At 35.0% G+C, this 60,948-nt stretch overlaps 4 protein-coding genes and 3 pseudogenes across 6 annotated transcripts in view; 2 read left to right on the top strand and 5 right to left on the bottom strand.

Moving 5' to 3' along the window:
* Positions 1-8,201: 8,201 nt before the first annotated feature.
* On the bottom strand, positions 8,202-9,229 carry LOC147277304 (non-functional pseudokinase ZRK2 pseudogene; annotated as a pseudogene).
* A 798-nt stretch (positions 9,230-10,027) lies between these two features.
* Positions 10,028-16,010, bottom strand: LOC147277303 (uncharacterized; annotated as a pseudogene). The gene is made up of 4 exons (XR_015123948.1): positions 15,062-16,010; positions 12,334-12,472; positions 11,055-12,251; positions 10,028-10,597 (listed from the first exon to the last, which is right to left on the bottom strand). The product of XR_015123948.1 is annotated as an uncharacterized LOC147277303 (transcript).
* A 6,125-nt stretch (positions 16,011-22,135) lies between these two features.
* Positions 22,136-23,851, bottom strand: LOC147277302 (uncharacterized). The gene is made up of 6 exons (XM_086255620.1): positions 23,784-23,851; positions 23,330-23,695; positions 22,978-23,220; positions 22,697-22,789; positions 22,274-22,474; positions 22,136-22,174 (listed from the first exon to the last, which is right to left on the bottom strand). Exons 2-6 carry the CDS (start codon positions 23,663-23,665, stop codon positions 22,136-22,138), a joined length of 912 nt encoding a protein of 303 aa, XP_086111746.1. The 5' UTR covers positions 23,666-23,695; positions 23,784-23,851.
* A 10,805-nt stretch (positions 23,852-34,656) lies between these two features.
* Positions 34,657-37,046, top strand: LOC147277301 (putative H/ACA ribonucleoprotein complex subunit 1-like protein 1). Its single transcript, XM_086255080.1, has 4 exons — positions 34,657-34,851; positions 35,300-35,448; positions 35,540-35,655; positions 36,655-37,046. The coding sequence occupies exons 1-4, from the start codon at positions 34,707-34,709 to the stop codon at positions 36,833-36,835; spliced, it is 591 nt and encodes a 196-aa protein (XP_086111206.1). The 5' UTR covers positions 34,657-34,706; the 3' UTR covers positions 36,836-37,046.
* Positions 37,047-48,080: 11,034 nt separating this feature from the next.
* LOC147277300 (7-deoxyloganetin glucosyltransferase-like) lies at positions 48,081-51,545 on the bottom strand (annotated as a pseudogene). The gene is made up of 2 exons (XR_015123854.1): positions 50,905-51,545; positions 48,081-49,287 (listed from the first exon to the last, which is right to left on the bottom strand). The product of XR_015123854.1 is annotated as a 7-deoxyloganetin glucosyltransferase-like (transcript).
* A 3,873-nt stretch (positions 51,546-55,418) lies between these two features.
* On the top strand, positions 55,419-57,636 carry LOC147277299 (putative H/ACA ribonucleoprotein complex subunit 1-like protein 1). Its single transcript, XM_086255005.1, has 4 exons — positions 55,419-55,654; positions 56,114-56,262; positions 56,352-56,467; positions 57,259-57,636. Exons 1-4 carry the CDS (start codon positions 55,510-55,512, stop codon positions 57,437-57,439), a joined length of 591 nt encoding a protein of 196 aa, XP_086111131.1. The 5' UTR covers positions 55,419-55,509; the 3' UTR covers positions 57,440-57,636.
* Positions 57,637-58,318: 682 nt separating this feature from the next.
* The window catches only part of LOC147277298 (Aldolase-type TIM barrel family protein), a 4,588-nt gene continuing 1,958 nt past the window's right edge, over positions 58,319-60,948 (bottom strand). Inside the window, exons 3-6 of the mRNA XM_086255268.1 lie at positions 60,066-60,161; positions 59,287-59,432; positions 58,849-59,068; positions 58,319-58,677 (exon numbers count right to left, since the gene is read on the bottom strand). Of these exons, the coding sequence (XP_086111394.1) occupies positions 58,486-58,677; positions 58,849-59,068; positions 59,287-59,432; positions 60,066-60,161 (654 nt within the window). The 3' untranslated portion in view covers positions 58,319-58,485. The remainder of the gene's footprint in view (positions 58,678-58,848; positions 59,069-59,286; positions 59,433-60,065; positions 60,162-60,948) is intronic.

Genomic DNA, 60,948 nt, shown 5'->3' with positions numbered 1-60,948 from the left:
TAAGAGAAAATTCTTATTTTACTTTCTAAATTATTGCACTTATATCAATTTACACCCCAAACTTTCAATTTGAAAAATTAAAATAGTTGATTTTTCAATTTTGACTTAAGAAGCTAAAGCAAAATCTAGGTTCTTGGGATACAAAGTGGTAATTGTAGCACTACTCTTAAAATAACTTCAATAATTAAAATAACCCCAATAATTTCCAATTGGGTTTTAATTAAACTCCTATCAATTGCTTAAACCCAATAGATATAGAACCCATGCCAGTTAATTAACTTTTAATTAATTCAATCTTCTCAATTCTATTATCACACATTGTGGCTTATGTGTGTGTGACTTTCTCTAATTAATTCAGAAGTAGGTGATATAATATTGAGGGCGGGTTCGTGACATTGACACAAAGTTTTAATGAGGCCTATTTCATATAAAATTTCAACGATCTGAACTGTCTATTTTTTAGGTCTCTTTTAAAGGATCATACTTGCAAAATAATTAGGTAAATTAGAAACTATTTACCTACAAAGATTAAATGGTCAACATAATAAATACTTGAAATGCTAACCATTTAATCTTTGTAGAAAAATGGTTTTCGATTTACCTAATTTTTTTACAAAGATGATCATTTAATGGAGATCTAGAAAATAGATGGTTCGGATCGTTGAAATCATATATGGAGTAGGCCCCATTTAAATATTGTGTCAAAACTAGAAGATTGATGGAAGATGGAAGATGGAAGAAGAAGAAGAAAGAATAAAAAGAAGAATAAATTTATTTACTTTGTTCTTAGAAGTTTCGGAGAAGATATTCAAGTCAAGTCCAATGTGATCCCTAATTTAAGGCTCTGTTTGATGCATATGATTGGATTAGATATGTTAAATAACTAGAGTGATATGTATTCAATTAAGAAGATGAAGGGTGTTTTCTAACTTGAAAGAATAAAAGGAGAAGAAAATAGATTAGATGGGGAAACTTGTAAGGTATCCTATTCAAAAACCTTTTTTTTTAAAAAAAAACAAGAAAACGTGTTCTAGTTAAGAAAACATGTTTGGCATAACATTTTTAAAAACAGTTTCTAGAAAAAAAATTCGAAAACAGCCTCTTTTTAAAAATGATAAAACATTGTTTTTCTCGTTCTTTTTTTTAATGATTTTCTTTCTTAGCTGTCATCATTTTTAAAATTTAAAAATTGTTTTTAAATATCATACCAAACAAGTTTTCAAACTTTAAAAATTGATTTTGAAAAAACTCACATGTAAAAAAAAAAAAAAAAAAAAAAATTGAGTAAGCTACCAAACAGAGCCACCAGACATTATTATTTTACATAGGTCTTTCCTCAGGCCATGGTGTACGCAATCCATTGCCAAAACAATTCAAGATCAAGTCTCATCAAATAGTCCAACACCCAATTAATTGTCTGGGTAGGCTGAATCTCAGATCAGGTGATGTCACATCTTAACAATTTTAGTTACTTAAAAGCCGAAGTGTCCAATAGTACATACATGGTTGGCCCACTATAGTAGGAAGTGTTTTTAATGTGTCACCTATAAATACCACCGTATAGCCGTATAGGTAAAAAAACGAGTATGACGTTTTCTTCTGAGCCTCCATATACACATTAGGTCGAACTCCCGAGAAAAAAAAATTGCTAGGACATGCACTTCATCTCCATTCTAAAAATATTTCTTATCACATCTTTCTTGTGTGGATACCTGTAGAGACTTCCCATTTGAGAAGCTCTTGACCTTTTAATCAAGGAGTTGCATCAATCTCAATTGGTACAGTTGATAGGACTATGTTCTCAATTGGTCGAAATTGATTGCATCTTCATGTATATATATCAAGCATGAGTCTGCCTTTATCTCCTCAGGTTCACCTAAAAGTGTCACATCAAAGTAGACGGGGTATGCACTAATGCAATATACTTCTCAACCTCCATTTTACTTGCACATTCCATCTTTCTTATGGCATATAAGGACGTTAGGAGTCCATTTTACACTACCTAAACATATCAACGTAAATATTAGCCATACAAAGAGTTATTTATATTTATACTCTTTGAGGTACAGAAAGAGATATTTATGCTTACATCTTTTAAGATTTCTTGTCTTTTCACATACATTTTCTGAGATTTCAAAAATTATACATACACCCTTTGAGATTTCAAAACTGTTACACATAACCTCTTATAGTGAAACGAAAAATGATGAGAATGTATGCAAAAAGACATGATAAGGGGGTGAAATGGTCTAATAAGATTACTCAATATGTAAAATCCTACCTCAATACAAATATTTTTTTCTTTGTTTATTTATTGTTTTCTCTTACAAGAGGTTATATGCAACATTTTTGAAACCTTATAGAGTGTATGTGTAATTTTTAAAACTCTAGAGAGTATATTTGAAAAGACGATAAACTTTAGAGGGTGTAAGTATAAATAACTCCCTACAGAAAAGGCTAAAACTTCTAATGATTGGTTTGAGATACAGGAAGAAAACATGCACAATCAAAGAATTTAAATCGAGAGTAATCTAGACACTCTTGCAGGCATTCGATTTACAAGGTAGGTCGCTGCAGAGGAAGAGTGGTACCAAAAAGCAGTCGGAACTGCAGCCTTGGTTTCTAAGGACATGATCGATTTTTTATGTGTAGTGAATGCCAAGGAATGTGTGCTATCTCTTACTGTAGAACTCAGCAGTCACCATCATCATTTCCAAGTGTTTTGGTTTGAGTAGAAAAGAATGTAGCAATATAAGAGTGAATTACAGAAAACTTGCCAACGTCAGATTTACGAACAGAAATTAAAGTACATAGTAGTGAAATCCATCACTGGATTAAACAGGAGCAGGGCTACATACATCACTATGCACGAACTCAAAAGCACTAGAACACTTGATGAATACGGATTTGGGTACAGCCAAGCAGTGTGAACACATGTCATTGGACCAGTCTTAATTACAAGCAACAAGATTTTGGTTTAGACAAAATGAGATGCAGCATTTCATTTGAGGGGTGGCCAAGTCTGTCATGCCAGACCTGATGAGCAGTAGGTGCAAAACTGAACTCGGCAGCTGACTAGCACTCATCGCCTTGTACGTGAACTATGCCACCCAGTATTATCGTGAACCATACCACTATACAGGAGCAGATGAGAGCTTAGTCACATATACAAGTTAGAAAACAATTACCTAGCTTATTAAGAATCCTGAGCTACAGGAGCATATGAGAACTTAGTCACATGGATACTATAATATAGAGAGCATTAATGTTGGAATATTTAAACCTGTACTAGCCGTTGGTGTATGTACTTGGCTGTACTGTTATAGCCGTTAGAGGCTTGGTTGTACTGTTATAGCCGTTAGAGGCTTTCTAGCTGTTGATTAATTTTAAGTTGGTATCACAGCTATATATGTAATGTTGAGGTGCCTTTGCCCTCTTATGATGTTAATGATAAGTTGTGTTCTCTGAGTGGATGTAGGCTTGAACCATTATCAAGCTGAACCACTATAAATCTTTCTCTCCCCTTTTACTTTGTTCTTTCCACATGGTATCAGAGCATTAAGATCCTTAAAGTTTTTCTGCTATCATTACTCAAATGGAAGAACTTCTGGAGCAGCAAGATTCTAGACAAACCAGACAGCAACAGATTGTTACTGCCTCATCCTCTTCAATGGTCTCTGAACCTGAGCTCAATCCCAACTTGCGTCTCTGTTCTGTTTTATTAAATGGGCTTAACTACATCTCATGGTCAAGGGCTATCACTTTAGCTCTCGGAGGAAGGTCCAAGCTCGGCTTCATCAATGGGAAGATAACTGCTCCAGATATTGAAGATTCTAAATTTGAAGAATGGCTTTGTAAAGACCAGCTTGTTATGTCTTGGATTCTTAATTCTATGGAATCACAAATTGCAGAGATCTTCAGTTACTCTGACTCAACTCATCACTTATGGGAATCTGTGAAAGAGATGTATGGTCATCAGAATAATGCAGCTAGAATTTTCCAGTTGAAAAGAGAAATTACATGTCTCTCTCAAGATGGAAAATCGTTCATTGATCATCTTGGAAGGATGAAAAGTATGTGGAATGAGCTTGCAATCTACAGACCACATACCACAGATACCAAGATCCTTTTGAAACGAGCTGAAGAAGACAAGATTTTTCAGCTTCTGGCCAGCCTTGACTCTGAATACGAAGACCTTCGCCGACACATTCTCATGAGTGCTGAGCTTCCATCCCTTTCCAGTGTTTGCACTACCATTCAAAGAGAAGAGATAAGAAAAAAGGCCATGAATTCACAGAGAAAGTTGTTGACTGAGGCTACTGAATCTAAAGCTTTTGGAGCTGAGAAAAGAAGGCCAGACAACAAGTTTTTCAAAGGCAAAACGAGGCAAGTAACATGTGATCACTGTGGTCAGGCTAGACACACCAAAGAGAAGTGCTGGATTCTTCATCCACACTTGAAACCGAAGTTTGGGAAAGATAAAGCCTTCCCTAACTCAATGGCAAATCAAATCTCTGGTGACATCAACTCAGTGAAGGAGACTAATGATACATCTTCAGCTCTACTCAGTCAACTTGTCCAATTACTCCAACAAGTTGGGAAGACTGATCATGGCACTTCAAATGTTTCAAACTCCTCTCTGGGATCAGGTACTTTTCATGCTTTTTCCTCTTTCTTACATAATGTGAAACCTGATATGTGGATAGTGGATTCTGGAGCAACGGACCACATGACTAACAATAGAAGTTGTCTCAAAAACTTTCATGCTAAGAATCAAAATGTTTATGTTGCTAATGGACACTCAGTCCCAGTTCTTGGTCAAGGGAGCATCAATCTTCTTGGTTCAAACACAGCTACTGAAGCTCTTTTTGTTCCATCATTTCCTTTTCAACTATTGTCAGTTGGGAAACTAACAAATGAGTTGAATTGCGATGCAATCTTTACTTCACAATCGGTGATCTTTCAGGATCGAGTCACCAAGAGGAAGATTGGTGAAGGTACCTATGCTAATGGTTTGTATCTACTGAATCAGTCATCAAAGAACTCAATAGGGTTTCAAGTCAATTCTCAGCAAATAGATAATCTCTGGCATCAACGTTTGGGGCACCCTTCCACTCATATTTTGAAAACCTTATTTCCTCAACAAGAAGGTAACACAACAGATTGCGAAGTCTGTCATTATTCCAAGCAGACACGTTTGCCTTTTGTACCATCTTCATCTACATCAAAGAGACCTTTTGATTTAATTCATGCTGATGTATGGGGACCAGCCCCTGTTAATTCTGTAAATGGTTTCAAATACTTTGTGATATTTGTGGATGATTTCTCACGAGCAACATGGCTCTATCTATTAAAATCAAAGGGTGAAACCTTCTCCTACTTCAAAGACTTTCATCGTATGAGTGTTACTCAATTTAATTCCCACATCAAAGTGTTAAGGTCTGATAATGGCACTGAGTTTTTATCCAGTTTATTCTCTGAGTATCTGACTGAGCATGGCATAATGAGAGAGACTAGCTGTGTTGGCTCACCCCAACAAAATGGGGTGGCAGAAAGAAAAAACAGGGACCTTCTTGAAAAGACAAGATCAATTATGATCCAAATGAATGTTCCCAAACATTTTTGGTCATATGGAGTTCTTACTGCAACATATCTTATTAATAGACTTCCAAGCCGTATTCTGGGATTCAAGTCACCCCTTGAGATCTTAAAGAAACGTAAATTGAACTTATCTCATTTGCGCATTTTTGGTTGTCAGTGCTTTGTTCATGTTCAAGCTACTCAAAGGGATAAGCTAGAATCTCGGTCTACAAAGTGCGTGTTCCTTGGATATTCTGCTACCCAAAAGGGGTACAAATGCTATGATCCAATCAATAAGAAACTCATTATTTCCCGTGATGTGATCTTTGATGAAGCCAAAGCCTTTTTTGAGAAATCACAGGAAACTAATCCTCAGGGGGAGCAATTCTTGAGTCCAATTCCATTGCCAATTATTGACCAAAGCTCCTTACCTGTTCAACATAATCAAGAAGAGGAAGAACTTATGACCTTTAACTCAGGTAATATGCACCAACAGATTTGTCCTCCTAGCACCTTATCCAATGACTCATCTGCTAATGAAGGAACCAGAAAATCAAGCAGAGTCTGGCAACAGTCCACAAGGCTTAAAGATTTCGTAACTTATCAAGTTTCCAGGTATCCCATTGCTAAGTATATCTCATTAAACAAGTTTTCGAGTTCTCATGCTGCTTTTGTTGGATGTATTGACAATTCCACAGAACCATCAAGCTTCCATGAAGCTAATACACAATCAATCTGGAAAAAGGCAATGAATGAAGAATTACAAGCCCTCAATGATAATCATACCTGGACTATTGTCAAAATTCCAGAGGGAAAAAGGCCAGTGGGATGTCGATGGGTCTATAAGACCAAGTTTAATAGTGATGGCACCATTGAGAGACACAAGGCAAGGCTTGTAGCTAAGGGATTCACACAAACTTATGGAGTTGATTATAAGGAGACTTTTGCTCCAGTTGCTAAAATGAATTCAGTGCGTGTTCTTCTATCCATTTCTGTCAATCTCAACTGGACATTGCACCAAATGGATGTAAAAAATGCATTCTTGCATGGAGAGTTAGAGGAAGAGGTTTACATGACAATTCCTCCAGGCCACCCCCAAGAAAATCAAAAGGGAATGGTTTGCAGACTTCACAAGGCTTTATATGGACTAAAGCAGTCCCCAAGAGCTTGGTATGCTAAGCTCAGTTCAGTTCTTCAAAGTACAGGGTATAATCGGAGCCTTGCTGATTCTTCCTTGTTTGTTAAAAAGGGAAAAATGGGAACAGTGGCAGTCCTTGTTTATGTTGACGATATCATTATCACTGGAGATAATCAGGTTGAAATAGCTAGGCTAAAATCATTTCTATCTGAGAAACTCTCTATTAAAGATTTGGGTCCTCTGAAGTTCTTTTTGGGTATTGAAGTTGCACATTCTAACAAAGGATTATTCCTTAATCAAAGGAAATACGTCTTGGACCTCCTCAAAGAAACAGGTATGCTTGACACTAAGCCTGTTGGTAACCCTGTCTCCAGCAAAGGAAAACTCGATCTTACTAGCAAATTACTTACTGATATGAGCGAGTATCAACGAATTGTGGGAAGACTTATCTACCTTACAATCACTCGTCCTGACATATCCTTTGCCGTGAGCCAAGTGAGTCAGTTCATGCACTCCCCTCGCATTTCTCACTGGATAGCAGTTAAGAGAATTCTTAGATATTTAAAAGGTTCTGCAGGTCAAGGTATCTTAATGAAGCATCATGGTCATTCAGAAATTAAAGGATATTGTGATGCTGATTGGGCTGGAAATCCCATTGATCGCAAGTCTACAACAGGTTTCTGTATGTTTGTTGGTGGGAATTTAGTTACGTGGAAAAGTAAGAAACAAACTGTAGTAGCTAGATCCAGCGCTGAAGCTGAATACAGAGCAATGGCTGCAGCTACAAGTGAATTGATTTGGCTCCAACATCTTCTCACTGATTTGGGAATTAGAAATTCTCTTCCTATGCAGTTGTACTGTGATAATCAAGCCGCCATACATATTGCCTCAAACCCAGTTTTCCATGAACGAACCAAACATATAGAGGTCGACTGCCATTTTGTTCGTGATCATGTTCAATCCAACAACATTCAACCCTCATTCGTCAAGAGTAATGATCAACTGGCTGATATTCTTACCAAAGAAGTTCCCTCCACACACCTGCATTGTCTTCTATTCAAGCTTGGCTGTGTCAATCTTCTCGCCCAAGCTTGAGGGGGAGTGTTGGAATATTTAAACCTGTACTAGCCGTTGGTGTATGTACTTGGCTGTACTGTTATAGCCGTTAGAGGCTTGGTTGTACTGTTATAGCCGTTAGAGGCTTTCTAGATGTTGATTAATTTTAAGTTGGTATCACAGCTATATATGTAATGTTGAGGTGCCTTTGCCCTCTTATGATGTTAATGATAAGTTGTGTTCTCTGAGTGGATGTAGGCTTGAACCATTATCAAGCTGAACCACTATAAATCTTTCTCTCCCCTTTTACTTTGTTCTTTCCACAATTAACATTAACACTATAACAGATGAGAGACCAATTTTCCAAAGGCAAGATAGACTATGATAACTAGTGCTGTTGTTTTGATAACAAATGTAGTGGAAAAGGCTAGCAAGGCAAGATAGACTTCTCAATTCGTACGAGTTCTTTGGCTACATCAATCATATCTGGCCTTGCGTCACTTTCTTTTTGGATGCATAACAATGCCAGGGCTGCTAGGAAATCATGCAAGTGCTGTTGTGCTTGCATGCTCATCTTCCCCTACCTCCTCAAAGATTTTAAAATCCACAATTGTCTCAATCTGGCCATCAGAAGCATGAAATTTCACACAATATGAAACAAATGATTCATATTCTCCTGCCTGATTTATCTGGCGTTCAGCTTTTCGTCCGGTCAAAAATACCAGTAAAAGCACACCAAAGCTATAAACATCACTCTTTTCCGAAACGTAACTGGACTGAAAGTAGGTAGGGTCAAGGTACTCACATGTCTCAATGACTGCAAAATCACTAACTTGGGATTCCATTGGAGGGATGGTTATGGAGAGTGAGAAATCGCAGAGCTTAGGAACAAATTCATCATCCAAGAAAATACAATTAGGTGTCAGATTCCTATATATGATGGGCCTGGTAAAGGCAGTGTGGAGATATGTAAGTGCATTAGCAAGCTGCTTTGCAATACAAAGTCTAGTTTTAATTCCATGGTAGGGACTCATAAGCCCCAAGGCCTCCTTGATCGTTGAGAACTCTTATTGTTGCATATTCATGCACCAAAACTGGTATAGGGAACTCTAAGCAGTACCCCAAGAGTTTCAAACATTCTTATGCTTTTGAACTCCACATGAAATTCAAAGATTTCAAGTCCAAGCTTTCATATTAATGTTAGAAACTGATAATAGTAATAATAACAACAACGATATTATAATAACAATAACAACAACAATGTCAATAATATTATAATAATAATAACAACTACCACAGCAATCATTCACACTTTCTTTTTCCTCTTATGTGGTACTAAGTTACTAATGGAAGAACTAGTCCTTGTTTTAGCCTCTGTCAAAATCCTTGAGGTTGATTAAATTACATAATCGAAAAGCAATGATTCATAAACTTGATTCGCTTGCTTGCTTGCATTTATACACTATCAAGTATCAACACCAAGAAACGAAAATAATGAAAGGAATATCTCAAATCAGGGATAAAATTGAAGAAAACTATATATGACAATGAAAACCATAACTCAATTACCAGCCTTTGGATGACATTGTTTTCACTTGTTTTTCTGTGTGGCACCCAGCCCCCTTAGAATTGGGCTTAAATTGCACCACCGAGTCAACTGCAGATTTCGTGTGCGAGCAGCAGTTTACTTGGTTAGCTTCGTATTCTTTACAGAGAACTTGCATTTGAGAAGGAGTATAGTTTTGCTGTTTGTTGGTATGCCTTGAAGGTCAACAATGACATCACACACGCCCTCATACAAAGTCATCTATGGGATTTTTCTTTGTCTCTTATCCTATTCAATCCGCAATATAATCTCATTTTTATATCAATTTTTAAATATCATCTCTATAAAAATAAAATAAATCAAAAATTATTTAATTAACTGTTATCAAATAAATAGTCAGCCGATTTAAGTAACAATTAGTCAATTCCTTTTTCTTTTCTTTTCTTCTCGTCCATTTCTCCAAGTTAAATCCAGACTACCGATATAATATTTTTATTCGTGCTTGGAAGTGTTACCTCTACCTCTATCTCCTCAGGGTCACCAAACAGTGTCACATAAAGCAGACGGGATATACAATATACTTCTCAACGTCCATTTTACTTGCATATTCCATCTTTCTTATGGTATATAAGGGACCTCAGGTGGCCAACTTTATTTCATAGGATAACTCAAGGCCGCTTCACACTACATAAGCATAGCAAGGCGAATACCAGAAAGGAGTAAAACTCCAATTTACACAAAAGAAAAAGATAATATCTGATAATTTTGACTTAGAAATTCAAAACAAGAGATGGGAAACATTCCAAATAGCAATGTTATAGATATCAGTGATGGATAATCACAATGAATTGACAAGGACACCCTTGTTCAGAGAGCATTGAAATTCAAAGGGATATCGTTATCTAACACATTGAGAGGCCAGAGGTTCTTGCCTTGCAGGCTGGACACATAAAACCGACAGAATCTGGTTGGATTTCCGAATCAACAGCCTCTTCATGGTTGAACTCTACTCCACACCACACACACACAGTTGTAAGCTGTTGTCCGCCAGCCATGCTTAGCATGACTTCTTCTGATTCAAACTGGACAGAGGAAACAAATGCCCTTTCCATCTCGGCATTATTTGTCAAATCCATGGGTACCTCCTCCTGCAGTGGAAGAGATTCTTGCCCACCTTCAAAACCATACTTGAGAGGTTCTATTTCGTCCAGCCTCAGCTCCTCAAACCCTGTTTCATGGTCATGTCTTGGGCCAACACTGCTAGGATGCTGCTCTCCCTGTCAATGAAAATAGAGAATAAACTTAATTTTCAAAATTTAGCATAGCACTGAATAAAGTAATATAGGCAGATCAAAGAAAAGTCCCCACCAAACTTACGTATCATTATTTATGGCAAATGAAAAGCCACTGAACTAAATAGAACACGTAGGAAAAGCCACTGGACTAAATATTCTCACAGCATTACATCTTAGAAACAAAATTCAAGCAAAAAGCATTTAAACAGCATGAAAGACTTGACTCCTACAGAATTATGGACTTCATATATTTGCTACATTTTGTACAGGGTCAACATAATCTTGGAATACATCATTTAAAAAAAAAATCTATATTTCAATATCAATTCTTTACCAAATTTTTAGGTTTTAATTTTGAAGAAAAAGTTTGGAACACAACTAATGTATTCAATGTATTTGGAAACAGAAAGAAACAAAATATGGCAGCAATGCTTGATACCTTATCCGATATTGCATTAGATGTGGGAACACAGAGAAATGGTTGCATCAGGGACATTGAGGAGTCAGAGACCAGACTTTGGATTTCATTTCCTTCAGAAGCTTGGCATACGGACTCTATCAAAGTATCATTAGCTGGTCCATGAGGATTGCGGCAACCATAGTCAATTTCTGGTTCACCAATCTTGTTATTATTGACTTCGACAGGATTGGGATGCTCTAATGCACTTGTGCAATTCAAATTTGCATTCTCTACAACATCACAAATAATTTCATTATTTGGAGAAGGATGTATGTGGCACTCAGAAGCTCCATCCTTGTTAGTGCCAGACTTCTCTAATTCATCAGATGTAAATGCCATACCATCTTTGTCCAAAGAACCTTCAGATGCTTCAACATTTTTTTCTTTAGCAGATAAGACAGATGTATTCAAACAAGAATCCATCGTTACATCTACCACTTCCATAGGATCGTCAGCTCCCTCCATACTTCCATCAGTTATTGTATGCTCACTATCTTGTTGATCTGAATCAATTCTATCACTCATGCAGCCTTCCAGGTCCTGTTCACTGAGAGGAGATTCTATGTTCATTTCTTGATGAGAATTGGAAGCAGGAATTTCTGGAGTCAATCCCATGTATGGTTTATCAGGTGCAGTGCCACCTTTGGATTCATCATTAGGTCCAGCAGTTGAGGTTTCTAGGATAGAGTTTTGAGCAATTTCGATCAAAGCATCCATTTTAGAGATCCTTGATGGCAAACCTTCTCTGGCTGGAGACTCTATTCTATTTTGAAGAGTTGTTGGACCTGGCAATTCTTCCACCCTCCTCACATAATTTCGAACATGGATCCCTACATGACCATTATAGCGACGCCTTTCCAGAAATACCTTATGGCAGAACTGGCATTCATATTTTCCATCTTTAATTATCACACCATCCCCAACAGTAGAACCAAGTCTATACCTCCTTGTAGTCCTCTGGTGAAAGGACAGTAGATGCTGCAAATATGAATCCTTCTCATCGAAAGTCATATTGCATTTGTGACATTCAAAAAGGTCACGTATCTGAACCTCAGCAAGATTCTCCATTCCCAATACATGAACTTCCTTCTCACGCTCATTAGACATAGAAGATACGAGTAGAGTAGAGATGGAATTGACATCTTGCCTTCGGTCTCCATCTTTATCAGCATGCTGCTGCACCCCAAAGAAAGCTTATTGAAGACGACTTATTATCCAAGGTATAACAGACCAAACAGCTGCACAAATATATACTCACATTTTCAGTAGTCACTATGTGCTCTTCCTGAACATTCTCACCCCCATGACCATCTGGCCGTTGAGCATTATTGAGCCCAAAGAAGGACTGAAGAAATGAAGAAACTTCTTTGCAGGACAAAAATTGTTGTCCAGTAGGGCTGGAAAGTATCAAGTAACATGTAACTATGAGGAGAGAGATATATATAAGCTAAAAAATACAGGTTATGAAAAAGAAAGAATACTGCAAAGAAAAATAGAAATAACCTTCAGTTAAATAGTTATGCATGCTGTTCGGGCTTTGAAAGAATATGGAGATACATGGCACAAAACAGTGAGCAGCTTCATCAAACATACATGATCAACAACGATTGCAATTTGTTTACTAATAAATTTGATTCCATATAAATGGTACTGAAGAGCATGCATAATTTCTTTTCACTGACAAAGAGAAATTATGAGCTCCTCATTCTACTTCACAATCAAACAACTAACAATAGTAAATAAAATCGTATTCAATTGAACAGGACTTGTAATCAGAACATATACCACTTCCACTTGTTGATTAATAGGCCACTCATGAATATGAAAACTAAAGATATGCATGCCAGACATAAATTGTAAAAAGAAATTTAGGGGAACAATTTCTGATATATTATTCATCTCCCAAAGGTATTTGTAACTATACAGGGTTTACAGGAATAGGAAAGTTCTACAAGAATCCTATCCTAGTGTTTACAAGAAAAATACTAGAAACTTTCCTAAACTAAGAAAGTCAACTATACAATTAGGAAATACAAGATTCACGCCAATACTCCCCCTCAAGTTGGTGCGTAGATGTCACTGATGCCTTGTCAAGTGCATAATAGAAAATTCTACTTGATACCGTCTTTGTCAAGATATCAGCTAACTGATCTTCTGCTTTCACAAAAAGCTCATAAGAACTTCATTAATTTGTCCTTGATAACATGCTGATCCACTTCACTTCAACATGCCAATATGATCATGCTGAACCAGCTTGTGTGTAATTGGAATAGCAGCCTTATTATGAGAGTTCAAAATCATTGGTTTTGTAGGACAAAAACTCAATTCATTAATCAAAATTCTAAACCATAATAATTCACAAACACCATCAGTCATGCCCCAATATTCTGTTTCAGCACTTGACTTAGCCACAACATTTTGTTTCTTACTCCACCATGTGACCAAGTTTCCTCCAACAAATGTAAGAGATCCAAGTTGATTTATGATCAGTTATTCATCCAGCCCAATCAACATCTAAATCCTTCAACCTCCAGGTGACCATTCTTAGAAAACATCAGACCTTTACCAGATGCAACCTTCAAATACTTGAGAATCCGATAAACAGCATTCATATGATCTTCACTAGGGAAATACATAAATTGCCTCACTAAACTCACTGCACATGCTAGAATTTAAACATGTATAGGTCAATTACATAAGCTGGCCAACTAATATTTGGTATCTAGCCTTTTTAGCTGGAACCAGATCAACACATTCTCCCAACTTATGATTCTGCTCAATAGGAGTAGGAGTATCAACAGGCTTGCAGACTAGTATTCCTATTTCCACAAGTAAATTAAGAACATATTTTCATTGAGATAGAAAAATGCCTTGCTTTTATCAATGCCTTTCTTTTATCTGGAAATCTCAATGCCTAGGAAATAATTGAGTGCACCAATATCTTATATCTCAAACCATTGTCTTTATAATAATGAAATATTATTAAATTTGACCTATGTAGACTTCAACATGACTTATTAGTAATAATTATACAACAAAACCACTGAACCACAATTTATTTTGTGAAATAATTAGACATAGAATATATTTATTACCATTTCCTATGCTTTTTTTAATAAATGCCAAAAATTGTTGAAAGCCTATATGATAGGAAATTCGGGTTGACCTTCTGAATTCCCTAGCCTAAGGATCACACTTTAAGTGAAAGCAAACTTTATGAAATTCTTAAACAAGAAAACACAATCGAGAACACGAGACTTATGTGGTTCACCCAAGATTGGGCTACGTCTATGGGCGTTGGCAATGGTTCCACTAACAAAAGATGAAGATTACAATTTGAAGAGGAAATAGCCTCTTTGATTCTTAGACAATCTCTCTTCTCTAGAGAATTCCCCAATACACCAAACCTCTGTCTTTAAATTCTCGAAAACCCTAAGATTCTCTCAACTCTCTTAATTCTCTAACCAAAGAGGCTAGCCACTAAAGAACCTATTTATAGGTTCATTAAAACTGTAAAACACAAAAGGAAACATCATAATCCTAAAGCAACTAGAAGTAGGAGTTAGATACCAAAACGGGCTCAAAAGCGCATCAAAACAAAATAAGGAAAATCAATGTTACCATAACCTGCTAACATAACCAATGTTACCAAAGAAGAGAAGCACTCTCATATTGAAGACAATATGAGAAAAAATAAATAAGCATACCAAGTATAATCGCAGAAGTTTTTTAATGATATTGAAGACAATGTTCCTTTGTTTCATAAAGGGGTACACTGACAACTGTCATGATTAACCTTTGTAAACCCAACAGATCTCCTAAAATTAACCTTTAAAAACTCACAAAGTTCTAACAATCAGGACTATCAACAGAGAACAATAAAGCGTCTTCGAAAAAGGACTAGCTAGACCATAATGTTTGCAATGAAATGTACAAACTGCAGGCTCAAGTATTAGTGATTGAAGAAGAAAGAAAGCAAGTAAAACCTTATGTATCGGCGGCAGTATATCCAAGCACGTCCTTCCTTCCTCTTGAGCCCCAGCAAGAGCTTCCAACCGACCGGCAATGCATCCCCGAACTCGCTGGCATCGACAATCTTCCTCTTCTTCCTCCTACTCCCCCACTGCCCACTCAACTCCCTCATAAACCCCAACAACTCCTCCTCACCCTCCAAACCCGCCGTCCTCCTCCTCAACTCCTCCCCAAAAGGGTCTTCTACATCAGCCAAACCCGAAACGTCAACCGCAGCGCCGCTCTTGTTCACCATCTCCATACCCACATAATCCTCACCCTCCAAACCCAAGACTTTTTCTTTGGGCTTCCTCCCCCGCTTCCTCTTCCTCACACCCATTTCACCTCTCCCCTCAAAAACCCCACTCCCCGTCTTGCGATTGGGGCTGACCACGAGGGGAAACGGCGGCGTTGGGAAGGGTTCGAGGTCGATTTGGTCGAATTTGGGGTCCTGGGAAATGAAGTGCTTGAGGTGGGCGATGATGGCGTGGTTCTCGTTGCGTTCGGGGTCGTCGGATAGGACAGGGGAGAGTTTCGGGGTGGCGTGGAGGCCGGCGACGCGGCGGCGGTGGCCGGTGGGGGAGACGTCGCTCTGGGAGCGGCGGGGGCGGGAGTAGGTCTGGCGGCGGGACCCGGCGCTCTCGTTGAAGAAGGATCGGTCGATTTTGGGGACAACGAGGTCGCAGTGGTTGAAGGTAGAGGAGGAGGAGGAGGAGCAGAGGGAGAGGGCATGGAGCTCCGATTGAGAGAGTGTGGTTATGTCTATGTGGGTTAAGGAGTCAAAGGGAATTCTTGGTTGTGATGGTGGTTGTGGTAGAGCTGCCATGGCCGTTGTGGCCATTGCGGTGGTGTTGGTGGAAAGTGGGGAGTGTCTGTGAGAGTGTGAGGACTTGGTAGCGTGGAGGATCTGTTCATAAAATGGTAATAATTAGGAAATGAAATCTGCCTTATGCACTAAATGACCCATTTTAGACTTTTTAGTCATCCAAATATGAATTTTGACCCCTTTTTTTTTTTCCTTTGAAATTGCACAAATATCAGGCTGTCTGGTTTTACCAAGTGAAACAAAAAATTACACTACCCATATTATGCCGTGTGGCCTGTTTGTAGATTATAAAAAGAATTAATTACTCTAAGGTACCTTTTACTTATTATTTTTACTCTCTAGTGCACCAATTAGTTTTTTTTAATAACAAGGTAAGTTGCAGCTAGCTGGCTTATCTTGAAATCTGGTCAATTGCCATTTTATTTCCTTTTTGTCTTTCTCTTTCTTCTCTCTTCACGTTCATCTTCTCTCTTTATGCATTTATGCCATTTTAAGTCAAACTGCAGTTTTTTGCATTTTTCTGCAGTTTCTCTCTTCACGTTCATCTTCTCTCTTTATGCATTTATGCCATTTTAAGTCAAACTGCAGTTTTTTAAATTTTTCTGCAGTTTCTAGAACTGCAGTTTTCTGCAGTTTCTGAAACTGCAAGTGAACTGAAACTGCATAAAAAACTGTAGTTTATGCAGTTTACAGTGAACTGAAACTGCAGTTTCTGGAATTACAAGTGAACTTTCTGCAGTTTCTGAAACTGCAAATGAACTGAAACTGCATAAAAAACTGCAGTTTATGCAGTTTACAGTGAACTGAAACTGCAGTTTCTGGAATTACAAGTGAACTTTCTGCAGTTTCTGAAACTGCAAGTGAACTGAAACTACAGTTTCTGGAACTGTAAGTGAACTGAAACTGCAGAAACTGCAATTTATTAGAGTTGAAACTGCAGTTTATTGGAGTTGCTGACTTGCAGTTTCAGTTTATTAGTGTTTTGGCATGTTGCAGCTGGTGAGGACACGGCAGATATTTTTAATTTTTGTTATCCAGTGGATGTGGTGTCCGCAAAGGAATAATAGAATTGTGATAGTTGGCCCGCAAAGAAAGAAATGGGCTTTGGGTGGTTTTGGTTAATAAATTTAGGTGCTAATACCTGTATGTTAATGGACCCTTATAAAAAAGAAATTTGAAAAAATAATCCAAATTTAAGCCAAAACTTTTTTTAAAATTTTTATAAATTTGATCATTGAGTAGTATTTGAACACCTTTCGAGAAGTGCTCAAACAATGCTCGAACACTACTCGATAGCGATCGAGTATTACTAGAGGGGGATTTTGAGAATCTTTCGAGAGAGTCAAAATTTTAATTTTTTTTGAAAGAGTTAAAAGTCTTTAATAAAAACAAAAATGAGTTAGTTTTTCAAATTTCTCATTATATATAAAAAATAAAAAAACTTGCCATACGTAGTAATGCGTCACTTCCATCTAATATTTTTCATTCAATCAAACCTCATGCTTAATGTGAAAAGGTATTTTTGTTAAAAAAAAAATATGAAAAGATGAAAAATTGCACGAATAGCACATTAGCATCTTCAATTTTTCTACATGAAAAAGAAAAAGAAAATTACATTATCGCATCTAGACTGTTCCATGCTTACGTAGGTGGAAGGGCATTTTCGTCGATCCATGTAATAGGGCTCACCGATATTTGTTTAGTCAATAAACTTGTGATTCTGAATGGCCATGTAATAATGTGCTAGTCTCGACAGGGGACAGTGGTGAATGGCCGGTGAGGTGGTTATGGCTCAAGTCAAGAACCTCTGCATATGAAATGATCGATAGCACATATGTGTGTGTGTGTGTGTGAGCTAGATACATATGTGACTTATGAAAAGGACTAGATGATATGCAAGTAAAGATATGCGAAAACTCAAACACAATGCATATGCATAAAGATAATAGCGTATCAAAACAGATAGACAAAACAAGGCTACTACTCGAGAGAAACTCTCACTTTTATGTTCAATTTTCTGGTGGTCCAATTGAACAAAGGTTCCAACAGCTATATATAAAGATTTATTATAAAGGAATACAAGCTTGTTGTATGACCTAATTAATAGATCTGACCCTTTAACTGAGAGATCACATATTTCGAGTGTACAGATTAACAAAACATGTTTTGCTGATCCGTACACTCGAAATATGTACAGAGACTTGGACAAAGACAAAACAACTTAAGTAGTCAATCAATATATACACTGGCCTTGTGTATTAATTGACAGTTTAGCTAGGAAAACCTTGTCTATCAATTGTCTTAGCACTTTATTGAAGGCTAAGTGTTAGACAATTCATGTATTGAAATACAGAATCGCTCAATCAATAAAGAGCACTATCAATGTGTACGAGACATTGATTTGATAGGAAAGTGAGACAATATCAAGAATCACAGTTAAAGATATTTGGTTTAGGAAGATACTAGGTAGCATATTTGGTAAGCAACTAAATATGGCTACACACACAAAAAGCAATTTAAGAGTGTAGCTTGCCAAATTAACATTCTCTAACAATATACATTAGGGGTTTATCAAGAATATGATTGTTTGATTGAGTTTAGGTTCACTGAACCTATGCAACTAAAAGATGGACTCACATGGAGCTAATGCTTGTCAAATGAGATCTCTTTAGATGGCAACAGATTCAAGTTGGTCCTTAGACCTGAGAAACCATATATGATTGTTATATGGACTCGTAACTATATTTTGACTGGCATGAAACACCAGAGCTGTAGGCAAAAACAAGCGTATGCATTCGGTATCGATTAACCCATGAGAATGTATGAGTGGTCTTTCGAAGTCCATCCCTTCTTGAGGTGATGGTGTTCCATGTGTGGCTACTCGATCTATTATATATGAGTAATAAGACTCCGGCCGAACCAAATGGGAAGATAATAATAGGGCAAATGTCACCAATTACATCTAAATAGAAACACGTACATAATCTGTATACATAATTTTTTCTCTGTAATTGTAATCGAGACATGAGTTTAAACGAATGAGAAGATGTTATTGCTCGATCTATTTAATTTGGATAGTTGTGAAATGTAACTGTGTACGTTAACCACATATAGTGAAACTCTCAGAATTAATTATGGGGTTTATTGTTTAATTAATTCTCATCAATGGACAATTGTGATGTTTAATCTAATTCGTTTTTACTATCAAATTATTAATTAGAACCAAAAGGGTCACACGTATATATGTTTAATCTAGTGTTGCTTTGCTTATGATGAATATTGCAAGAAAGAGCTGGTTCCTTGCTATAGGGTTAAGTTTGCATTGGAAGTCTGTTTCGTCATATCCGTGTGTAGCCCGAATTGCAATTTATGTTTCTGAATTGTTAGGAAAATTGTACTAATTATTGCACGCACATTTTGATATTTCATTTTTCTTTTTCTTTTTCTTTTGTTTGAAATTATGGCATTCCCTCTTTAATGAATGCCTATGCATATTTGACAACATTTTATACAATTACAACAACATACATATTGGAATAAGCATAAAGTGGAAATTATAATTTTTGTCCATATAATCAAATGTTACGCAAAAAAAAAAAAGTGTGGATCATCTCCACCTCAGAAAAATTCAATATTTGATAATGTAATGTTCAATTGCTCATGCCCATGTGTTGGCGCGATGCAGGTCGTCTAATTAATCATGTGGGCCATGCAGATTTGACGGCTGAGATTGCATCATGTGGCGGCCGGGTGTCCGAAACTTCATATTTTCTCCTATTTACTAATATTATCTCAACTTCGAAAATTCTCTAGAAATTAATAGTTTTGGACCTAAAAAATGCTATGGACTCCTCTCGACAATAGTATATTTTATAAACTCGATGAGTAGTACACAAAAAACACTACTAGAAAATATCTCATTAGATATCAGTGGAACACTGATGTCTATTAGGTTTGCGACCGATAAGGGCAGACGTGATATCTAATGTACCCTATTTTCAATATCAGTTTTGGGCCGATGTCTATATCAAATTAGACATCCTATTTGTTAAATATCCGATATTGTTAATAAATAATATATATCGAATTTTCAAGTTTCCGCTATCTAAATGAACGGATTCCGATATGTAATATACTTTCAATATCATTATTTTTTCAAGAACTGACATTAAAAGGTATATTAAATATCGGTTTGGTTCTATTTTTCGATATTATAAACTCATCAAAAGCTATATTTGGTAGGTTGTTACATCACTTTTTTTATCAAAGCGATATATAATATTTTTAACATATCGAATTTGTAACTAAAACCGATATATATGTACACATTAGATATCTGTTTGTTCGTTGTTTTAGATATTATAAGTCTCTTAAACATCATGTTTGAGTTAGAATGTGAAATAAAAATAACATTATATATCGGTGTTATTTGTTATTTCGATATATATACCTATATAAATATCAGATTTAATACATATTAGATATCAGTGTTTAACTGATATTGTAAATTTTTTTGAATTAAAAAAAATAAAATAAAATGGGTTGTTTGTTAGACATCAGTTTTTCCTGCCATGCAACATCCAGTTTGTGCAATTTAAATCCTTCCATAAATTTCATCCAACATTCTCATACATTTCCAACATCCAATTTCAACCCATATTCAAGTTAACAAAAATGAATTACAAATCCCTCTACAAGTTGGGATAACCCTAATCCATATATAACCCCCTAAGCAACTTCTAAAATTTGCACAAAATATAAGACAACGCTGGTTCTAAATTATGCACACTAGCTAGCTAGCTAGTTCTAAAATCTGCACACTAACTAGTTCTAAATTCTGCCTTTTCCTTTACAAAAGATTGGAATGGCAGCACTAATACCATATCCATAAAATGTACGTCAAGAAAGCATACCAACATGTCTAAAAATAATTCTCGGTGACATAGTCTCCCCATTCAACTCGGACTTCATCAATCTGAGCTTGGGTGTAACCAGTCCACTTGTTCTTCGTCTTAGACCCCACTGAAAACATTAAAGACAAGTGCATGATCAGCCACTAAAAGATATTGTGTAACCACTCCGAAATGTGAAAAGCCTTGTGAAACATTACAAAATGTCAGAAATGTGACAGAAGGTCAAAATTGTGCAGTGTAGACAGTTTGTGTAGTTTCCATGAAAATCAAAAGGCTTGACCTTTTCACACAACAACAGACAATTACAACCAACTAAGAACATAATACAAGATTGGTCTAAATATAATCATATGCTGCACTTTTTATCCTTGATCCTGAAAGAGCACATTTACAACAACCATAGGATACCAAGTCCAACCCAACAGTACTTAATTGCAAACATAAATGTGTGTGTTAGAGTACATGTGTTACTTGGTCGGTGTGTGCATTTGTATGGGCATTTGTATGGCCATACCACAGTCCCTTAATCATAAACTCCTCACCCCTATAACACTGATTCTCCCCAATCTGAGAATATTACAGAAAAATATAACTCCCTAACAAGTCTCTACTAACGAGTTAATCTCAAAGTGAAATCGAGTTAATCTCATATGAACACCAGAAATAAAAAAGGAATGCCTTTTTGCATGTTGCTATGAGAAAACTACAAAAAAAAAAAAAAAAAAAATCACACTCAGTAACCAAAATAAGAACTATTATGCTTTACCAATCTAAAGTTTTTCTTTTACAGCAGAGTATATTATTAAAGAATAACTAAATGGAATAGTAGAGTAGTAAGAAACATAGTATTGAATCCCTTTACCCCCTTAACAGAAGCAACACTTCCTAAGAAATTTGCTTCACCTAGTACACTGATGAAAAATGGGAAACGTTAGAAAAATAAAAAAGATTATTCATAACAAACTTTACTCCTAGTAGATCAGAATATTGGTCCATCACATATACTATTCTCACATTATGGTTTTCATAAATTGTGTATCAATATCACCAGACAGAGTATGTCATTAATAGAAAAGAACTGAATCACAGACAAACTAGCAGCCACTGAGTACTATTTAAAATTAAATGCTCTATTGTACACATAGCTGCTTCCTATATTTCTTTTTCTAGTTTGCAAGTTTCAGAGGATATAGGCATGAGAGAGGTTTGTTTTCTTAAAAAATGAAGAACCAACCTAATAACTTTTAATAATGATGGTTGAGCTGAGAACGTACACATCTGATCATTTCCAGTGAGAGAGGGAGGCAAAGTCAGTTCGAAATTCCATCACGAATTAGTGTATCACGAATCTGCAAGCATATTTAATAAAGCCATGTCATATGTAGTGATAATGATGGCATGACAGGTTATGAAAGTTCATGGAAACTTAGAAGCGCTAAATGACTTACAGTGAATTCAGTAACTTGAAGAAAGTTGGAAATAGGACCAAAAATCCCGGCTTCTTTATACATTGCAAGAATAAAAGCAACACATGTTGTAGACTTGCCATCGCTGTATACCCATTCATCTTTTTCTGGAATCGTAAGCAATTCATCAAAGGCCATTTCACGTTGTTCAATCTCAGCTAGAATCTCATACAGGTCCAAACCCTATAAGGAAACACAGGTGAAAATTGGGACGTCAGATTCAATCATATATAGAATAAAACTTGAAGATGCTGAGGGCATCAGAATTCAAAAGGCAGACCTCTGCTCTTTCATTTCTCAATTTAACAAGACAGAACAAAATGGTATGGCTTAGAATTCAAAGTAATTTGATTTAATTGCCCCCAAGGGTAAAATGAACCGCGCGCCTCAAGGAAACACAATTACCTCAGTATCTAGACGCTTGTTTAGAGCCTCATTCCACATATTTGCAGCATATGCAGGCTGCAATCTGGTCCACATAGACATGACAGAAACAACCTGATAACAGGAGCTTCCAATTAGGATAAAAACCTTTAATGATGAAAACCAATGTGTTGCTGTTTTTCTCATTTAACGAGTCATGTAATTTAAGATTTTATAGATACTCTGTTTGTTTCAGTAAACAGAAAGTTCTATAATCCTGATTGTACTAGGCTTCACAAATGTTTAAAGCAGCAAATGCGTACCAAGTGAGCATCAAGAGGAGGAGGATAGTTATCAGCCATGGTGTCAATCCAGCTGAATATCATGTTGTGATAACCATATGGCTTTCCCGACATGCTCCGAGCATATTCCCATGCTGCAATCTCGTTGAATTTTGCACGCAACTCTGGATGCAAAGGAAGCAAGGCTATCTGGGGATTAGAATTATCCTTGAGTGCTAATTCCCACCATTCAGCCCATGGAATCACCGCTATGATTTCTTCGCCCTGCAACATAAGAATAGTGCTAGTGCTATATAACACATGGAATAACATTTGGAATACTATTCTTTATATTTTAACCTTCATGAGCTACAAAATATCCTCAATTTCATACCTTTTCATTCTCATGTCCTGATTCGCCAACCCATAGATTGCCCATCTCATCCTTCAAGCACACTGATGTATGACCAGCAAATGCTCCTGTTACCCATTTTTCCAATGTCTCAAATCCACCCCATCGACCACGGATCTTTGAAACTGCTAGAAAATCACCAGAATGAACATCTTCAGGATTTATAGTTGTCTCCCAAGGCTGAGGACGTTTTTCGAATGTTGCACCCATGTGCTTCTTCAAGAAATCTATGTTTGCGTTTTGACCCCAAGCAGTGTTAGAAAACAGAGGCAAGACATCTATTAAAGAAAGCATGGTTCCCAGCATCCCCGATGGCATGAGAAACACAGAAACCCCATGCTGCTTTACCTGCTCAACAGTCAATCACAGTGTCAACACCAAGCAAATAAGATCGTCTAGCTTAATATTCAAACAGATTACAGATAACAGAACATACATATTCCAACTCCGCAGGCTCCTCCCACGAGTCGAAAGTCAATGTATGTTCTCGAGCAGAGAAGTAGTAGTCCCGAGGATACTAGGCGGTGGGTGTTGGACGATGGGTGATAGATCTCGTCGTCGATCATTGGTCCCGAGGTCTCGTCGTTCCCTTCCATCGGTGAGAGAAAGTGAAACCCTAGAATTTGGGGGTTTTACAATTTTGGATGAGTGAATCGTGTTTAGGAGGAAGAGAAAAGAGAGAGACATAGAAATAGAGAGATCGAAGGAGAGTTTGGTCGATCTGAGTTTGATCTCAGTGAGCGAGGGTGAAAGAGAAGGAGTTGAGTTTGGTCTGATGGAGTCTGAGTGAATGTGTCTGCGAGTGAAGAGTTGTCAAGCCTTTGGGAATTTTTGAGAAGCAGGATCGATGAGGTAGAGATCTCATGGATTCTGGTCTGGGGGAATTTGAAGCAAAATCACAGCAACGGCGAGGGCTGCGGGTGTGAGAGAGAGAGAGAGAGAGAGAGAGAGAGAGAGAGAGGGGTGAGAGTGAGTGTTTGAGAGGGGGGGTATCTGGTCTAACTTAGTCTAACTTAAGTCAAAACATTTAAGTTGTCAAAAAAATTTGTATATTTGATTTTTAGCCGAATTAATTAATAGCAGTTCATAGATTAGATATCGGTTATCATAGAATTTTAATTTCTACCCAAAAATTTAGATATCGAATTTGCAAACTTGGTGATATATAAATGTGTTTAGACATCATTTTTAGAAAACTAAAAATCCAACTGATATAAAAAACTTTGACAATATCGATTTTTTTAAAACCGATATATTTTTAGTGATATCTAATGGGGTATTTCCTAGTAGTGAAACTTCTGAAAATTCTAACATCTCCAAATAATTTTCAATAATTCAAACAAATACTTAAAAAATCAAAATAATTCATAATAACCTCAAATAATTCACCAAACCATAATATCTCAAAAATAATAAAAATATCCAAAAATCATTATAACCTCAAATAAATTCTAGAAAATCATCAAAAATCTCTTAAGCTCCAAATTAGTTTTTGAAAATTTTTGGGGGTCTCACAACTGTACTCTACCTCCTAATTAAAACTTGCTCTTTTGAAGTGAATGAAATATGGTTAATTATTAGCAGATATTTTTGCAAGTAAATATACTTTGAAACATATAACAATATATTGTTGTAAGCAAATTAATGCAGCTTCTGTAATATGTACAACTAATGAAACTGTTCTGTTTTTTTTTTTTTTTTGGCAAATTGTTAGTTCTTATTAGCTTTGTAAAATTTCATATTCAAATTTTTTTTGGCTTTCAAATAGGTGTGGTGTGGACTTTATTTAAACATATTTGACAATAAAATAATAAATTCATAAGAAGCATTGCAAATGAAAGGGAAAAGACACATGACACATGACTATGTGTTAGTGCATGCGGAATGAATCAATGAAGTATCAGCTACACATAGGGACGAGATGAGTTTACTTGACCATAATTTATATTACAACATTCTTGTTAAAAGTATGAGGAATTTGTCACTTCTTGGTAATTAATGATGGCTATTGGAACAGCCATTTGATGTCCATCTTGTTCATATTTTTTTATAGTGTACTTGTAACAAGTGATGTAAACAACTTAATTAATTAATGATGCACAAATTTTTTGTAAATATAAAATTAATTTATCTTATATATTAAAAAATTATATATAAATTATAAATAACATGTGAAATGAAATGTATGGTGGTGGCGGTGGAGGGTTGAAAAAGGGTGGTAGCAAATGGCTATTGGACCACACATTGATTGAATTAAATGTATTTAAAATGCAAAAGTTTAATTTGATTATATATACTTTAATCAGCAACTTCTATATTTTTTTTATTACATTAACTCATTCTCCCTACTTGGGCTAACCCCAACAGTTTATTGACAACATATATTTTAATTATATATGACCGTTTTAATGTTGTGTTTTTTTATAAAAAAAAGTGATCAAGACTTTTTAAAAATTTATTTTCTTATACATATAGCAAGCATATGTGGCTCCTATACATAATCATGCAAACTGCAAATTAAACTAACACTAGCTGCTTCTGATTAACTCTGTTATAATATTTGTATACAACTATCGCTAAGTCTACTATACATATTTAGTATATCTACGCCCATAACTTCAATTTTGTTATACTCATTTGTTTAAAGATCAATCAGTTAAATTGAATACAATTAAAGTTGAATTCTATATATTCAGCATGCTTCAATCAAAAACATTAATCTTAACTTTGAGTGTCTTATATTTCTCCATTTTCCTGCATGCGACTGAAGATCTTGTTGTGGAGCACGCATGTTTTAGTGGGCAAGAATTTCCAACCAACGGAAGTTATGAGTTTTACTTGAATGTATTAATTGGTCAAAATATTATCGATAAAAACTCCTTATATAGGATACGAAATTTATAGTCAACATACTGGACAAAATGACGAAGTTGTATATGGACTAGCCCAATGCTGGGCGTCAATACTCTACCCCAAAGATTGTGAAAACTGCATCAACGCAGCAAGTATAGAGCTTCGCATTCGCTGCCCTCAAAGTAAAGGAGCTATTATCTGGTATGGTGATTGCCTTCTAAAATACTCAAATGCAACATTCTTTGGTATAAGAGACAACACTCATGGAATTTATGTGAACAATAACATACTTATTGATGGGGATTCCTTGCTGTTTAATCAGAAAGTTCGTGAGTTGTTAAACATAATATGTTTTAGAGCTTTTCAGGATCTCCGATCATATGGTCATGGGAAGCTAGAGCTTGGGATATCTAGCATTACCAAGTTATTATATGGTGTAGCTCAATGTACTGGGGACCTTTATCACATAGATTGTAGAAAGTGTCTTAATATAGCACGAGAGGAACTTCTAGAAAATAGTCGTGGAAGAAGAGGCGGGCGTGTTTATTATGGAAGTTGTTATATTAGATTCGAACTTTACCCCTTTTTTTAGTTAATAGTTAGGAGCAAATGCATTTCTCCAAACTAAGATGACTTTTGAAGCTCCACATAATCTCATGGAAAGCATTTGTTGCAAAGGTAATTTTAAAGCTAGTTTTCTTATATGTGGTGGGTCTCTTTTCCTATGGTTAATTAATTGTTATCTAAGTTGTGAAGGAAAAAAAAAAAAATTCGTCTTTTAACCTAACTTTTGAATGCTTAATTATGTGCTTTCTCTTATCTAGTATGTAAGCATTTTTTTCCTTTGTTCTCATGTACGTTAAAAGCTTCATAGCCCTTATAGCATGTGGCATCAATAGTATTGTACGTAGATGACATCTAAATGAACAAAAATGATAGAAAAATGGTACGTACGTGTGGCAGTGGAAGCTAGGTTGGATTTAAAAGATGATAAGGGTGGTAGTGCATGCCTATTGAACCATACACTAATTCAATAAAATGTAAAAGTGCAAAAAATATTATATATTGTAATAGTTGTATAGGTTAAAAATGATGACTAAAACTTGGGTTTATGTTTAGTCTCAATTATTGGGTGATAGAGGCATGTGAGATAGTGAGAACATTAAGAACGAGGTCTTCGTTAGCTGTCTCACAAGGAAGAACAAATTTTTTTACACAAAAGTTGACACAGAACAAAATAATGAGACAAATTTTATTTTTTAGACACAAAAAAAAAAAAAGACAAACATTATTTTATATGCAACCAATGATCTTCAAAGTGCACCCAAACTTTAACATACCCCCAAAAGGGCCAAAAAAACTCACCATATATACCCTCACCAACCTTTTTATTCAAAAAAATTTCAGTTTACCGCATAGAAAATTAAAAAGAAAAACAAACAAACAAATTAGAAAAACTCATCCCAACTCCATGGAATATTCGAACGATTGACTCGAAATCACTCATTATTGTAAATGTTTAAGAATATAAGAAATCATACCATATTTCATACTTTTTTATGTTTTATTTACTTAATTAATATCACGTGAGTATGCTTATTATTTAATTTTGTTGTTGTTGTTCTATTAAAGGGAATCAAACCATTAATCTATCATACTCTTAATCTGAATTTCCACCATTCTTCACTAATTGGTTGAACCCCAAGGGGTTAAAATAGAAGGGTAGAATTCGAACTCTTGTTGTGAGTGTGGAGTAAGTACTTTACTACTGTAATTATAAGTTATTATTCATTTTTTAATTATATATTTACCATATTTTTTTATTTTAATTTTTTTGAAATATAATCTTTTATTTTATTTTAAATATTTATTTTCACAGAAAAAAAAAAAAAAGCTTTGGTTTTATAATAAATGATAAAAATGTCTACTTAAGAGCTTTTTTGATAAAATAATCCAACTAACGTGTTTAGTGTTTAAAAGATCCAACTAACGTGTTTAGTGATAAAATAAATGGTAGAGTATTCAACTTTTAAGTGCAGCTATGTCCCCGGCCCAGATTTTAAAATTAAAGCCTATGTATTATAAGCCCGAGTGCTCGGCCCCCTTGGCGAGCACTAGGCGTGTCTTCTTCTTCATCTTTTTTATTGTGCTTTTTGTTGGTTTATTCATGTTTCATATATATTTATATGTAACAATAAGTTGAAAGACACTTTTATAATTTTCATTTTTATACAATTGTAGGATTGAAATTATCCAACAATTTCACTTGGTCGTATTAAAAATTTAAAACTGCTAAAGGATGACTAGTTTTTGGCATCTGTGTTGGAGAAATTTTTTCATGTAACCAATTAACTCATAAAAAATAGGCTTATTTAATTACTATTTCAACTCCTGAAAGTAACTTCTGGTCTAATTTCACCTCCTAAGTTTTATTTTGTATCATATTACTCTTTAAAATTAATTCTCGTATATCACTTTGCATTCTTCCTATTTTTACAAACTTTAGAAATTAGTTAAAAATAGCTCAAGACTCAGAAAAATACACGGAAAATTTCTATGGACTTGTCTTGACTAGTAATAATTTACTATGAGTCCAAATTACCAAATTGAATTTGAGTGTTTCCAGAAAATTAAAATACTCTATACTCTTTAGAAATTCATAAAATAATCTCCCGAACTCAAAAAAATATGAGGTTTGCACCGTTGGTGTTCTAAACAATAACACTACCTTTCTTGTGAACACTTGCTATCCAAAAGATCTCTCGGTCTTAAAGGAAAATAAATTTCCCTCTATAAAATAAATTCGAGAAAAATTTTAGAATTTCCGTAAAGTCTCGGAAGAATTCTTTAAAACAGATTTTTGTAAATTTTAAAAATATTTTTGAGAATTCATCCGAGACTTTATGAAAATTTTAGAATTTTTATAGAGTGAAATTTATTTTAATTTTCTAGAAATAAATTTGGACATCCCAAATTTTTTGGAAACTCTGAGAGAACAAATTAGTAATTTGACCCAATAGTAAATTAGAATTAGTCAAGACGAGTTTGTAGGAATTTTTTATATATTTTTCTGTGTCCGGAGCTATTTTTAATTAATTTTCAAAGTTTGTAAAAAGTGGGAAGTAAGCAAAGTAATACATGAGAATTAGTTACAGGGGGTAATGTGATACAAAATAAACCTTATGAGGTAAATTGAGACTTAAAGTTACTTTTAACGGACAAATTAGTAAATAAGCCTTAAAATATAATATGTGTACAATTATTAAAATTTAAAACCATAAATTCCAAATTCATAAACTTGTCGTCCACTCATATTATAATATGTGGAACCGTAATACCATGTGACAATGTCAAGGTCACACCCAAAAATTTTCCCTCGTGTCGAGCACTTGACTCATTAAAAAGGTAGTCCAACTTGTAATTGGAACCTTGTATGAGTTGTTTTGTTCTCTTAAGCCATTATTTGGTCTTAAATTTCAAAAACTTCGGCAAAATTTTTGGTGTTTTCATGGGTGGAAAAGTAGATACAATCCTAAATATTTTTCTTTTCAATTTTTTCGGTGGAATTTAGAATTTTTTGGATGGATTTTTCAGGTGATAAAAGGCCAAATTGGGAAATTCTCGCTATTACTCTAAAGCTAACTGATTAGCAAGTTAATACGAAGCTAACTACTTTTTTTGGCACACCACATGATGTAATCTCATAATCCGAATCGCTTATTTTTTAGGCATCACTTCAAATATCATTGTAAAAAATCTTCTAAATCGGAAGTCTTTTAGCCATCTTATTATAACAACAACCATTTGATTATACTTAATATATGCTTAATCTATATATAGGGTTAATTCCAACAGTGATCCCTCAACTATTCCACGAGTGACACTTTGGTTCTTCAACTGCTTATTTATTTCTAAAGTCCTCAAACTTTTCCACAAGCCACATTTTAGTCCATTCAATAAAAAATGTCAGATATTTTGTCAATATTTAAGGGGGTTTTTTTTTCAACAGTGACTTTAACTATTCCACGAGTGAGACTTTGGACCTTCAACTAATTTTTTAATTTCTAGGGTGCTCAAACTGTTCCATTTATCTCACTTTGGTTTATTCCGGTCACTTTTGTTAGTACTTCTTTTAAATTGATGACAAGGCAATTGTGGATCCCACAATAAATGCTTACATGGATAAAAGCATAATAAACCCTAAATCCTAAACTCTAAACCCTAAAATCCAATTATATAACAAAACAAGAAAAAAGAAAATAGATCCAACCCCCACCCTCCCCTTCCTTCTCTCAACAATTGGAATTTTAGAAACAAAAAACAAAAACAACTTATGACTTAGAGTGATATAATTGGGAGAGAGAAAGAGAGGGATGATGAAAGGATGGAGAGGGAGGGTTCGTCGATGTTGGCTGGAGTCAGCGGTGGAATGGGTGGGTAGTTGGTGGGAGAGAGGTAGGGTAGTTGTATATTTTATTGTTTTTTAATATTACTTTTTAAAGTTAAATATTTTTTTAGTATATTTTTATCCATGTAAGCATTCATTATGGGACCCACAATTGCAATGTCAACAACATACTTAAACAGAATACTAAAAAAAGTGATGGAAATGGACCAAAGTAAGACAAATGAAAAAGTTGGAGGACCTTAAAAAATAAAAAATAAGTTAAAAGACCAAAGTGTCACTTGTGGAATAACTAATGAACTAATGCTAGAAAAAACCCTAAAATATTGACGAAATATTTGACAATTTTGACATAATGGACCAAAGTGTCACTCATGAAATTGTTGAGGGACCACTGTTGGAATTAACTCTCTCTCTATATATATATATATATATTAATCTCTTGGCATGTGCTCCACACATGTTAATTGGTCTTTTTATCGTGTATTTTGTTCTCTTTATTTTATAACTTCCCACCACTCTCTCCATATTTTAAGATGGTGGGATGTACTTTTTTATTATTTAAAATTTGGTTTAATGATTGTATTTTACAACTATACCCTTATTTATTAAGTTATTATTATGTAACTATTTCGTTGAATGAAGGACATTTTAGGCAATCTCATTTTTAGTGAAGCATGTAACACCAAATCCTTGTTCTGCCTTTATAATAGTAAAGATAAAGATATATAGACATCTTAAGTGATTCGATCTATATATATATAGGCATATTAAGTTTATATATAATATAGCTTAATATATATAGTTATATATACTTAAATTTTGTATAGTAGAATATATATATATGTATACACTTATATGTAAGGCAGACACCCGCATTTTTTTTTTCACGGATTTCTCGAGCCAAGCACTTGGTAATGTCCTTTTCTTCTTCTCCCAAGAGCTCGACACTAGTTTGTTAGTTTTATATTCAGTTTTAACTTTGGTAGGGTGTGAGGTGAACTCGTCGTTGATGTACCCTTCAACTAGGTGGAGGAAGCAACGCCGAGCGCATCGCGAAGAAATTCCGTAAAGAAAAAAAAGAAGCGGACCCGTCCGCCCTAAATTGCACTTATATGTACTTAATATATATACACATAAATGATCATTTGCTCACTATAGAGCGAAAAATTCCTCGCTCACATTGCCACCCGCTTATCATAGAGCAAGGAATTCAATGATCGGGACTGTCCATTTTTTAGGTCCATCCTTAAGGGTCATCTCTATAAAAAATCAATCAAATCGATAATTGTTTGGTCCTTCAAACTTTGCAGACAAATATAATTTGTCAGATAAGGTTGAAATGATGTTGACAGTAATACATTGGCCAAACAGTTTCCAATTTAGCTGAATTTTTGCAAGAGTGATTTTTGAATGATGCCTTAAAATATTGATGGTTCTAATCATTGAAATTTGTTGCTAGGTGATAAGCGAGGAATTCATCGCTCTATGATGAGCGAGTGATCATTATTTATATATATATACACACACACACACACATATAAGTGTAATAAGTGTGTATATACGAAGCTAACCATGCTTTTGAGACCACCACATAACTAATCTCATAATCCGAACCGTAAATTATTTATGCTTTTGAGACCACCACATAATTTGAACCGTAAATTATTTATGCTTTTGGGACCACCACATAATCCAAACCGTAAATTATTTAGGCTTTTGGGACCACCACATAACTAATCTCATAATCCAAACCATATATAAGAATGTTTTAAAGCTAACTGGTTAGTAAATTAATACAAAACTAACCACCATGTTGGGCCAACCGCACAATGTAATCTCAAAATCTAAACAGTCTATTTTTTAGGTCTTACTTCAAAGACCATCCTTGTAAAAAATCTCAAAAATTGGAAGTCATTTAACCATTTGATTTTGATAACAACTATTTCTATGCTTTTATCGAAAATACTGATTGTCTATTTATTTGATCTCAATTAGATGACTACATGATTTTCGATTTAGTTGATTTTTTGAAATAATGATCTTTGAAGTATGACCTAAATAATTGATGGTTCGAATTATGAGATTAGTTATGTAGTGGGCCTAAAACATGGTTAGCTTCGTATTAACTCGCTAACTTGTTAGCTTTAGAGCACTCCTTATATATATATATATATATATATATATATATATATGAACCATCAATTATTTAGGCCATACTTCAAAAATCATTATTTCAAAAAATCAACTAAATCGAAAATCATGTAGTCATCTAATTGAGATCAAATAAATAGACGATCAGTATTTTTGATAAAAGCATAGAAATAGTTGTTATTATAATCAAATGGCTAAATGACTTCCGATTTTAGAGATTTTTTACAATGATGGTCTTTGAAGCAGGGCATAAAAAATAAACGGTTTAGATTTTGAGATTACATTGTGCAGTGGGCCCAACATGGTGGTTAGTTTTGTATTAACTTGAGAATGCTCTAAAACTAACTAGTTAGTAAGTTAATACAAAACTAACCACCATATTAGGCCCCCTGCACAATGTAATCTCAAAATCCGAACCGTTTATTTTTTATGCCCTACTTCAAAGACCATCATTGTAAAAAATCTCTAAAATTGGAAGTCATTTAGCCATATGATTATGATAACAACTATTTCTATGCTTTTATCAAAAATACTGATCGTCTATTTATTTGATCTTAATTAGATGATTATATGATTTTCGATTTAGTTGATTTTTTATAATGATGATATTTGAAATATGGCCTAAATAATTGATGGTTCGGATTATGAGATTAATGATGTGGTGGGCCCAAAAATATGGTTAGCTTCATATTAACTTGCTAACTAGTTAACTTTAGAGCACTCATATATATATATATCAATAATGCTAGTTGTCCCACATTTTTTTTCACACATTTGTATCCCACCTGATGTGTCATTACTTTACTGGAAGCGTATTTCCTTTTTCTTTTTTAGGTTTTATTTTTTAATTTTTAGTGTCCAATGTATGAATGCCATGTAAGATGGTATGAAATTGTAGTATAAAAATGTGGTAAGTGTAGCATTACTGTATATATATATATATATACAAAAATGCTCTAAAGCTAACTAGTTAGTAAGTTAATACAAAACTAACCACCATGTTGGGCCCACCGCACAATGTAATCTCAAAATCTGAACCGTCCATTTTTTAGGCCCTACTTCAAAGATCATCTCTGTAAAAAATTTCTAAAATCGAAAGTCATTTAGACATTTGATTATAATAACAATCATTTATATGCTTTTATCGAAATCAATAATCATCAATTTATTTGATCACAATTAAATGACTAAATGATTTCCGATTTAGTTGATTTTTTACAATAATGATCTTCCAAATATGGTCTAAAAAATGAACAACTCGGATTATGAAATTAGTTATGTGGTGACCCTAAAAGCATGGTTAGCTTCCTATTAACTTACTAACCAGTTACTTTTAGAACACTCCTCATATATATATATAGTGTGTATATATATAATGAACATTTAATTAGTATTATAATAAACATTTTGAACCTCATAGGAGCTATATGTGATACTAAGTTACTCATATAATTCACATGTATAAAGTGTCAAAAGTTGTAGTATAAATATAATTGAGGTTTGTTTAATTAAATTTCAGAAAAAAGTGAGCAATTTGTAAGTAAAAGTGTCTAGCAGCACGCTTTAATTTGATTTTTTATTAAATTTATTATATAATTCAATTTCTTCAATTTTTTTTTTTCTTTAAAGTTGTAGATAATTGATTAAATAAACATCTAAGTTTCATTAAAAATTTCTTTATTTTTCTCAAAACCTTCACCATTTTTGTTTAATTTTTAGCGAAATAAACATTTTCTCAAAATTTCCATCCAATTTCCATGTTTCTGGACTACACCAAAATTTATGTCCTTGCCTAAATATCAAAACCCTAACGGCTAAACCCCTACACAAACGCTAGAACTTTAGCCGTTGTATCCCAAAGCCATTTCACCCAAACACTCACTCACACCACCTCAGTCCTTTTTTTTTTGGCCAAACACCACCTCAGTCCTTAATCAGCGAAAAATCATGCGACCTCCCAGAGGCCGCGGAGGTTTTAGAGGTGGCCGCGGCGATGGAGGTTTTAGAGGTGGCCGCGGTGGTGGAGGATTTAGAGGTGGCCGTGGTGGTGGTGGTGGGTTCCGCGACGAGGGCCCTCCTTCCGAAGTCGTAGGTCTGTTCCTTTCTTTTTGTTGGGTTTCTCTAATGGCGAAGGAAAAATTGTATTTTGGTACTTGTATCTATTTCTTCTATTGAATGGGGATTTGGGTATCTATTTCTTCTATTGAATGGGGATTTGGGTTTTTCCCTTGAGGTTGCAACAATGGTTTTCAAGTTTGGTTAGAAATAATTTATTAGTTTTGACTTCTGAGGAGGTTTGAAGTTAAATAGGAATTTGGGTTGGTTCTATAAGTTTACATTTAGTATTTTTGGGTATGGATTTTGTTTAATCTTGTTTTTTATGTGCTCAATTAACATGCTAAATTGCCTGATTTTTGTTTGTGTTTCTGGTTTTTACTTGGGGAGCAAATAGAGATATGTTCTAAACATCTGTGTCTTTTGCTTACTATATGGTTTATTGATTGTTGTAATGATACCCTTTTTAACTTTTGGGTGTGCAGAGGTTTCGACATTTGTTCATGCATGTGAGGGGGACGCAGTGACAAAGCTCACACATGGAAAGATTCCCTATTTTAATGCCCCAATATATCTGCAGAACAAGACTCAGATAGGGAAAGTTGATGAAATATTTGGTCCAATCAATGAATCTGTGAGTCATCTTGTCCTCCTTTATGATCCCCAACCCCTTTTAGCTGTGCTGGTTTCGACGCCTAATATAGTTATTTTGTCGTAATTTGCAGTTCTTTTCAGTTAAAGTGATGGAAGGCATTGTGGCAACTTCATATTCACAGGGTGATAAGTTCTATATTGACCCAGCAAAGCTTCTCCCTCTTGAAAGATTTCTTCCACAGCCAAAGTAAGCTTTTCTTACTTGTTCATTATTTAGATTGCATTTTTATGTTTGAGTTGAAATAATGATTAGGTTCATTTGTTTTTCTTACTCTACCTAGACAACATGTGCCTTGTAATGAACAACTCCAAACCCTTTATCAAACCATATTATTTCCAGACCTCTGTTTTCTTAGAAGGGGTTGTTATCAAGTGGTGGGTGGGGGTGGGGATTTATGCATTTGTATTTCTCAGAGTGATGACTTAAGTTTTTAATTTAGTGTATAAACATAATCCTTGTTGTGAGTTGTGACAAGGGTGACAAATGCAGTCTTCTGTACTGTTAACTTGAGCTGATGCTATGTTTTCAGGCGGGCAAGCAAAGTGCTAATCTCTCTAGCTTACTCTTGGTCACATTGCTAGACCATATGCCACTTATTATAGATGTTCCAATGTTTCTTAATGAGTATTACAAGTACCATATGTTTATATATGTATGTATACAAATTTTGGTGTTAAAGTTTCATGAGTGTCTCTTGATGCTGTTATGACGTGATTTTTGCAATTCCTCATCAGCTTACTATCTTTTTAACCCTCCCTCTTTCTCTCCTTATCTGCATGTTATGTGGTTGTAATGGTTCAGTACCTCAGAGGTGTGTATGTTAGGGTATTATGGCTATTTTTATGTCAAATAAGTGCATGGCCATGGTCCATTTGTACATTGTCTGCTATAAAGCAGAGACCAAGACATTCAAGGTTGTTTTTTTCATAAACTCAAGTATTTGTACTATTCACATGATCCTTTTTTTATTTTTTTTTCAAACTAGCATCCTAGTTGAAATTTGCTTGTTTGTTTGCTTTTTCTTTGTATTTTTCTTTTCTGCTATTTTTAATACTGCTTCTCAACTTGACTTAAATTATCCATCTTGGGACAACTTTTGCTTGTTCTTGAAATCTTGATATTGCATTATCTTTTAAAACATGTAATTTTCATGCAAAAGAATTTAAATGGATGGTTTTGTTGCAGGGGACAGAAACCATCTTTTTCTCAAGGTGGAGGCCGTGGTGGAGGCAGAGGTGGTGGAAGAGGTGGTGGCTTTCGTGGAGGGGGTGGCTTTCGTGGAAGGGGTGCTCCAAGGGGTGGCAGAGGCCCTCCAAGGGGTGGTGGCCGTGGTGGTGGTGGCTTCAGGGGGAGAGGGAGATTTTAGAATTGCATCGTGTAATATTTCTAATGCTCTCCCCATTTTACAATGTCATTTCAGGATGCTGAGGGCTCACAAAAATCACAGTTTGGTGCTGATTTTGGTGTTGACATGTGTTTAATGGATTATTTACTTTACTGCATATTGTAATCTTATCTTAGCTGCAATCTGGACTTGGATGGAGTTAATTATAGATGTTTATTTTGAATTTTATAAATTCTGTTGTGAAAATGAGCTTGTCTGGAATCTGGATGTTTATTTGGTAGCATTTGTTATGTTTTGAAATCCTCTCATACCTTGAAAAAAAAAAAAAAAAAAAAAAAATCCTCTCATCTTGGATCTCATCTCAGTGAGTATAGCTCATTGCTGAACGTTGTTGAAAAGCTTTTGATTGGCAGTGGATCCATTTCATATGCTCTCTTAGGACTCATTGGTAATTTAGTGGGTTGGAAAAGGTTCCATTAGATAGGCACTTGGTTGCTCAGGTACCATTAATTTAACTGTAATCATCTGTGGATCCTTGTCATATCGTTCTAAATATAAGAAAGAAATATGTTTTTGTTTTGTTCTTTTTTTTGGCCAAGAATTGTTTTGTTGTTCTGATCACTGTTTATTTGCTATGATTTTATCTTTTTATTTTTAAATAAAGAGAGGAGCAGTAAGGAGAGTGGAAAAAGATGAGAAAGATGAGGGAATATATGATAGAATGAGTTTTGTTTTTTGTATTTCAGACAATGCTTTATTTTGGGGTTAATTACAGTGATGTTCCTTCAGTTATACCCCAATTCTCACTTTGTTCGTCCTTCAATTTTTTCAGGAGTCTCACTTTAGGGCATTTAATCACATTGTTAGTATTTTTATCTAAAATGTTGACGTGGCAATCATGTATCACGTTTTATGTTTACATGACCAAAAAATAATAAAAATTCTTAAAACTTTTAAGATATTAAGAAAAAAAAAAAACAATACAAATAAATAAAATTAAAATCTCAACCCTATTTCATCTCTCCTGCATTGATTTGTCATGGTACTTTTGGTCATCCACCATTCCATCCCTATCATAAACAACACAACTCTTGCAAAAACAATAAACCCCTCCTCAGACTTCCTCACCTCCTCTACTCAACCTAAACCCCTCTCAACCCTTAAACCTAACTACCTCGAACCCCGCAAAACACCCAAATGCACAACCATCAGCTTCAAGCTCGCCACCTGCAAAACTGGCAATACCTCCTCGACCTAAAGGCCACCCTACCTAACACCGAACACACTGCTGTTCACCGAGCCATCATCACTAGGGGTGTAAACGAGCTGAGCCACTTCTTCTTTTTGTGATTTTATGGGAGAGAAAGCACATTCAAGTTAGCCAGATTCCAAAGTCATGATGTTGGGCCTTTGGATTGAAGATAGTTGTATCCTGGTGGATAGACGCCTGTAGAACTACAAGCATTGAGTAGGGGCAAAATTCTGTCTTTAAGGACATTGCAAATCTACAAGCCTCTATCAAAATTCTAGTCAGTGATTTCTTTTTATTTGTGTTATACTGCAATTGAATTTCAAACATATATTCATATTATTTGTTTGTAAATTAATTCATATATGTTTGTAAATTAAAATTAATTCTTATGTACTGATTGTTCTAACAATATTCAATTATGTTTTTGGCTTTCACATTAGGTGTGGTGGTGTCACACCCCGAACTCTGGATATGCGAAAGAGGCACCTTTCTTGAGTATCCCAAGGAATTAATACCAACAAACCGGCGTTAATTTCTCAACATGCTTAAGAAAGGTTGAGCCTTTTCAGTTTAAATGGATCGGGTTGGATCAGAGTACTCGTTACACAACAATATCTTTTAAGAAAATAATAAGATCAAAATAAATACATAATTATAAATTAACCAACCTGCTAGGGTGGAATAGTTAAATCAACACCCCAAAAAGAGAATTACCAAAGTATAAATAAAACCTACATAAGTTTACAAAATGATTAAAACAAAATATCATTGTTCAAAATAGGTTCCCAATGGAAAACACTCATGGAAAAGCAAGAACTGCTATAAAGCAAAAGACATGAATACAGAGACCTTGAGACACTCAACAAGAGAATTAAAGCTGCGCACCCCTCAATCGAGATCTCCTCCAAGAGGCAAATCTGCATAAGCAAGAGAAAATGAAACAAAACAAAGAAAGTAGGGGGTAAGCATCTCATACGATCATAGCTTCCCTCAAGGGACCCTGCTAGTTTTGAAAACCTTTAAAAACATGTCCCTGTGAAAGATTGATTTCAAAATCTGAAAACATTTCCACAAAATCGATTTAACACCTCAGCTGCAGCAGTATATGGTAAACATGCATAAACACTCATAAATGACAATAATCTAGATGGTCAATGCATATTAGGTATGAGTGTACAACTATGACCAACTATTAAAAGAAATAGTATCCATAGCGAGAGTGACATGGTAAACAGAAATAGGAACTCGCAATTGAGAAACCGTATCGCTGTCACCTAATCAATCTTCGGTCCCCACTTCGCACAAGCATACATAGCCACGTGTTAGTTAGGTTAAGCTCTCCATAATGTACAGATCAATTCTTCTAGAAGATTTAGGGACTTGAACCCAATATCACCGACGAGGCTACCTTAACTCTCGGACCAAACACAACAATCATAATAGCATATTATCACAGTTTAAAAACTAAATCATAATAGCATATTATCACAGTTTAAAAACTAACATACACATACAAAGTTTATAGTCATGAATGTAGAATAAATCATCATACTTGGAATCCAATACTCTTCAAGTATTCTCTTCCACAAGCCTTCTACGTTCGGCCTCAGTCCTATCTTGGCAAATCCTCTGTAACTAGACAATATGGCAACCTTAGTGTCTTAATAACTCGGAAACTAGGTAACTAGGTAATCCGATATAAACAAATTCGACAAAAGAGAAAAAAATTTAAGTTATGGACCATTAACAATAAAGGAAGACGGTATGACCTTTCCTTTAGTCGCATGTCGCTACTTTCTAGTCCTAGGTGGACTAAACTCTACTCTTTAGAGTTTACTTAAGGGTTTACAAGTTTCAAGTTTTATCTTTAAATCAAACTAATTGACCATTTGCTTTAACTCAAAACAATTCCTCAAAATAAATTAGATTAATCCAACTTAATCTCTACAATATAAACTTGCTAATCCTAGTATGCTAATATTCTTTAATAAAACAAATAAGTCTCCAAAATAAAACTAGGCATGCTTAATTAATAAATAAATCATACTTAATTAATCTAAGCATGCATCCTAAAATTAAAGCCTAAAAATAAATAAAGAAAGCATAAATATTAAAATATTTACCTGGTTGTAGACCTCCAAAGCTAGACTTCACCCTTAGGGACTCCTCCTTGCACTCCCAAAATTTTAAATTATGAGAATTTTCTTCCATTTTGGTATGTCTCTTCTTAAAGAGACTCCCAAAGAACCAAGGAGTGAATAACTCTAACTTTACTTAGTAATGCAAGTGAAAATGAGGGACAATAGTCTCTATTTATAGGCACTAGAAGGTTGGAAGAAGTTGTAAATCTCTAATGTGGCACAAATTGCACTGAAAATGCACAAAGGAGGGCTAAAAATCAAATTAGGTAAAAAATACCCGGCCGGACTACCCATTTTGTGAGACAAAATGGATTCAGGTCAGCCCAAATGAAGACACACGGGTCAGCTTGACCCAGCGTGAATCACTTGCATTTAACGAAATCAACGGCCTAGATTGAAAGGAATTAATGAGCTTGGACGATTATGATTAAAACGTGGGCTGGGGATTTGGTGCGACGCACTCACACGGCTCCTTGTGAGCTTGTTGTGTCAACACTTGTTGGGCACCTCATCAGCGTGCCTAGCGAATCACGTCACGCCACGAGCCACGCTGTCGGCCCAATCAACAACCAAATTAATTTCTTTTCTTTTTCCTATTTCCTAATTTCTCCAAACTTCATAAATTCACTAAAAATAGCTCGGGACTACAAATAATTCCCCGAAAATTCCTACGGACTTGTAGTAATTAATTCTAATTTCCTTTAACCTCAAACAACAAATTGTTCTCCAAAAAAAATTACGAAAAATTCAACTCCAATGAATTTAATTCTCAAAAATTAATTTAAACTTGATAATCATCAAATTCACACTCAAGGGTACTAGAGCTCAACTCTAAATCTCTAATGGTACAAGTTAGTTACCCAAAAGACAAAGGAAACTCCATTTCTTTTAATAAACTTTAAGTTTTCAAATACAAAAGAAATTTGAAAAACACGTATCAACACACGATAGAATTGAAAAATCCAGGGTGTTACAAGTGGTGACCTCTATTTAAACATAATTGAGTTGATAGTTGGGCAGAAATATGACTATATATTTGCGCATGAGGAATTATTCAGTAAAGTCTCAAGTACACATAGAGATATGTTGAGTTTATTGGACCGTAGTTTGTATAACAACATTCTTTTGATTAAAAGGATGAGGTATTTATCCCTTCTTGGTAATTAATGTATATTAGCAACTAAGTGAGTCCCTATTGATGATGGCAATTGGATCAACCATTTGGGGTCTCTTTTATTCATTTTTCCTGTAGTGTACTTATAACAGGTGATGTAGACAACTTAATTAATGATGTCTGCATCCATAATCATTCATATTTGGACTTTAATTAATTAATAACGTGTATTTGATCGAATGACTATGCAAGTCCATAATCATTCATTTTTGGATTGATGTAAGGATCAATTACAAATTGAGCAATAAATTACAATGCATTTTTCTATAATTTCATTTTAGTCCTCAACTAGGAATAAGGGCTAAAAGTCGAGATTTTTTGCTAAAATTTTTGCCCCCACAAATTTGTCACATGTGGATCAAGTGATTAATTTTAAATGGCGGTTATGACGAAATTAATGGATGGTCCATGATTAGTACTTAAGTAAATTAGGAGTCCTTAATTGAAATACTTTGAATGTCGCATCTTCAACTGAAACATAGGGTAAAAGTCCAAGCTTTTTGCTAAAATTTTTCCTAAATTAATAAATATGCGCTATTATGCATATTTGGATTTGTATAAGATTTGTGCTTGACTACTAAGCAAAAAAAACAAAACAAAATAAAACCTCACAAATTGAGTTGGACAGACACATGACTATGTGTCATTGGGGAATGAATCAATGAAGTCTCATCTACACATAGGGGCGGGTTGAGTTTATTGGATCGTAGTTTGTATTACAACCTTTTCGTTAGAAGGATGAGGTACTTGTCTCTTCTTGGTAATTAATGTATATTTGCAACTGAGTTAGTCCTTGTTGATGGCTATTGGATTGGCCATATTCATTTTTCTTATAGTGTACTGGTAACATGTGACGTAGACAACTTAATTAATGATGCACAAATCTTTTGTAAATATAAAAATAATTTACTTCATATACTTAAAAAAATTACATATACATTATAAATATACCAATAACATGTGATAATAATGCCAACATCTATATTTTTGTTTTTGTTATATTGGGAATCAAAAATTGAACAATACCCTAATCATAACCCATTACCCCTCTCACTTATACCACTTGGGCTAACCCAGCCCAAAGGTTTATAGGCAACATATATTTTGATTATTTATCACCATTGTTGCTTTAAAAAAAAAAGTGACCAAGACAATTTTAAAATTTTATTTCTTACATGTATATAGCAAGCATGTGGCATTCTCTCATATTTATCCAAGTTATAAGGACCTGGTTTGAACCCGGATACTATACAATGATAAATGATGCACATCTTCTACCATAAAGGTGGTAAATCATTACCTTCCAATAAAAATTTGACAAGTAACCTTTTTAAAGGTAAAAGTAGAAGTTAATGATAAAGTTACCTTCTCTTTCTTCATTAAATTGTTAGAAAATGCCACTTGTCCAATTTTTATTGAAAGGTAATGTTTCATAACCTTTAAGGGTGGTGAGCAAAAATGGACTCTAACACCCCTATATAGTGATACATGATGCTCATTCGATACTACAATATAATCATGCATGTATAGGATGAGTACCATGTATTGCCATATAGAGATTTTTAGATGTGGAATGTACATCATATATTGCTATATAGTATCCAAGTGCTCGTGTGAGAATTTCTATAGCAAGCATATCATATATGGCTCTTATGATTATGCAAACTGCAAAACTAACATTAGCATCTTCTAATTAATATTTTTATACTACTACCACTAAGTCTACGTACCGTACATATCAAATATATATATACATATATTTATGTATATGCCAATAACTTCAACTTTGTTATAGGTGTTTGTTTTAAGATCAATCAATTGAATTGAATGCAATTAGAGTTCAATTCTCTATATTGAACATGCTCTGCTCAAAAACATTAATCTCAACTATGAGTTTATTATGTTTCTCCTTTTTTCTGCATAGGGCTGAAGATCTTGTTATAGAGCATAAATGTTTTAGTGGGCTAGAGTTTCCGAACAACGGGAATTATGAGGTTTCTTTGAATGTGTTGCTCCAAATATTACGTATTCAAACTCCTTATAAAGGACACGGAACATCTTATCAACATACAGGACAAAATCACGAAGTTATATATGGGCTAGCGCAATGTTGGACGACGAAAAAATCCCATAAAGATTGCGAAAACTGCCCTCACAGTCAAGGTGCTATTATTTGGTATGATGACTGTCTCCTAAAATACTCAAATGAGATGTTCTTCAGGAAAGCAGACAACATTAACGGAATTTATGTGGTGAATAACATATTTGTTGATGGTGATTCCTTGTTGTTTGATAAAAAAGTTAGTGAGTTGTTAACCTTATTACGTTATAGAGCTTATCGTGATTACCATTCATATGGTCATGGGATCCTAAAGCTTGATATATCCAGCAGTGCTATTGCATTATATGGTATGGCTCAATGCACTAAGGATCTTCGTCACGCAGATTGTAAAAGGTGCCTTGATGTAGCACGTACAGACAGAACTTCTAGAAAATAGTCATAAAAGAAAAGGTGGACGTGCTTATTATGGAAGTTGTTATCTTAGATTCGAACTTTACCGCTTTTATTAATTAATAGTTAATTTGGAGCAAATGCATTTCTCCAAAGTAAGATGTCTTTTGAAGCACCACATAATCGGAGGTCTAAGTTGCAAAGATATTTAAAGTTAGTTTTCTTTCTTATATGTGGTAGTTAGATTCCTTTTCCTATGGTTGCGGTCTAAGTTGCAAAGGAAAAAATTCTCTTCTTCTTAGGTTTTGAATGGTTCTTAACTTTTACTTATTTGGTATGTAAGCATTTTCAGTTGTTCTAAGTTATGTTGAAAGCTTCATAGACCTTGTAGCATCAATATCATATATTGTAGTCTTTGTAGATAGCATCTAAATGAACAAAAATGATAGGATCGAATATGTTACATAAATGTGACATTGGATATATAGTTGGCTTTAAAAGATATCAGAGGGTGGTAATGCCTATTGAACCATACAATGATTCAATGAAATGTATCTCAATTAAAGTGCAAAAATATTGTAATAGTTGTATATGTTAAAAATGATGACTAAAACTTGGGTAATGTTTTGATCTCAATTATTGGGTGATAACATTAGCTATTATATATATATGTAGTCACAAGTAAGAAGATTATGACTCTAATTAATTAATAATGTCTAAGTCCATAATCATTCATTTATGGATCGATATAATCAGATCCAGCATTGAGCTTAATCATATACTTATGTGTTACGATTGTTTCATCAATGGTTATTTGGTAAATGGAAAAGAAAATGTTATTTTACACTCCCAGTACAAGTTGAAACAAGTATCGAAAATTGGAAAAGAAAATGTTATTTTACACTCCCAGTACAAGTTGAAACAAGTATCGAAAATTTTTAAATGGCTGAAGGAATGAGGGTAGGTTACAAGAAAAAGCTAGATTCTCCACACCCCTGACTCTTTTTTGGCAATGCATAACCTTGTGGCTATATATATACAAGGTTATGAGTCTTGAACTAATATATGTTTTCTTGTAAACACTAAACACAGTGGACCTTTTAACTGTAAAACTAAAGCTTTTTTCTTTTTCTTTTTTCTCTAAAAATAAGTATTTAAAATAAAATAAAAAATTATATTTCAAAAATATTGAAAGAAAATTAAAAAATATAGTACAAATATAATTAAAAGTTGAATAATAACTTATAATTAATTAAAATGGTAGAGTACTTACTCCACACTCGCAACAAGAGTTCGAACTTTACTCAGTGTCCTTTTGGAGAGCTAACAGAAGATCGGATCCAATACCAAGACGACTTCTTTCTCAGGAAGTGCAGCAAGTACTCGAGGAATTTTAAGATATCATGCCTTGGGTTCGCCCAATTAGTGAAGAATGGTGGGAAAATATTAAAAGAAAATTTAAAAAATATAGTACATATATAATTAAAAAATAACTTATGATTACAGTGGTAAAGTACTTACTCCACTCACACCAAGAATTTGAATTTTATCCTTCTATTTTAAGCCCTTGGAGTTCGCCCAATAGTGAAGAATGGTGTGAAAATAGATTAAGAGTATGATAGCAGATTAATGGTTTGATTCACTTCAATATAACAAAAAAAATTTAAATAATAAGCATACTCACATGATATCACCTACAAGTAAATAAAACGTAAAAAAGTATGAGATATGTTATGATTTCTTATATCTTTTTTTTTTTTGGCCACATGATTTCTTATATCTTTAAACATTTACAACAATGGGTGATTTTGAGTCGAGCGTTCGAATATTCAATGGAGTTGGGATGAATTTTTCTAATTTGTTTGTTTGTTCTTTTTAGTTTTTAATTTTATTTGAGATAAAATGGAAATTTTTGAATAAAAAGGTTGGTTGGGGTCTGGTAAGTGTTTTGGGGGTATTTATAGAGGTTGGTGGGGGTTCGTTGACTTTAGTTACCGAATTTCAATGTTTTTTCATTTTAACTACCAAAATTATTATGTCATTCTAAATTTTAGTTTAAATACCAATTTTAAAAAATGGGGTTCTACCAAGCACTCGGCACTGTTCATTGAGCGCTCGGGAGAAATTTTATTTTTTTACAAACTCAACTGTGATTATACAACAGTCACAACTTTTTTACTGATTTGTTGTTTTTTCAGTGTTTGCAAGGTTTAAGTTTTAATATTTAGTCTCTAGGTTATAAGACTTCATCCCACAAGCCTAATCAAAAGCATTAAACCGGGTGCGTTTGGTAACGTTTTACAAAACGGTTTTTCATTTTATAAATTCAAAAAATGACAAAAATGCGTTTGGTTGCCGTATTGAGAAAACAGTTTTTGAAAAATACAAAATAGAATTTCTAGTTTACAGTGTAAATTCAGAAAACGACTAAATGATGTTTTCAGTAAATTTAGAAAACATAGATAACACAGATACAAATAAAAAAAAATTACAACTGAAAAAAAAAAAAATGTGATCTGCACCTCTTTCCCACCTAGCCAGACCCACCTCCGGCAGCAGCACTACCCCCCGCCGCTACCCACCTCACCCATCTCTCCTCTATTTCTCTATTTCTTTTTTTTTTCTCTCTTCCCATCTCTCAAAATATATACTTTGTAATCCCTCTATAGTTTCCAATTCCCGCTTCAATAAACAGATCAAGACTCTCAGTAACATCTATGGCAGGAAGCTCACGAACCTTAACAACTTTTACATAGAGAAAATACATCTGTTCAACTAGATCATAGGTGCTTGCAGTGTTGTCTCCATTAATAATACGGCCACCAACAACTCTTCCACCTCCAAGGTAGTCGCGCCGGCTGAGGTGGGTTGGGTTTTATAAAACTTCTATTCTTTTTAATTATATATTTTATGAAATTGATTAATAATAATTTATAATTAATATTTTTTGTGAATATAATTATTTTGTTGTAATAATTGGTTAATATCAAATGTGTTTTCATTATTTTTGTTTTATATAATTTTTTTTAATTACGCTACCAGACGCCTTCTCATATTTTGAGAATGCAAAATTTAATTTGTCATTTTCATTTTACAATACAGTTTTTAGAAAATTGTTTTGTAAAACGTTACCAGACGGGCCCTTATAAACTTTAAATTTTTATGAATTTAATGACAGTCACAACTATATAGTAAACCGAAAAACCACTGAGCTGCACTTTGGCCAATCGATTGGTGTAAAAAAATTCATGTTTCCTAGAGATTTGTAACATAATCCAAAATTTCTTGCTCTAAGTTAATACCTAAACTAAAAAGAATTAGTGTTTTACTGGTTTGTTGAAAAACTATTGGTATTTGATATCCAATCCTAATTTTTTACATAAAATTAATAAAGTTTGTCTTTTTTTTTTCTTTTTCGGTTTGAAAAATAAAGTTTATCTCTTTATTTTGTTTTGTGTCAATTTTGTGTATTATTTGATGATGACTTCGAGCTTAAAATTTGATATCGATAAGTGATAAAAAAAAAAAAAAAAATATTAGTTCTTCCTTGTGAGACAGCTAAATGAAGGCCTCGTTCTTAATGTTCTCACTGTCTTACATGCTTGAAATCTCAAAGACGTACGGCCTGTGGTTGAGATGACTTATTGCAGGAATTCTGACAGATTTTATGTGACTTGTTGAAGTATCGATTCAAAAATGACCGTGTTTGATTATGGTAGGCAAAATGTTTGAAGTAATCCACGAATTAGCTACAAATGAACTTCTATGTACTGATGACCTAGTCCCCCCCCCCCCCCCCTTCAAATTGAGTATTGAAAAACTAAATTTGTGCACCAAATTTATTTGTTTATTTATTTATGAACTCATTTTAAACTTCATTTATTTATAACAAGAGATTACATATATACTGCCACATCATTTTGTGAACAAATTTAGTGCATAGATTTGATATCTCTAGCATTATTACTTCAAAATATCAATTTTTTTTGTGTATGCACGTCTATCTTTTGTTGTTTAATAAGAATTCTGTTTTACTATTTATTTTTTAGAAAATGCTAAATTACAGGTTACTCCCCGCTTTTTGGGTGTGTCTTTAATATTGTGCATTTTATTTCAGTTTTTGTTTAATATATAAGGGTATGCTACATTCATCAAATATGTTCTCCAAAAATTTGTTCACCAAATTATGTGGCTCTATTTTATTTATTTAAGTTTGGGCAATGCTACATACCTTACAATCAATTACATTTACCAATGAAAGGACAATTGCTAGCTTCCGTTAATTTATTGTACAAACAATGTCAAAGGAGCACACATGAAGTGGCATTTACATAGTTGTGAGAGATCCATCTTGCAATCTACAATTTCCTTTTTCTTAATTTGCTTGTCCAATTAATGGAGGCCTAGATGGCTTATCTTGGTGATGTTTTTAGTCCATCATGACCTACATGTCACTTTTCCACTAATTGTTGCCTTCAATAATCATCTCCATTACAAATTCTCTAAACCAGTAGGCTTAATTAGCTTGTTTGAGCTGCTTAATCAACTCATCAAAGTTAGTGTAAGAAGACCCATTTGGTGTTGTCGCTGCTTCTGCCTTCTCCTTCCACTCCTTACTCTTTTCTCTCATCTCTTTCCCTCTCTCACCCTCCATCAACTCTCTCAAAACCCCCTCAACCTTCTCTCTCTTCACCTCTGCATCAATCTCCATCCCAATCCCCCACTCTCTACATGAATAAAAACAATTGGTTTGTTGCTCAGCAAAAAAAGGCCAACAAATCAATGGCACCCCCTCACAAATGCTCTCCAGCGTTGAATTCCAACCACAATGTGTCAAAAAGCCTCCAACAGACTGATGCCTAAGCACTTTCTCTTGTGGACACCACTTCACAAACAAACCTCTACCCTCTGTCTCCACCATGAAATCACTTGATATGACTTCTTCTCCTCCATCCACAAGGTTTGGCCTAATGACCCACAAAAATGGGTACTCACTATTAGCAAGCCCCCAAGCAAACTCAGCCAATTGGTCCTTAGTCATTATTACTAGGCTCCCAAAGTTCACATAGACCACAGATTGAGGCTCTCTTTTATCCAACCAATCCAAGCACTTGATATCTTCCTTCCACAAATTTGACTCAATGGAGTCCAAGTCATTGGGTGTCCTGATCAAAAGGTGGTGCTGAAGCAGTGATAGTGGGCCAATGGTGTTGACCTTGGGGAACTTGGTTTTGATCACATCCAAGACTTGATGCTCCAATTCGTCGAATGTGTTGAGGATTACAGCTTTAGCTTTTGTAGCAGTCTTCATTGCTTGCAAGTTGTAGTTGAACATTGTGTCTTCACGATTCGTGGTTCGGAGGAAAGTGGGGAGATCTTTCAATCGAATTCCTTTCATTGCCGGTATCCAATCAATCACAGTATCAAGAAAGCCATTAGTTAACTGGTTATCATCTGCACATGATTAAAATTAACCAGTTGTTCAATTACATTCTGCATTATGAAAATCCTCCAAATTAACACAATTCCATATATATAGGACGGGTAAGAATCTACTGCGGATAAACAGTAAATAAGCATGAATGCGGACGCTGACATAGTACCGACACATCATGAACTGGCTGCAGCACACGAAATCAAGATGTACTGCAGTCAGTTGATGATGTGTCGACACCATGTCCGTGCCCGCATTCATGCTTATTTACTGTTCATCCGTATTAAAGTATGCCCCTCAATATATATATATATATATATATATTCTTACTAGAATTATTCTCTGAAGCGGTTAATTACACTTTTTTTTTCTTTTGCGGATTTACAACACCAATATTCATTGGACGGAATTTTTTTTTTTTTTTTTTTCATTACTGGAAAGCTTCATGCATCAATTGGTGTCAATTTCTCCCCATTTTTTTTTTATCTCATTCCAACAGGGTTTAATTAGGGGAGGAGCCAGAATAATTCACCCGACACCACAAAAAATGCAAGGGTTTTAGATATATAGAAATTTGCAAAGATGAAAGAGAGCAAGAGGAAGAAAAACTCGCTTGGCCATTGTTTGTGTTGCATTGCAAGAGCGTTAAAGGGAGATTAGAAAGGTGCGAAGCCGAAAAATTGATATTAAGAGAGGCCCTAGAATTGAAATAATATTAGCAGCTGAAATTTTTGAAAAAATTGCTTAAAAATAAAAAATTTTCAAAATATATTTATGTAGAATACATTATTTTATTAGAAAACTATTGAAAAGTCCCTACAAATTTTTAGGAAGACTTAAAAGTGAACATATATTTTTTTTAACTCAAAAGCCCCTTAAAATACGTTGAATGATGCACGTCCCATTTTAACAAAACAATACCGAGCACTCGTATAATAGTTTCAAGTGTTATTTATTGCAAAGCAACAAATTTTTTTTCCCTATTTTCTACATGTTTATTGATAATTTCTTTTTTGTTGTTGGATCTTATTTGAGTTTAGGCATGCATGATTTAGTATGTTTTAGGGAATTTATGAGGTTAATATTAGAATTTTAAGTTTTTTAAAAGGATATATATATATATATAAGTGTAACTGCACTGTGAAAAAGTGCTACTACAATGTAGTACTAATTTAGCGCTCGACACATTTTTTTGTCTTTAAGCGAGAAAATTCTCCGTATGATGATTTTTGAATAGATAAAAGAAAGATTATGGGTTTTTCAAATGAAATCCATATTTTATTTTGTATAAAGTTTTTTAAAGCAAAAGTTGATCTACCTCTCCCACTGATTGATCAGTATCACTACGTCCAAATGCAGTTAACTATTTATTTAGTATCACTACATCCACATGCAGTTAACTGCATGTATTAAGATGTACATTAAAGTAAAAAAAAAAAAAATTGAATTGAAATTAAAATTTTGAAAGTGATTAATTTTGTATACAAAATTCACAATTTGGTTTCTTGAATAGAGAAACCCGGCCAAATAATGAATAGTAATATATCAGTGATACATATTAATTCTTGAATTTGAATTAAAATGAATTTGTGAGCCGTAGATATATAGACATAGTTAGAATTGAGAATCTAAGATACCTTTTAATGGAAAATAGCCTCTTTGAAGTAGGTCTTCAAAGTGAAGATAACCCAACATACCACAAGCACTAGGAGTAAAGAGAAGCACTTCCGGGATGTCAAACTCTTGAGCAACTTGTAAGGTGAAGCCCATGACTCCATCAGAAACAATACAGCTGACCTTAGGCACATCTGATGAAGCATTATTCATCAGTTTTGTTATGAGGTCTCTGAATGAACGCAGGCCATCAACTGGCATCTTCTTGCATAGCTCCGGCAGGTCGAGTATCCCTCGTTGATTCGTGGGTGGCAAGCCATCCAATATCGTCTCGAACCGGAAGTGCTTTGAGCCCTTGAGGGTGTCTTGACCACTGGATCTGGCCACGCCATAGTAGTTGAACTCTGTGTGAACGAAGGTGATGTGGAAGCCTTGGAAGTGGAGAAGCTTTGCAAGTTTGAGCATTGGGTTTATGTGGCCTTGGGCTGGAAGAGGAATACAAACAGCATGGGGCTTCATAGACTGCATTTTTAATTTTCAACAATTTTGGCAAATGGAAGTGCAGTCTCAAGAGCCAAGTCTTGCAATGGCAAGTATATATACATAGTTTCTTAACATGGGAGGAGTCTCACAAATCAATATAAGACAAGCACATCCGCACATAACTAAGGATGTATGCTGCTTCGACCAAAAAAAAAAGGATGTATGCTACTTTTTAAGTATTTATAAAAGAAAGCTTAATTTGTCCATCAGATTTGTAGAATTTTAGAGAATGAATTTTAGAGAATAAATTTTAGAGTAGTTTATAATTTTTAGGACACATTAAACTCGTATCTTCACAAAGGAAAAACTAATAATTCCAACAGCCGAGATTTGGCCGAGTCCAAATCTGTTGTCACCAAAATCCATGTGTCCTCCCTGTCACCTGTCTATTTGTTTGACACATGGCCTCCCTTTTAACAGTGAGTTATCTCTATTAATAAATGCTATGAACTTTTATTAAAAAAATATATAAAAAATCCCTTCATTCCCCCACCCCTCTCTCTTCTCTCTCTTCCTTCTCCCTGTGCCAGTCACCCTCTCCGATGACTGGCAGTGTTTCCAGCGGCCAATGGCCATGAAATCAGTCCCATTTTCTTCCTCTCTTCCTCCTCTCTCTCCCCTGCCCCTTCAATCATCCAAAAAACTCACAACAACGGGAAGCTGCGGAAGCACTCTGCTTCGATTCTCCGTCCACGGTGGTCGGTTGGAGGATCCAACCCCACCGTTGTGCTCGCTGTGACAAGAGGGAGCTAATCCCGGTGGTGCGGCGCCGTAGATCGTCGATGGAGGCAGTCGGCGTTGATTCGGGTTTCAAGGTTTTTTGTGAGTTTTCTGGCCGGATAATCGAAGCGGCAGGGGAGAGAGAGGAGGAAGAGAGGAAGAAAATGGGATAGGTTTCATGGTCATTGTGTTAGTTCTAGGAATTTATAATTGGTTTTTCCTTGCCAAAACCATTGTAATTATTTTATATTTGCCACATTCAACAAGCTCTATGATAGAATTTACAATTAACTTATTAGAGTTTGTTTTGGGATGAAAAGATCAAGATTGGAGAATCAAAGCAAGTGGACTAAGGTAAAATGCATCTCATGCATAATTTTTTATGTATAGTGAGTTAGTCCCTTACATGTTTAAAAATATATGCTTTCACTCATAAAAGAAACATGTGTCGTGCACATGAGGTCATTTTCCTCAATTTTTATTTCACACACTCACACACATGTGCACTGTTTATTATCTTCCTCAGCTCACTCACGCACACACCATGTGGATATTCCTTAGCTGAAAATATTTATTTCCTCTCTTATCTCAATCCACATCATCATTTTCATCAACAAACCAGCTTTGGATTATTTTCTTGGACATTCATTTTCTTGATGTCATAGGTCCTTGCCAAAGAGGTTTCAGTCTAAAAAACATGCAATCCAAGAAGTCCAAAACTTAGATGAACTTAAGATTGGAAAATTAGTTGGAAAACTCAAGACTTTTGAGATGGAGCTTGAAATGGATGAAAAAGACAACAAAATAACCAAAGATATTGGCATTACAAAGTGTAAAAAATGTCATTGAGACCAAACCTTTGTAAACATTGGCCGCCAGAAACACTGCCAGTCACCGGAGAAGGTGAACAGTGCAGGGAGTGGGAAGAGAGAGAGAGGGAAGGGAGAGGGGTGGGAGAAAGAATTAAATTTTTTATAATTTTTTAATAAGTTGACAGTGTTAACTTAGTATGTTCACTGTTAAGAGGGAGGTCAAGTGTCAAACAAATAGGCAGGTGATAGAGAGGATACAAGGATTTTGGTGACAACATATTTGAACATCCAACATCCAATCTCCCCTTAATAAATTGTCCACCTAAACATATATTAGTACAAGATTTTCTACGCATGATTCAAGTTGTGTGGAGTGGGCAGCAAAATTTTTCTCCTTTGGGGCGCATTTTGGATGATGTTATTTTCATGTTATGGTCCCTTGGTGTTACTATGGTATCCATAATCCTCGCCAAGCCAATGGTGTGGCTCATAGACTTGCTCGTTTTGTAGTCTCAATAACAGATAGATGTAGAGGTGTCAAATGGGTCGGGCCGACCTGAGCACAACACGGCACGACACGATTAAATAGGTCGGGCCGACGTTTTTAGCCCATCGAGTACGGCAAAAGCTCGACACGAGCCAAACACGGCATGAGCACGGGCACGAAATGGGCCCAAATTAAGCACGACTATTTTAACATTATTTTTTCCATTTTTAAAGAACTTTTCAACAAAAATATTCAATTTTCATGAAAAATAATGTTAATATTTAATTATAAATAAGAAAAAATATCATAAGATTAGTTTTATCACCCTCAAAAAGAAAAATAAAAAAAAGTCTGTGGCCCGGCCGATTTAAGGCACGGCACAAGCACGAATGGCCCGCGGGCCGTGGGCCGTGCCGAGTTTAGGTCTTAACTATATGGGCCGGCCCGAGCACTGCACGAAAGCACAATGGGCTCAACTTAAACGGGCCGGGCCAGCCCGTTTGACACCTCTAGATAGATGTCTTTGGCTAGGTGAGTCTCCTGCTATGATTTAGGATGCTCTTACAAAGGATTTATCTAATATCTCATCTTGAATAATATAAGTCTCATTTCATTTCTTAAAAAAAACCACCTACTTTTTGTAGGATGATAAACAGTAGAATACTCGGCTTTTAAGTGCGGCTAGCATCACTGGCCCACATTAGAGCCCATGTATTATAGGGACGAGTGCTCAGCCTCCTTGGCGAGTGCTCGACTTGTCTTCCTTCTTCTTTTTTATTGCACCAATTAAAATCGTTGAATAGTAACTAATTAACAAAGTTAGAGTGAATGTTATTCCAAATGATTTTTATTTTTGTGTTTTGTGTTGGTTTATTCATGTTTCATATATATATATGTAATAATAAGATAAAAGACACTTTATAATTATCATTTTTATACGATTTTAAAATTGAAACTGTCTAACAGTTACACTAGGTTGTACTGAAACTGCTAAAAGACACCAAATGTTTGGCACCCGTGTTGGAGAACTTTTTTTCCATGTAATTGTAATACCACGTGGCAGTGTGACTAATCCATATAAAATATAATACATGTACAATCATTTAAATTCTAAAACTATAAATCTTAAATTTATAAACCCGTCGTCTACACCAAAAAAATTTCTCTCGCATGCACCAAAATAACGTTTTTGTGCGTTCTTAAAACCAAATGTGGTTCAATAGGTCTAGAACTCTAATCCTAACATGAGAAAGTGTTTTATCATGTCTTTCTTGCAAACTGGGTACGTTTTGGTGCAATTTGAACGAAATTTGACCAAGTATACACCGAAATGACGTTTTCGTGTGTTATTAACACCAAATTTGGTTCAATAGGTTTAGAAGGCTAATCCTAACATGAGAATGTGCTTCTACATATCTTTTTTACCGGTCACGTTTTGTTGTAATTTGAATGAAATTTGACCAAGTATGCACCAAAATGATGTTTTTATGCATTCTTAAAACCAAATATGATTCAGTAGGTCTAAAACGTTAATCCTAACATGAGAAAATGTTTCTCCATCAAGCACTTGACTCATTAAAAAAGTAGGCCAATTTTTAATATGAATCTTTGCATGGGCTGTTTTGTTCTCTTGAGCCATGATTTGATTGAAAGCAAAAAACCCTTAATTTTATTTAGTTTGATAAAGTAACCTATATATTTAAAAATAGACAATTTTTCCCTTAGTCGTAGGAGGAATTCCTCAGTTCCCACTTATATGGCACAACCACATCCACACACAACCTTTTTGTTTTAAGCCCAATAACTCTTAAGCCAACTTTTACGGTTTTACACTTTTACCTTAGTTGAAGTCCTTTTTTATTTTCCTGGCAAAAAAAAAAAAGTCCTTTTTTATTTTATTTTAGAGGTGCCCCGGACGCAGTGAGGAAGCAGTGCTATTTTAGTCATTTGAAGTGCAAAACCCTAAACCCCTGAACACACACTAGAACGTTTAAGCCGTTGTATCCCAAAGCCATTTCACCAAAACCCTCACTCACACCTCCTCATTCCTTAATCAGCGAAACATCATGCGACCCCCGAGAGGCCGCGGAGGTTTTAGAGGTGGCCGCGGCGATGGAGGTTTTAGAGGTGGTCGCGGTGGTGGAGGCTTTAGAGGTGGCCGTGGTGGTGGTGGTGGGTTCCGCGACGAGGGCCCTCCTTCCGAAGTCGTAGGTCTGTTCCTTTTTTTTGTTGGGTTTCTCTAATGGCGAAGGAAAAATTGTGTTTTGGTGCTTGTATCTATTTCTTCTATAGAATGGGGATTTGGGTTTTTCTTTTGAGTTTGCAACAATGGTTTTAAAGTTTGGTAAGAAATAATCTGATAGTTTCGACTTCTGAGGAAGTTTGAAGTTATATAGGAATTTGGGTTGGTGACATATGTCTCAGTTTCTGTAAAAAATAAATGAAAAAAAATTGTTTGGTGCTATAGGTTCACATTTAGTATTTTTAGGGTATGGATTTTGTTAAATCTTATTTTTTATGTGCTCAATTAACATGTTAACTTGTCTGATTTATATTTGTGTTTCTGGGTTTTACTTAGGAAGCAAATAGAGATATGTTCTAAACATCTGTGTCTTTTGCTTACTAAATGTTAGTTTAGTAATGATACCTTTTTTAATTTTGAGTGTGTAGAGGTTTCGACATTTGTTCATGCATGTGAAGGAGACGCAGTGACAAAGCTCACACATGGAAAGATACCCTATTTTAATGCTCCAATATATCTGCAGAACAAGACTCAGATTGGGAAAGTTGATGAAATATTTGGTCCAATCAATGAATCTGTGAGTCCTCTTCGTCTACTTTATGATGCCAACTCGTTGTATGTGTGCTGGTTTCGAAATCTAATATGGTTATTGTGTTGTAATTGCAGTTATTTTCGATTAAAGTGATGGAAGGCATTGTGGCAACTTCATATGCACAGGGTGATAAGTTCTATATTGACCCAGCAAAGCTTCTTCCTCTTGAAAGATTTCTTCCACAGCCAAAGTATGTTTTTCTTACTTGTTCATTTTTTAGATTACATTTTTATGTTTGAATTGAATTAATGATTAGGTTCATTTGTTTTTCTTAAACTAGCTAGACAACACGTGCCTTGTAATGAATGACTGCAAACCCTTTATCATTCCATATTATTTCCTGACCTCTTTTTTCTTGGAAGGAGTTTGTTAACAAGAGGTGGGTGGGGGGTGGGGATTTATGATTAGGGTGTAGTAAGTGTATAGCAATTGTTCCATTTCCTTAATGAGTATTACAAGTATTATATGTATATATATGTATGTATACAAATTTTGGTATTACTTTTCATGAGTATCTCTTGATGCTATTATGAAGTGTTTTTTGCAATTCCTCATCAGCTTATTATCTCACCCGCCCTCTTTCTCTCCTTATCTGCATGTTATGTGGTTGTAATGGTTCAGTAGCTCAGAGGTGTGTATGTTAGGGTATTATGGCTATTTTTATGCCTAACAAGTGCATGGCCATGGTCCATTTGTACATTGTCCGCAATGAAGCAGAGACCAAAACATTCTAGTTTGTTTTGTTCATAACTCAAACTAGCATTCTAGTTGAAATTTGCTTGTTTGTTCCGTTTCTCTTTGTTTTTTCTTTACTGCTACTCTTAATACTGCTTCTCAATTTGACTTTAATTATTCATCTTGGGACTGCTTTTAGAAGCAACTTAAAATTCTTTTGCTTCTTTTTGAAATCTTGATATTGCATTATCTTTTAAAACATGTCATTTTCATTCAAAGGAATATATATGGATGGTTTTGTTGCAGGGGACAGAAACCAGCTTTTTCTCGAGGTGGAGGCCGTGGTGGAGGCAGAGGTGGTGGAAGAGGTGGTGGCTTTCGTGGAGGGGGTGGCTTTCGTGGAAGGGGTGCTCCAAGAGGTGGCAGAGGCCCTCCAAGGGGTGGTGGCCGTGGTGGTGGTGGCTTCAGGGGGAGAGGGAGATTTTAGAATAGCATCTTGTAATATTTTAAATGCTCCCCTTTTTGCAATGTCATTTCAGGATGATTAGGGCTCACAAAAACCACAGTTTCATGCTGATTCTGGTGTTGACATGTGGTTAATGGATTATTTACTTTACTGCATAAACTAATTTTATCTTAGCTGCAATCTGTACTTGGATGGAGTTAATTATAGATGTTTATTTTGAATTTTATTAAATCTGTTGTGAAAATGAGCTTGTCATCTGGATGTTTATTTGGTAGCATTTGTTATGCTGTGAAAGATAAAAAAAAAAATTCTACATACAGCAACAACAAAAAATCCTATCTTTTTTTATAAATTGTTAAACACGATTTTTCACTGCACCTCTAATAATTAGTTTCAACACCTGACAATGATCCAGATCTGAGGCACTTCACTCAAGATACTGGTGAAGGATGTAGCGGAAAGTTTATTTCTTTCGTCTCTGCAATTGCAAGTGGTAAGAGAAAAGTAAGGCAAAATGGGCCATGAAAATTCGATAAGACTTAGTACTACGGTCGAGTTTTGGATCCAAAATGGGCCATGAAAATCATCTGGTACTAGTACTACCAGATGAATCCGAAATAGTGTTGACTACAGTCAACTTTTGGATCCAAATCCATAACTTCCTCATGTAAACATTACAGACAAGCATTGGTGACTCCATTGGAGATCTCTTAGGGGTTTGTTGATTTTGGATGTGAACCATGCAGATGAAGGTAAGTGTGTGGGGTGCTTTCTTCTAATTAGGGTCTTATTGATATAACAATGTTTCTTTGTCTTTGTTGTGGTACGAAAATGTTGTTACATCCGGTCAAACGGCTTTGGTTGGTTTTCAAAATGGGAGACTGCTTGATATTTAAGGCATGCTATGAAAGACTGGCTTTATTAATGAGATTCAGAATTGAAGAAATTCCTTCATGTACAATTAATGTCTTATTGTCAGGAAAATGATACAAGTTCAAACTTTGTTGACCACAGTAGCCCAACTTGCAAGATTTGTCAGTGTGGAAGTCATCTGGCCCAGCCATGAGTTACAATATATCACTGAATTTCTGCTTGATCAGAAGTACTGCTCCTTCAACAAGCCTCTTTACCACCTCCCCAGCAGGTAAAATTTCCTTGATGAGGCCTACACTTTGGCCAGCATACATCACCATGCTTTCAATGTCACCGGTTGTAGTCACATTTGGAACAGTGCCGGAAAGACGACGGATTTCTATTTCCTGTTGGAGAATACAAGTCAAAATTATGTTAAGGGTTCATTGACTCCCAAGTGCATGAAAGAAAATTCAAGACTAAAACTGAAACTAGGAGATTGAAAAACCGACTTATCTTCACATTTGTAAAGTAGGGGGAACCTTTACTTGGCAATTATGACAAAAAATCATTCTCACCCTGTTGTGTATTGTTGACCGACCAATGACAGGCTGATCGGCTTCGTTTTGATGAGCAGGAAGAGATTTCCAATCATTGAAGAAAGGCGTTTGTAGGACTCGATGTGGTGCTCCGGGCCACCTTGCACGGCCAAATATATCAGTGTACTGAGTTCTGTCATATTCAACCAACCTCCTCTTGTATAAGGGATGAGCATAACTTTCATGAGTTGCAAGAAACCTGTAATATGCTCTGAATTTTAGAACTAGAATGTTGTAGCAACAAATTATCATTTTTTATTATTTAAAATTCAAATACTCGAACAAGAGGGATTAATTAGTATTGACAAAATCTTATATAGCACTCTTGGAACGCTTACAAAGAAGACCAACATACCATTGCAAGATTATTCAAATAAGTTCCTTACATATGCTCAATAAAGTTGCAGTATATCAAACCTAGTGCCTAGGGAGACGGCCTGAGCACCAAGGGCCAGAGCAGCAACATATCCACGGGCATCCACAATACCACCAGCAGCAATAACAGGTATATCTCGATCTCCAACAAGATCAACTACCTTTGGCAACAATGAAATCAAAGCATCCTGTAATTTCAACATAAAGGGCATGGATGTCAACACTTCTCAGTAATTCAATGGACAACTATCAAGCAATAGACAAGCACAGGACAAATAAAACACAAAAACAAATATATGAGTATTGAAAAGGCAGCAAAAAGAGCATAGAATGATGTCATTCATATTTAAATAATTTGTAAAATTACAAAATGCATTAGTGTTTTACTAAAAACTCGCAAACATTCTTTTTATTCTATTTGCATCAAGGTAGACGGTGTTGATATCTAATCTCTAGCTTAAGAGGGAGGGTCATTGATCTAGGCTATACGCAGCCTTACGTTTAGGGACGATTGAACTAATTTAGCTGATTTCGTTTAGCCAATTCAGTGCTACTCATGAGCTTTTAGTTGATTTGACTGAGCTGGCTTGGATGATTTCCCGGGATAATTTCTAGGAATTTTACATTGACCTTTTTTTTTTCTCTAATGTATGGAGGATATATAAGTCTATATGATTTACTCAATTGATGAATACAAAATTATGATGATTTTCTCCCTTTTTCTTTTCAACATTCATTAACTCCGGACACAAAAATGCTATGATATCTTTATATATGCAAGGACAAACATTCATACTTTTGGATCCAATAAGCACTCTCACCTGACTGATCACATGCCCTCCTGCTTCAAGTCCTTGGACAATAATTGCATCCACACCAGCATATATTGCTTTCTTCGCTTCCTCCAAGCTACCGACCTGCAATGTGAATATGTAACTCACCAGAAAGTTCAGGAAAAAAGGAATCAATAGGCTTACAATTGTCCTGCATCCGAATGCATTTCTTTAGAGTGGAACAATTGTGAACAACTATTCAGCCAGTAGACCATACTGTCCCTAATCTAATCTTTCTTCCATCTCTATATCCAATTCTTACAAGAATATTGTTTTCAAACAAACCAGCCTCTCCTCTGCGTAGCTTACTTGATGGTTGAAGACAATTATTAGTTGTGAATTCAATGTGGCTAACAAGTTCATACATTCTTTTGATACATAACAAGTGCACATATCTGCATGGCCTAGCCAATACTCTTTTTTTGGAAAAGGCCTAGTCAATGCTTAAGTCAGACAATCTCAGTCCCTTATCTATCTTTGAAGAATTGACTTCAACTTTGAGTATAAAATAATCAAAACTTCTGTTTTTGGAGTTCAAGAGAAATATCCAAAATACAGTTCTTTTTCACATGTCCACTATGCGTTAAACAGGATATAATATGAATTTCATTTTAAAATGTTCTTGTTGTGATACAAAGAATAGTAGTTTTACACTTTTACTATAAACTGTATTTAAATAAATAAAAAATATGCTTCTGCAGTCAATTTTAGCATGTACATAACATAGTCGTACCCAATGGTGTTAAAGAGAGGTATCAGTCAATTAACAAAACAATTATGATAAACCAGATATGAATGGTTGAATGAGGAAAGAAAGAAACCAAAGAGCTTACTATTTCATAATTATCATTGAGGACAGTTTTAGTATGAA

The sequence above is a fragment of the Dryas octopetala genome, chromosome 8 (genome assembly GCF_963921425.1).
Source record: "Dryas octopetala chromosome 8, drDryOcto1.1, whole genome shotgun sequence".
NCBI lineage: Eukaryota > Viridiplantae > Streptophyta > Magnoliopsida > Rosales > Rosaceae > Dryas > Dryas octopetala.
Note: the sequence above shows the minus strand (reverse complement) of the source record. Positions and strands in the feature narration are given on the sequence as shown.

Excerpts from the sequence above, each read along its gene's own strand:
- LOC147277302 (XM_086255620.1), bottom strand. The coding sequence starts at position 23,665 with ATGCCATCGGGGATGCTGGGAACCATGCTTTCTTTAATAGATGTCTTG. Across the intron at positions 23,221-23,329 it reads CAGGACATGAGAATGAAAAG|GGCGAAGAAATCATAGCGGT; the intron begins GTATGAAATTGA and ends CTTATGTTGCAG. Across the intron at positions 22,790-22,977 it reads CTCCTCTTGATGCTCACTTG|GTTGTTTCTGTCATGTCTAT; the intron begins GTACGCATTTGC and ends TCCTGTTATCAG.
- LOC147277301 (XM_086255080.1), top strand. The coding sequence starts at position 34,707 with ATGCGACCTCCCAGAGGCCGCGGAGGTTTTAGAGGTGGCCGCGGCGAT. Across the intron at positions 34,852-35,299 it reads CCCTCCTTCCGAAGTCGTAG|AGGTTTCGACATTTGTTCAT; the intron begins GTCTGTTCCTTT and ends TTGGGTGTGCAG. Across the intron at positions 35,656-36,654 it reads AGATTTCTTCCACAGCCAAA|GGGACAGAAACCATCTTTTT; the intron begins GTAAGCTTTTCT and ends GTTTTGTTGCAG.
- LOC147277299 (XM_086255005.1), top strand. The coding sequence starts at position 55,510 with ATGCGACCCCCGAGAGGCCGCGGAGGTTTTAGAGGTGGCCGCGGCGAT. Across the intron at positions 55,655-56,113 it reads CCCTCCTTCCGAAGTCGTAG|AGGTTTCGACATTTGTTCAT; the intron begins GTCTGTTCCTTT and ends TTGAGTGTGTAG. Across the intron at positions 56,263-56,351 it reads TTGGTCCAATCAATGAATCT|TTATTTTCGATTAAAGTGAT; the intron begins GTGAGTCCTCTT and ends TTGTAATTGCAG.